Below are 72,089 nucleotides of genomic sequence, written 5' to 3' on the forward strand. Positions count from 1 at the left end.
CTTCATATGTGGGTGTCGGAGAGATGTTGGTGCAAATGTCTCCATGCTCAACTCCTATCGCCACCTTGGTTGAAGGGATAGTCCCATGCTCAACCTCCTCATCCATAACGCCTCCAAAGATGAATGTTGTAGGATGTGGCAAAACATGAATCTCCTCCGAGACCAAAGATAATGTCTCATGTGCGGTCTCGTAGCTTGAATCGGTGTATGAGTCCAATATTGGCGCAGTCTTAATGTTCTTGAAGAGGTTCATGCTCGTCATCGTAGTCGAAGGGGATGGCCCTAGATCGACCTTCTTGTCGTCGTCTTGTTGTAGGAGGTCCATATGAGGTGGCACATCATAGCTCGTCTCCATGACCGAAGGGAATTTTCCATGCTCGGCCATCTTCCTTGAGGGGCTTCCGAAGATGGAAGTGTCGCCCTCGCTTGTAGGTGGTCACCTTGTTGTTGAAGATGTTGATGTAGGCGAACTCATGGGAAGTAGGCAAAGATGTCGTACGTCGAAAGGCGGAGATGCCTTGATAGCACTTGGCGAAGATGCCGAAGTGGTGGTGGTAGTAGTCGTAGTGTCGTCTTGGTGGTGCTTGTCTCGCGGTCTTCTCTTTTGCTCATGAAGTTTGTCCTTGGCGTGAAGTAGGGCATGTTGGGACTTGTACGTTTGTGTGTCTCGAGCATCTTCATGTTGATGGTGTCGTTGTTGTACTAGAGCTCGTAGTAGATGCCGTGCACATGTTGCTTGGAGGTGACTTGCCCTTCATGACGATGTGGATCACGAACGTGATGGTGGTCGCCATGGAGATGTGGACATGGACAAATTGCGCTTGCATCGCGTGGGCGCTCCGAAGAGGATCAAATTGCTCACCGTCGCCTTGAGGATGATGAAGGGGAAGAACGGTTGATCAACAAGGTCTGAATCTCCTCCATCCTTGCATCTTGATCCTCCTTCTGTGTGGAAAGCTTGCTGTCGATGTAGTCCCTTTTCCTTGATTCGGAGTGACGAATGTCGATGGGAAGGTTCTCGATGCACTCTCGCAAGGTAGAATGTGCGCCTTGCATTTGTTGTTGTAGGCCGAAGATGGACGCTTTGGTGATGTATTTGTTTGCGCCGTCGTTTTCATGGAAGACCGGAGATGAAATGCCTTTCCTATCCGTCACAAGACTCGAGCAAATATGAGTGGAAGAAAGGAGAGAACTATACAAATGTACCTTGACCGATGCTGAAAATGGATCAATGATCACTCAAAGATGTAACAAGGAAATAGCACAATTGGTATCGATCTCGTCAATTTCTCACACCTACACAAATAAGGCTTATGGCGGAGCTCGTTGAGGATAGTGGCACAAAAATTTGATGCAAAATGTTAGCAAGAGTCAATAATGTTGAAAGAGATTCACAAATTCGCAAGTGAAACAAGTAGACCAATAGCAATATGTGGCACACGGAAACGCACACACGGATAGATAAATGGGGTCATGCAACCAAGGAATGAACTCAAAATGTGGAATCCACGGAAAATGCTCTTGTTGCAAAACTCTAGAGAGACACTAGCACGATTGCTCAATGGGCGGGTACGACACTTGTGCACAACCTATAGGAGACAAAAATGCAACGACTTCTATCCCAATTATGCTATGTATATATGATGTTCCCGGTGTTTCTCTCAAGATGATCCAATATGATCGGATATGACAATTTTATATGCAATGTTGTATGATGCTATGGCTATTGCTTACAAGCTTGTTTGCTCTCTTTTTTGTTGCTTGAAAGCTTATTCTCTTTTTTTGTTAGCCACAATGCTAAATGCACAAACCAAGATAGCAACTGTATATATGTGGGAAAAACTTGTGACACAAGAGATGATATGATGATACCAATGTTATATGGTATGTATGCAATGGATGGTGTAGATCACTAATGTGCACAAGTAACGTTGCCGACAATACTCAAATGGCTAGTCTTGATAGGCAAGTGACGCAAAATGGGCTAGGGGTTATCAATGCAATTGCAAGGGAAAAATACAATGGTGTCATCGAGGTTACCATCCTTCGCAATGATGAGTGGCAGTGTTCTTGATCTAGAACCGTTCCTAATTCCTTAGAAAATGGAAAAACCGCAAACTCAAAATCACAAATGTCAAATGTCAAAATGGTGGTAGCGAGATGCGGTGGTGGTTGCGGAAGTATTGGTGGAAACCTGGTCAAAATGGGTTATGGTGGTGGAAGGGCATGATGGGATATAAACGGTGTCGGGGTTGAAAGCATGGTCCCTAAGTAGCCGAAACACCTTAGGAGACACAACTCACAACACTAACAAAATTGGGTTAAGTTGGGGTGGCAGAGGTGTATGGTGGGCAAACCTATTCGGAAGTTATGGTGGTGGTTGATGAAGAAGCAACCGTCCCTAAGTAGCCTAAACACATTAGGAGACTCAAATCACAACTCAAACAACCACTAATGCTAAGGAGAACAAAATTGGTTAGGTTGCGGAAGGCTATGGTGGTTTTGTGGATGAAATGGTGGAAGCCGTAGGCAAAGATGCCAAAGTTCCAAAATTTTGATGGATTCAAATGGTGATGGTAGTATTTTTTGGGATGAGGGATGTCAATAGCTTCAAAACGAGATAAAGAACGTCAAAATCGGACGCCGGATGAATTAGTTATGGTCAAAACGGTGAAACACCGAAGGCTGAAATGTCAGGGGCCTGACATCCGGGGGTTTGGTGATACGTTTATGTCGTATCTATAATTTTTGATTTCTCCATGCCAATATTCTACAACTTTTACATACTTTTGGCAACTTTTTATACTATTTTTGGGACTAACATATTGATCCAGTGCCCAGTGCCAGTTCCTGTTTGTTGCATGTTTTTTGTTTGAAAGAAAGTCCATATCAAACAGAGTCCAAACGGGATAAAAACTTACAGAGATTTTTTTGGAATATATGTGAATTTTGGGAAGTGGAATCAACGTGAGACAATGTCCGAGGGGCCCACGAGGGTTAGGGGCGCGCCCTGGACCCTCGTGGCCACTCCGTAAGGCGGTTGGTGCCCTTCTTTCGTCGCAAGAAAGAAAATATCCGGATAAAAATCGTATCAAAATTTCAGCCCAATCGGAGTTACGGATCACCGGAAATTTAAGAAACGGTGAAAGGGAAGAATCAAGGAGCGCATAAACAGAAGGAAACATAGAGAGATCCAATCTCGGAGGGGCTCTCGCCCCTCCGCCACCATGGAGGCCATGGACCATAGGGGAAACCCTTCTCCCATCTAGGGGAAGGTCAAGGAAGAAGAAGAAGAAGAAGAAGGGGGCTCTCTCCCCCTCTCTCACGGTAGCGCCGGAACACCGCCGGGGCCATCACGGCGACAACGATCTACACCAACAACTTCACCGCCGTCATCACCAACTCTTCCACCCTCTATGCAGTAGTGTAACCCTCTTTTACCCGCTGTAATCTCTACTTAAACATGGTGCTCAACGCTATATATTATTTCCCAATGATGTATGGCTATCCTATGATGTTTGAGTAGATCCATTTTGTCGTATGGGTTAATTGATGATCATGATTGGTTTGAGTTGCATGTTTTATTATTGGTGTTGTCCTATGGTGCTCTCCGTGTCGCGCAAGCGTGAGGGATCCCCGCTGTAGGGTTTCAATATGTTCATGATTTTTTTATGGTGGGTGGCGTGAGTGACAGAAGCACAAACCCGAGTAAGTAGGTTGTTTGCGTATGGGAGTAAAGAGGAATTGATGCCTTATAATGCTATGGTTGGGTTTTTCCTTAATGATCTTTAGTAGTTGCGGATGCTTTCTAGAGTTCCAATCATAAGTGCATATGATCCAGGAAGATAAAGTATGTTAGCTTATGCCTCTCCCTCAAATAAATTTGCAATAATGATTACCGGTCTAGTTATCGATTGTCTAGGAACAAATAACTTTCTCATGACAAAAAGCTCTCTACTGAAACTAACTTAGTTGTGTCTTTATCTAAACATCCCCTAGCTTTTATTTACGTGCTGTTTATTATCTTGCAAACCTATCCAACAACACCTACAAAGTACTTCTAGTTTCATACTTGTTCTAGGTAAAGCGAACATTAAGCGTGCGTAGAGTTGTATCGGTGGTCGATAGAACTTGAGGGAATATTTGTTCTACCTTTAGCTCCTCGTTGGGTTCGATGCTCCTACTTATTGAAAGAGGCTACAATTGATCCCCTATACTTGTGGGTTATCAAGACCTTTTTCTGGCGCCGCTGTCGAGGAGTAATAGTGTGGGGTGAATATTCTCGTGTGTGCTTATTTGCTTTATCACTAAGTGGATTTTATTTGTTGTTCTAAGTTGTTCTCTATCTTTAGTTATGGATATGGAACACTAAATACCAAAAAAATTAGGTTTACTTGCTACTCATGGATCTGGGGAACCTCCTAAAGTCCTCGATGCTCATTATGTGCAAGCTATTATGCACTACTTTAATAATCCGGAGAAAACCCCATCTATCTATTATATAATTAAAATAGAAGTCAAATAAGACACCACGTTCTTCCACATAATCCAAAATAACATACATCATTGATCAATAATACTTACGGCTGAGATTTACAGATATTACGTTACATGAAAAAAGATATAAAGTCATGTGTATTGAACTAACACGTACAAGGTCTTAGAAGTTACATTGAACAATCATGTACACATATGTTGCATCTAGCACGTTACGAGCAGCAGACTTTACCTTTTTTTAAAGGAAAAATTACAATGCCAAGCACACGTACGTATTGTTGTGTTCGGACAAGAAAACGGCAAGAAAACACGTGGTGGCAGTATCGGACACGCTTCTTTTATTTGGAAACTATCTTTTTCCTATAGAAAAGTACGGCAGCAGCTAAGGAAGAGTCTCTAGAAAAACGAAGAGTCTGAGCATGACTCAAGAAAACGGAGTCCAAGCAGAATACAAGCGATGAATCAATCCAGACTCTTCAGCAAATTATTCTATCCGGACGGTCTTCTTCTTTCCTTTCTTTAAAATATTCAAATAGGACTACAACATTAGTGCTTCATGGTAGAAATAAACTTTTTCTATCCAGATATAAGAAAAAAAGAAAATATATATGTACGCATAACAAAAAGAGTGGGCCAAAAGAATAACAAAATGCTTTTGTTTGTTTTTTGTGAATAAATGATTTTATTTAATAATAAAGATGAAGTAAGCCCTGCAAATCATAACAATAATTATGAAGTATCACAGGCAGAAAATAATAATAATGATGAAGTATGCCCATACTAGAGGAATACGCTATTAGCGCTAATTAATCATTATGGACTGCTGAGACCCAAAATACGTGAACATCTGAATGCCAATAATTCATATTTCCTATCTTGCAAAAAAGAAACTTCCAATGAATCGTGATGTGCGCTCTAATTACAATAGTGATGTTCTAAATATATCCTACAAAAAAGTTATAAACATCAGTACAAAGAAAGAACGCATGCAAATTCTTAGAATAAATTAAGTATGCTCCATGGAAAATAATTCATGGAAATACACCATAGTTTCCCAAATTATAAGGCGTATTAGTAACAAACAATTGTTGATCACGCTCAATCATATTAATCCTTTTTCATGTAGAGGTAAGTCAGATTATTCTGATATATAATATCGTCAACAACAAACGATTAATATTTCTAAACGTGTCGACCCGCAAAAAAAAGAACGTGTCTAGAAGAAATAGTCATCCATATAGGCTAAATACTTCAAGTAACTACAAATGATTAATATTTAAATTAAAATATTTCTGAAAGTGTCGTACAAAAGTATTATCCTAAAACATAGACGGTACGATGGCAAAAACTACAATACATAAAGCTAAATATTATATTTGTATAAAACTCGATAACTTTACACTACCACTTAAATATCTCTAGACCATCCATTGTCACACATCAAAATACTTTTGAGCTTTTACAGAAGTTATTTCATTTAGCCATGTATTAAACTCAAGATTCCGTTTCAAAAAAAATATTGATATGTTTCGAAACAATTAATTCAAGTTGTATGAGGGTGAAAAAATGACAAAGATTAACAATTGATAATATTGCCACAGAACTGGGCGGGTCACTTTGTTAATTATAAGTTAGTACAATTTATAACGACTGAGATTAAAAATCAATACATAAAATTCTGAAGACATGCTATTAAGAGCTAGCAGTACGGGTGGTGTATGAGTTAATTTAGTATCAACTTGATGACATCATCGATAAAAATATTATTTGGCTACTCTGCTACTAGCCTCAATCGGGAATTATATTTTTATAGTAGACACAATCAAATTTCACATAACTAAAGTATAATATTTGCAACATATCGTACTGAAGAAAAATGATGTTGTGACTACATAACTAAAGGTTTGAAGTAGCATGCCAATTTTCATGATCATTATGTGATAATTCATTTCGGTCATGCTAAAAGTTATATGTGATATTAAAACCACAAGGGTACAATCCTAGGGGACAAGCTTTGAGAGGGGTACATAGTCAAGGAAACATGGTAAAACTTCCAAGTAAGATACACTGGTATTTTAATTTTTCTTGAATGAAAATCCATGGGAGATACCCCGGTAGTATAGAAAAAGTAAACCCAAATTCTTTACCACGAAAAAATAAACCGACATTCAGAGTTCCTATAAGATTGTGCATGTCATAGAAGATAAGTGAAATAAGAAAACAACATAGACATGATTAGAAAGAATAAGTTATGATGATAGACCAAAAGCTGATTCTCAGAGAAATAAGTCTCGCAAAAAAGAGACCGAGGGATGGTGTTGTAGCAAAAATGTTGTAAGAAAAGAAAATCATATAATGTAACATTAGATAGTATATATGACAAATGTAATGATTTAGACCATTGGTCAAGAAACTTAGGGAATGTGTGAATGATGACTTAGCGAAAAGCCAGTATGAAAGCATACGATTATTACATTTCAATATGATAGAGTGAATCAAACACAATTAATTCTAGCCGCGCAAATGCGCGGGTCACACTACTAGTTCAACTATATAATGGGAGACATGTTGGATCAACGTGAATACTTTACGGATTATCGCTTGACTCAAAAAGGGAAACTATTATGGGATCAAATTTATATGTTGCATTGGTATGATCGGTAACTATGCTTGAGATATGATTATACTTGTTGCTCTAGGATGAAGACTCCACACCTCCCCTTTTCATGCAAATTCAATGATAATGAAACCTTAGCTTCTTATGCTAATTGTATATATGATTACTATGATGTGGAGCGAATAGAAGAATTTGTTGCTTTTAAGGGTGCTTGTGAAATTGAATCTTTGTTTAAAGAGTTTGAAGATTTTGATGATTCAATTTATAGACCTAAAAATTTAGCTATCCTTAAATATTGCTATGAGAATTATAAATACAATTATGATATTGATGAATTTATTGAGAAAGTCTCCACTGTCCGAGAAGAGAATAATATTTTGCAGCAGTCTATGGAAGAAGAAATTGATGAAACTGTGAGCTCATTGGATGAAAAATATGATGAGGAGAGCGAAGAACAAAAGCAGGAAGATCGGATTAGCTACCCGTGCCCACTTTCTAATGAGAGTAACTCTCCAACTCATACATTATTTAATGTCCCTTCGTTCTTACCAAAGGATAAATGCCATTATAATTTCTATGATCCCGTTGATTCGTTTGAAATATCCCTTTTCGATGAACTTGATGTTTGCTATTCTTGCGGACAAGATGCCAATATGAATTATGCTTATGGAGATGAACTTTCTATTGTTCCTTATGTTAAACATGAAATTGTTGCTATTGCACCCACACATGATAGTCCTATTATCTTTTTGAATTGTCCAAACTACACTATATCGGAGAAGTTTGCACTTATTAAGGATTATATTGATGGGTTGCCTTTTACCGTTGCACATGATAATTTTGATGAATATAATATGCATGTGCTTGCTGCTCCTACTTGTAATTATTATGAGAGAGGAACTACATCTCCGCCTCTCTATGTTTCCAACATGATAAAATTGCAAGAAACTTCTTATGCTATGCATTGGCCTTTACTTGATGTGCATGAATTGTTCTTGTATGACATGCCGATGCATAGGAAGAGAGTTAGACTTCGTCATTGCTTGATATATGTTGCTTTGTGCTCACTACTAAATGCCAAATCATTTCTAATTCAAATTGGCTTTGATATACCTTGGGATCCGGGTGGGTTCATTACTTGAGCACTTTATGCCTAGCTTAATGGCTTTAAAGAAAGCGCTGCCAGGGAGACAACCCGGAAGTTTTAGACAGTTATTTATTTATGTTGAGTGCTTTTATAGAGTTTAAAAACAAAAAAAATAAAGAGGGGAACCCAAAAATTGTCAACAAAAATAATTACCCCCTTGTACAATTCCATTGTATTATAAAAATAATGTGCCAAGATTTGCCTTTAGGATGTTTACATTGCTTGTTGGTTTGTGCGGTGCAAAACAGAAACTTTGGCTGTAGTGCGCGATTTTTTTACTGGAACATCAAACTGTTCTGAAACTTTTTGCATTGTCTTTCTATACAAATGTTCTATTTTTTCTAATTTTTTCAGAATTCTTAGAGTACCAGAAGTTTGGTGAATGTTCAGATTACTACAGACTGTCCTGTTTAAGACAGATTCTATGTTTGATGCATTGTTTGCTTGTTTTGATGAAACTATCGATTTCTATCAGTGTATTAAGCCATGGAAAAGTTATATTACAGTAGCTACAATGCAAAAACAAAATATGAATTGGTTTGCAACAGTACTTAGAGTAGTGATTTGCTTTATTATACTAATGGATCTTACCAAACTTTCTCTTGAGTTTTGTGTGGATGAAGTGATCAAGGATCGAGGAGGTCTCGATATGAGGAGAAGGAGGAGAGGCAAGAGCTCAAGATTGTGGATGGCTAAGGCAGCCCAAGTAAATATTCAAGGAGACTCAAGCGTCTAAGCTTGGGGATGCCCCGGAAGGCATCCCATCTTTCTTCAACAAGTATTGGTATATTTTCGGTTTCGTTTCGTTCATGTGATATGTAAAAATCTTGGAGCGTCTTTTGCATTTAGTTTTCACTTTTATTTGATGCACCATGATGGTATGAGATAGTCCATGGTTGATTTGTAGAATGCTCTTTGCACTTCACTTATATCTTTTGAGTATGGCTTTATAGAATGCTTCATGTGCTTCGCTTATATCATTTGAAGTTTGGATTGCCTGTTTTCCTACACATATAAAACCACCATTTGTAGAATGCTCTTTTGATTCACATATGTTTGTTAGAGTGTGGGAATATCTTTTGTAGAAAGAATTAAACTCTCTTGCTTCACTTATATCTATTTAGAGAATTGACAGGAATTGGTCATTCACATGGTTAGTCATTAAATCCTACATCAAACTTGTAGATCACTGAATATGATATGATTGATTCCTTGCAATATCTTTGCGATATAAAGATGGTGATATTAGAGTCATGCTACTGGGTAGTTGTGGATTGTAGAAATACTTGTGTTGAAGTTTGTGATTCCCGTAGCATCCACGTATGGTGAACCGTTATGTAACGAAGTTGGAGCATGAGGTATTTATTGATTGTCTTCCTTATGAGTGGCGGTCGGGGACGAGCGATGGTCTTTTCCTACCAATCTATCCCCCTAGGAGCATGCGCATAGTACTTTGTTTCGATGACTAATACTCCCTCCGTTCCTAAATACTTGTCTTTCTAGGCATTTCAACAAGTGACTACATACGGAGGAAAATGAGTGAATCTACACTCTAAAATATGTCTACATACATCCGTATGTAGTAGTCATTTGAAATTTCTAGAAAGACAAATATTTAGGAACGGAGGGAGTAGACTTTTGCAATAAGTATGTGAGTTCTTTATGACTAATGTTGAGTCCATGGATTATACGCACTCTCACCCTTCCATCATTGCTAGCCTCTTCGGTACCATGCATTGCCCTTTCTCACCTGGAGAGTCGGTACAAACTTCGCCAGTGCATCCAAACCCCGTGATATGATACGCTCTATCACACATAAGCCTCCTTATATCTTCCTCAAAACAGCCACCATACCTACCGATCATGGCATTTCCATAGCCATTCCGAGATATATTGCCATGCAACTTCCATCATCATCATATACATGAGTTGATCATTTATTGTCATATTGCTTTGCATGATTGTAAGATAGGTAGCATGATGTTTTCATGTGTTGTCCGTTTTTTGATTTCATTAACACGCTAGATCATTGCACATCTCGGTACACCGCCGGAGGCATTCATATAGAGTCATATCTTTGTTCTAGTATCGAGTTGTAATATTGAGTTCTAAGTAAATAAAAGTGTGATGATCATCATTATTAGAACATTGTCCCATGTGAGGTTATCAAAATAAAAGTGGCCAGAGAAGCCCCCCCCCCAAAAGAGTGAGAGGCCAAAGAAGCCAACAAAAAAGAGAAAAAAAATAAAAAATGAGAGAAAATAGAGAAGGGACAATGTTACTATCCTTTTACCACACTTGTGCTTTAGAGTAGCACCATGTTCTTCATATAGAGAGTCTCTTGAGTTATCACTTTCATATACTAGTGGGAATTTTCATTATAGAACTTGGCTTGTATATTCCAACAATGGGCTTCCTCAAGTGCCCTAGGTCTTCATGAGCAAGCAAGTTGGATGCATACCCACTTAGTTTTAGTTTGAGCTTTCATACACTTATAGCTCTAGTGCATCTGTTGCATGGAAATCCCTACTCCCCGCATTAACATCAATTGATGGGCATCTCCACAGCCCGTTGATTAGCCGCGTCGATGTGAGACTTATTCCCTTTTTTGTCTTCTCCACACAACCTCCATCATCATATTCTATTCCACCTATAGTGCTATATCCATGGCTCACGCTCATGTATTGCGTGAAAGTTGAAAAGGTTTGAGAACATCAAAAGTATGAAACAATTGCTTGGCTTGTCGTCAGGGTTGTGCATGATTTGAATATTTTATGTGATGGAGATGGAGCATAGGCAGACCATATTATTTTGTAGGGATAACTTCCTTTGGCCATGTTATTTTGAAAAGACATGATTGCTTTATTAGTATGCTTGAAGAATTATTGTCTTAATGTCAAATGATAGACTATTCCTTTGAATCACTCATGTCTTAATATTTATGCCATGATTAGATTACATGATCAAGATTATGCTAGGTAGCATTCCACATCAAAACTTATCTTTTTTATCATTTACCTACTCGAGGACGAGCAGGAATTAAGCTTGGGGATGCTGATACGTCTCCGTCGTATCTATAATTTTTTATTGTTCTATGCCAATATTCTACAACTTTTACATACTTTGGCAACTTTTTATACTATTTTTGGGACGAACATATTGATCCAGTGCCCAGTGTCAGTTATAGTTTGTTGCATGTTTTTTATTTCGCAGAAAATCCATATCAAACAGAGTCCAAACAGGATAAAAACATACAAAGATTGTTTTTGGAATATATGTGAATTTTGGGAAGTTAAATCAACGCGAGATGAAGCCCGAGGGGCCCACAAGGGTGAGGGGCATGCCCTAGGGGGTAGGGCGTGCCCTGGGCCCTCGCGGCCACTATATAAGGCGGTTGGTGCCCTTCTTTCACCGCAAGAAAGCCAATATCTGGATAAAAATCATGTCAAAATGTCAGCCCAATCAGAGTTACGGATCTCCCAGAATTTAAGAAATGGTGAAAGGGCAGAATCAGGGAGTGCAGAAACAGAAGGAAATAGAGAGATAGATCCAATCTCAGAGGGAATCTCGCCCCTCCGCCACCATGGAGGCCATAGACCAGAGGGGAAACCCTTCTCCCATATAGGGGGAAGGTCAAGGAAGAAGAAGAAGGGGGGCTCTCTCCTCCTCTCTCCCGATGGCGCCAGAACACTGCCAGGGCCATCATCGCGACAACGATCTACACCAACAACTTCACCGCCGTCATCACCAACTCTTCCCCCCTCTATGCAGCGGTGTAACCCCTCTTTTACTCGCTGTAATCTCTACTTAAACATGGTGCTCAATGCTATATATTATTTCCCAATGATGTTTGAGTAGATCCGTTTTGTCCTATGGGTTAATTGATGATCGTGATTGGTTTGAGTTTCATGTTTTATTATTGGTGTTGTCAAGCGTGAGGGATCCCCGCTATAGAGTTTGCAATATGTTCATGATTTGCTTATCGTGGGTGGCGTGAGTGACAGAAGCACATACCCGAGTAAGTAGGTTGTTTGCGTATGGGAGTAAAGAGGAATTGATGCCTTATAATGCTATGGTTGGGTTTTTCCTTAATGATCTTTAGTAGTTGCGGATGCTTTCTAGAGTTCCAATCATAAGTGCATATGATCCAGGAAGATAAAGTATGTTAGCTTATGCCTCTCCCTCAAATAAATTTGCAATAATGATTACCGGTCTAGTTATCGATTGTCTAGGAACAAATAACTTTCTCATGACAAAAAGCTCTCTACTGAAACTAACTTAGTTGTGTCTTTATCTAAACATCCCCTAGCTTTTATTTACGTGCTGTTTATTATCTTGCAAACCTATCCAACAACACCTACAAAGTACTTCTAGTTTCATACTTGTTCTAGGTAAAGCGAACGTTAAGCGTGCGTAGAGTTGTATCGGTGGTCGATAGAACTTGGGGGAATATTTGTTCTACCTTTAGCTCCTCATTGGGTTCGACACTCCTACTTATCGGAAGAGGCTACAGTTGATCCCCTATACTTGTGGGTTATCATTTGGCCAGAAATCCAGGACCTGATGTCCGAACCTAGTCAGATTTTGCGCTCTAGGAGCCGGATGTCCGGGCCTACGGGCCGGATGTCCGGGGGGGAGGCAGATGTCCGGGCTCTAAATCCGAGGATGAACTCGAGGAACTCGATTTGGGGCGGAAATTGATGACTTTGGAGGCAAAATTCGAGAGATTTCATGGATGGAAGGAGGGGAAACTTGGGGAAAAGATAGATCCACTAGTAACACAATGAATCCATGGATCAAAATCAACAAAACTTCATCACACCAACAAATCACAAAAAAATTTGGGGGCTCTTTTTGGTGGGGATTTTCGAATTTAGGATGAAATCAACAAAAGAAGGCTAGAAAACGAAGAGGGGAGGCTCCGAAATCTTGATCAACGTGGCTCATGATATAAAGATGATCATGAGCAAGCTGGCTCTGGTCCAAGATGATGTAGGGTGGAACCCTAGATGGACGATCTTTCACGAAAGGAGCGGATCCCGTGATGAACACGAAGAACACGAGGAGAAATCATGAGGGGAAACACGAGAGAAACACTCAAACTGATAGAGGCGAAGGTGTCCGGATGTTTCGATGAGATAGATATCGTGTTCTGTGGGAGTCGACTTTGACGATCCGACTATGATCGTGCGAAGACGTCGCGCCTTAGCAATCGCTAAACCAACTTCCGAGGGTTATTGACCACGCCGGAGCACAATCAACCTGACCATGATGGTCTATTTCCTGCGAGCAAACGAAGAACAAGCAAGATGAGATTGCAATCTAGATATTACGAATAAAAGAGGAAAGCTTTATTAATGAAGGTGGGGTTCTGTGACGTCTTGGTCTTGTCGTTGGACACAAACGAAGTACGCGAAGTTGTAGCTATGGCGAACTTTTAATCTAAACAAAACCCAAAGTCTAAACGATGCCCTAAGGGCTGTATATATGGAGGAGAGAGGGGGGAATTTCGTGGCCCTTGTAGGAGGGGTCCGAAACCAACCCTAACTCTTGTTTCCCCACACATACGGACTCTAAAACAGCCTATACTTAAGTATTTCGAAAATACATGGACCTAGCCCAATAATAAGATGACAAAGCACTTAGAATAGCCTCTGGATGAAATTTATGGAGTGGCATCTTGTATATTTCGTCCAAGGATTCATGCACTCCTTATGGTGGCTTCAAAGTCCTGAAATCATCACTTGTAACTCCGTTCTTGATCCCCTTCCGCATGCCATCATCTCCATGCTTGAACTTGCTCAAAGGTTCATCTTTGTTGTCCAAGCTAGGACCTTCATTTGTAAGCAAAACAAATGTATCCAATTTAGGCAGCATCATATTCTCATGAGCATCAGAATCGTTACCAAGAAACGAAAGTACCTAATAATTCAATTGGCATGCGCGAGCTCTAGTAATTGGTCCAGTATGTATAGCAGCAGGGGCTGTGGGTGTAACAATGGTATTGATGTCCTCACCATCCTCCCCTTCTTGAAATGAAGTCGTCCTCGACGAAAGCTCATCTTCCTCACCCAAATAAGGCTTCAAATCTGCAATGTTAAAAGTGGGACTAACCCCAAAATCTGCAGGCAGCTCAAGTTTATATGCATTATCATTTATTTTCTCTAATACCTTAAAAGGACCATCAGCACGTGGCATTAGCTTTGATTTGCGCAAATTAGGAAATCTATCCTTGCGCAAATGTAACCAAACAAGATCTCCAGGTGCAAACACAACATGTTTTCTACCCTTATCTCCAGCAAGTTTATATTTAGCATTCATACGCTCAATGTTTTCCTTAGTTAACTCATGCATTTTTAAAATCAATTCAGCATGTTCTTTAGCATCAAAATTGACCTTCTCCGAAGATGGAAGAGGCAACAAATCAATAGGTGCACGAGGTAGGAAACCATACACAATTTCAAAAGGGCACATCTTAGTAGTGGAATGTAGTGAACGATTATAAGCAAATTCAATATGAGGCAAGCATTCTTCCCACATTTTCTTATTATTCTTCAAAACAGCCCTAAGCATAGTAGACAATGTTCTATTGACTACTTCAGTTTGTCCTTCAGTTTGGGGGTGACAAGTAGTACTAAAAAGCAGTTTAGTCCCCAACTTAGCCCATAAACATCTCCAAAAGTGGATAAAAAATTTAGTATCACGATCTGAAATAATAGTATTTGGCACACCATGCAAGCGAATAATTTCACGAAAGAACAAATCAGCAACATTAACAACATCATCGCTTTTATGACATGGTATAAAGTGTTCCATTTTTGAGAACCTATTGACGACAACAAATATGCTATCCCTCCCCTTCTTTGTTCGAGGTAAACCTAAAACAAAGTCCATAGATACATCCTCCCAATGAACACTAGGTACAGGCAAAGGCATATATAAACCATGAGGATTGAGTCGTGACTTAGCTTTTTGACATGTTGTGCAGCGAGCAACAAAACGCTCAACATCCCATCTCATCTTTGGCCAAAAGAAATGTGTAGCAAGTACGTCATCCGTCTTCTTCACGCCGAAGTGTCCCATTAGTCCTCCTCCATGCACCTCCTGCAACAACAAAAGACGAATGGAGCTAGCTGGAATGCATAGCTTGTTAGCACGGAACACAAATCCATCATTAGCGACGAACTTGTTCCACGTTCTTCCTTCTTTACAATTCTGCGTTACATATTTAAAATCTGCATCAAGCACATATTGATCTTTGATGGTCTCCAAAGAAAATATTTTGAAGTCAAGGTGTGAAAGCATAGTGTAGCGACAAGACAATGCATCAGCAATAACATTTTCTATACCCTTCTTGTGCTTAATAACATAAGGGGAAGTCTCAATGAATTCAACCCATTTAGCATGTCTACGATTCAGTTTAGCCTGACTTTTAATATGTTTCAAAGATTCATGATCAGAATGTATAACAAATTCTTTGGGCCATAAATAATGTTGCCATGTCTCTAAAGTTCGAACAAGAGCATATAATTCTTTATCATAAGTAGAATAATTCAGACTAGGCCCACTCAATTTTTCAGAAAAGTATGCAACAGGTTTGCCATCTTGTAATAACAAACCTCCTAATCCAATTCCACTAGCATCACATTCAAGCTCAAAAGTCTTATTAAAATCAAGAAGTTGGAGTAAAGGAGCATGTGTCAATTTATCTTTCAATACCGTGAAGGCTTCTTCCCGTGCGGTACTCCAAACAAAAGGCACAACCTTCTTTGTAAGCTCATTGAGAGGTGCAGCAATGGTGCTGAAATCTCTCACAAACGCCTATAGAATCTAGCGAGGCCAAGAAAACTCCTCACTTGTGTGACCGTTTTGGGCTGCGGCCAACTCTCAATAGCTTCAATCTTGGCTTTATCAACTTCAATTCCATGTGGAGTAACAACATAGCCAAGAAAAGATACTCGGTCGGTGCAGAAGGTGCACTTCCCAAGGTTACCAAACAAACGTGCATCACGTAGAGCAATAAAAACAACACGTAAATGTTCCAAATGTTCCTCCAAAGATTTGCTATAAATCAGTATACCATCAAAATAGAATACCACAAATCATCCAATGAAAACACGTAAAACTTCGTGCATTAGTCTCATGAAAGTACTAGGTGCATTAGTTAACCCAAAAGGCATGACTAACCACTTATATAAACCAAACTTAGTTTTAAATGCCGTTTTCCATTCATCTCCCAATTTCATACGAATTTGATGGTATCCACCACGCAAATCAACTTTGGAGAAATTTGTAGAGCCACTCAATTCATCGATCATATCATCAAGCCTAGGAATAGGATGACGATAACGAATAGTAATATTATTAATGCCTCTACAATCAACACACATACGCGACATACCATCCTTTTTAGGCACTAGTATAATAGGAACAACACAAGGACTAAGAGATTCGCGTATGTAACCTTTGTCGAGTAGCTCCTGTACTTGACGCATAATCTCCTTTGTCTCCTCTGGATTGGTACGGTATGGTGCGCGGTAGGGTAGCGATGCACCGGGAATTAAGTCAATTTGATGCTTAATCCCTCGAATAGGTGGTAATCCCGGTGGCACATCTTGTCGGAAGATGTCAGCGAATTCCTGCAAAATGTTAGTGACAGCAGGGGGCAAAGAGGAAGGCACGTCCTTGAATGAAAATAATGCCTCTTTGCACACAAAAGCATAGCAAACAGATTTGCTGAAATATAGCTCATCAATATCAGATTTTGTGGCAAGTAAACATGCATTTTTCAATTTAATTTCAGAAGCAACACCAGATGGTTTATTATTAGGTTTCATTTGTTGCTCAAATTCTTTTGGCACAATCTGATTTGCACTCTTATTTTTCTACTGTTTTGCTTTATTAGCTCTATTAATATCATCTTTCAAAATTAGGAGTCATAGGAAGCAAAGTAATATGGCTATCCTTATGAACAAGAGTATACTGATTATTTCTACCATGGTGTACAGATTTTTTATCAAATTGCCATAGTCTACCAAGTAATAAGGAACATGCTTGCATGGGTACCACATCACAATCAACATAATCAGCATATGTAGAGATACTAAAATGCATACGAACAGTATGTGTTACCTTAATCTTGCTGCTGTTGTTGAACCATTGGATGTAGTAAGGATGTGGATGAGGTCTTGTGGTGAGAAATAGCTTCTCCACCATCTCCATGTTAGCCAAGTTGTTGTAGCTCCCTCCATCTATGATAACGCGAACAGAACGTTCCTTCACAACTCCCTTTGTATGGAACAAATTATGCCTCTGATTTTGCTCAGCTTGTGTAACCTGCACACTCAAAACACGTTGAGCAACTAAACATTCATACCTATCAGCATCTTCAGCAGCCATGTATTGTGTCTCATGATCAGAATCATCTCCACCGTGTGCTTCATGTGTAATAAGAGCCAAAGTCTCCTCATCATAGTCACTAGCGGACTCATACCCACCATCCTCAGTAGCAATCATCACACGCTGAGATTTGCATTCTCTCACAAAATGTCCTCTTCCCTAACATCGACGACAAATAATATCACTTGTGTGCCCTGTTGATGCCATGGAAGAAGAAGAGCTCTGCGCAGGCCCGACTAGTGTGATCTTGGCAGATAGTGGTGGTTGTGCCTGCTTTCTTGTATCACGGCTGGAGGTGGCACCCGATGGAGGTGCTGGTGTAGTGGAAGTAGAGGATGCGCGTGGTGTCCATGATGAAGATCAACCTGCAGAAAAGTTAGTTCGCGCCAATGCCTGTCGATCCTGCACTTCACGTTCAGCTTTACAAGCAAGATGGAATAAACGAGTGATATTAGTATACTCCTTATACTCTAGAATGGTCTGAATCTCTCTATTTAATCCACCCATAAAACGTGCACGCATAGCTTCATTTTCCTCAACAATACCACATCTAATCATGCTAGTTTGTAATTCCTGATAATATTCTTCTACAGAATTTTTTCCTTATCTTAAACACTGCAATTTTTGTAGTAATTCACGTTGATAATATGGTGGAACCCAACGAGTAAGCATAGCAGTTTTCCAAGCAGCCCAAGTAGTTGGAATAGGATATAATCTACAATATTCAGACCACCAAACACATGTGAAGCTAGTGAAAGCACAAACATCAGCAGGAACACGTCTCTCCTCAGGATATTGTAAACATGTAAAACGTTGTTCAGTTTCTAACTCCCAAGTAAGATATATATCAGGAACATATCTACCCTCAACTGGTGGAATATTCAATTTCAGTTTAGGAAGATGGTCAAGATCTCAGACCTCATATGGTGGTGCAGCCCTACCATTGCGATGATATACCTGAGGACGACCTGGTGGTGGTGGTGCTGGTGGTTGCACGTAGTTCTGATTTTGATCAACCTCATCCTCGTAATGGTCCTCCACCTCTGCAGTAGCAGCAGGAGCGACATAAGCATCAACAGCGGCACTAGAATTTTGCCTAGGGTCAATGGGAACGCGTTGTGCTCGTCCCACTTGATTTGGAAAGCGACGTTGTTGTTGTTGTAGAGGTGCGTTAGGGGCAGCCGGTGGTGGTGGTGGAAGATGCGCGAGCAATTCATTAAACTTGTTATCGAGCTTTGTTTCGAACGTCTTTTCCATGCCATCTATCTTCTCCATGACCTCTTCAAATCTGTTTAGCACATCTTGCACCTGTCCACTCATCATTTGCTGAAATTTATCATGCAACTCTTTATTCGTCATGTTCTCCCAGTCAATCTCGTCGACTTGTGATCCTGCCATGGTTAGCAGCAATATAAACACACAAGAATATGATCCTACAGACTACTAACAAGAGGTGGTGGTGGATGTCACAAATCCGTCAAGCAAATCTCAAATTCTTACCAGTTCTTACCCAGCAGCAGGCGATGATCGGCACCCGTCGTAGTCAAAACTCTCAAAGCTTGGATAGAGTGATTACCAGGGAAAATCAAACGCACGACGTAGATGTATGTGGAGCTGGGAAGGCTTATAATATGGTAGCAAAAAGGGTCAGCAATAATCAATTTAGAGATGCAAAGTTGAATAAACGCTCAACAACGGTACTGTGCTGGTCCTAGGCTATACCGTGCTAGAGACGCGAGCCTAGAACACTAACAAAATCACCGCGCTGCACGTAAACAAGGGAAAAGCACACTCTGGAACTTTTTTCGCTCTGTTTTTTGCGCTCGTCTCTTTTTTGCGAAAAATCACTATAATGGCGAGTGTCTCAAAACTCTTCCCTCATCAAACTGACAGGATGGGCACGCAATTTTTTTTGACTTTTTTTCCAGAAATCAAGGCAGCGACGACGAAAAAGTATGACAAAAAATCACTATGATGGCATGTGTCTTAAAAGACTTAGAAAAGCCTAAAAATAGGATAGGGAAAAATATTTTTGGTCGCCGAAATTTTGGCCTAAAAACTGCCCGGGGTGTCCAGACTCTTTTTTTTTCCGAGGCCTACTCAGGTAAGGAAACACAAAACGAAAACTAGATGGATCTCGAAGACAAACCTAATATGAAAAGAACTCGGATTGGTGGTGGACATGCAGATGTATATGTGGACTCGGATTGGTTGTGGATAGGCAGATGTATATCTGGACTCGGATTGGCGGTGGACTAGCGGATGTATATGTGGACTCGGATTGGTGGTGGACAGGCGTATGTATATGGCAGCGGTAAGGAATATGTTGGTGGTATGTGGTAGGAACAATGACGATGGTGCAACGGCAGCGTGACAAGTTGTGAACAGAACTCAAAACTCTAAAGGAAACTAGATGCTAATATTAACAACTAGACACGATGATGCAACCGCAAATTCAGCAATGCAAAGCCCTAAAAACATTATGCAAAGGCTCAGACTGGTTCGGATATGATGACCTAACCCTAGTTTTTTGGCTTTTTCGTGGACTGTAGGTATGAAGAACAAACTCAATCTAGACTATGAAAAACTGTAAAATCTCTCTGAGCAACCTGGAAATCTGATACCACTTGATAGAGGCGAAGGTGTCCCGATGTTTCGATGAGATAGATATCGTTTTCTGTGGGAGTCGACTTTGACGATCCGACTACGATCGTGCGAAGACGTCGCGCCTTAGCAATCGCTAAAACCAACTTCCGAGGGTTATTGACCACGCCGGAGCACGATCAACCTGACCACGAGGGTCTATTTCCTGCGAGCAAACGAAGAACAAGCAAGAAACTGAGATTGCAATCTGGATATTGCGAATAAAAGAGGAAAGCTTTATTAATGAAGGTGGGGTTCTGTGACGTCTTGGTCTGGTCGTTGGACACAAACGAAGTACGCGAAGTTGCAGCTATGGCGAACTTTTAATCTAAACAAAACCCAAAGTCTAAACGATGCCCTAAGGGTTGTATATATGGAGGAGAGAGGGGGGAATTTCGTGGCCCTTGGAGGAGGGGTCCAAAACCAACCCTAACTCTTGTTTCCCCACACATACGGACTCTAATAACAGCCTATACGTAAGTATTTCGAAAATACATGGGCCTGGCCCAATAATAAGGTGACGCATCACCTAGAATAGCCTCTGGACGAAATTTATGAAGTGGCATCTTGTATATTTCGTCCAAGGATTCATGCACTCCTTATGGTGGCTTCAAAGTCCTGAAATCATAACTTGTAACTCCGTTCTTGATTCCCTTGCGCATGCCATCATCTCCATGCTTGAACTTGCTCCAAGGTTCATCTTTCTTGTCCAAGCTAGGACCTTCATTTGTAAGCAAAACAAATGTATCCAATTTAGGCAGCATCATATTCTCATGAGCATCAGAATCGTTACCAAGAAACGAAAGTACCTGATAATTCAATTGGCATGCGGGAGCTCTAGTAATTGGTCCAGTATGTATAGCAGCAGGGGCTGTGGGTGTAACAATGGTATCGATGTCCTCATCACAAACCAACAAGATTCGATCACACATATGCTAGATACTCGAAACACAAAGAGATACATGGTCCGAATCCAACAAAGGACGATACATGGGTAACTAGTTCTTCTACGTGAGGATGTCTTGAGGTATTCCCATTAAGGGTCTTGAATCCAAGGTGGATCTTCTCCGAAGAGGTGACGGTCTCTCTCGGTGAAGTAGATCCAGATGGATGAGCGAGGCTCTATCTCACATATGAGCTATCACAACGCTAACCCTAACTAGGAGGAGGGGGTCTATATATAGTGTTAGCCCATGAAGGGGTAAGTGAGAGGCGGGATACATGGGCCCTTGGCCCGATCTCTGTGCACAGGGAGGCCCGGATGTCCGGGATGGACTTGGCTGGCTTCGGTTGCATTCTGTGATGAGGGGCCGGATTTCCGAGCAAAGGGGCCAGATGTCCGGTACTTTGGGAGGAGACGGATGTTCGAGGCATGGTGTCGGATGTCCGGGCTGTCAGGGTCACTTCCGGAGCTCTCTGTATAGGAAGGGGCCGGATTTCCAGGGTCAGGCCGGATGTCCCGCCGCTGTAGCAGCTCGCTCTTCTTCCCTCTCCTTCCTTCGCTCCCGCGCACACTTGGCCTTGGTCCTTAGGCTCTCCATGGTCTCCTCTGGTGTGCCTAAGTATGCACAAGGTCCACGCTTGAGGTAGCATCCATGTCTTACATGCGGAAAGGGAAGATTTGGAAAGGAGCGAGTTCACCTTGTGTCAAATGATGTATGCTTAAGGTCTAAACATGTGGGCACTTGTGGCTCGGGGAGAAGTCGTAGCGTACATGGGGATGATCGTAGGATGCTCTGCATCAAGAAGTGAACCACTACACAAATCGAAGCGAGCTGCATGGTTTTTTCTTGTTGTTTTTTCAAAAGGCATTTTGGACTACATGACTGAGGCCAATGAACCTGCAAGAACGGTTCAAGTGTACTGATTTTTTTGCATAGTGAAACACAACAATCTTATAAAGCAAAGCACATAATTTTTTAACAATGAACTCAATATTTTGAAAAATCATACTTCTTTGGTTTACCGAGCGCACTTCTTTTACAAAGAAAAATTAGAGAGTGTTATGCACTGCAGGGAAGTTTTTCTTTTCTTTTTACCATTCATGTGTTCTACACTGGATGAATAGTTATCTAGATACGTTCCCCCGTATTTTTAATTAGCGCCCGTTTTGCACTGCACGAACGAGTCTACCGCACTACAGAAGGTGCACACGTGCACTGCATGAACAATGCAAATATGCTGAAAATACACATTATTGGCACCCGTCAGTGCCGAAGGAACTGCAGGGCAATCGGTGGGAACTTCGAGCCGCACGGTTCTGTCGCCGGCCACGGCAAAAAGAAAATCTGAAAAATCCGCTGGCTGGAGCTTCATTTGCTGTCGATGTGGACTCTGATGCCCCCGCCGCTAGGGATGCAGTGGAGGAGATGGGTGGACTACACGTGCACAACCGAGTTGCAACGCACGTCAAAATCTAAAACACAGAAAGTCAAAAACTACCAAATTGGTCAATTTTCATACGCAAAGAACTGAAGGAAAAAAATAGTGAGCTACAAAGAGTCAATGATTGTCCCGCGTGTGTCCTTGGTGTGGAATGCAAGATGAAATTCTGCCCTCGAGCCGCCAGACGGCTTCCCCGGCAGAGCGACCACGACCTGAGGCACCGGCACCAGGACCAGCGCTGACCCCGACCACCGCCGGAGGCATGGGCTGCCGTGGCAACCTGTAGGAGGGGAAGGAGACCAGCGACCTGACGTTGACCTTCCTTTCATGGGATCCCAAGCAAGATGGGGAGGAGGGTAGAAGGTAGCCGCTGGCGGCCCTATTGCGTTCGAGCTCCGAGAAGAGAGGAGGCGAACCTGTGGGATCTGCCCCCTGAGCACCATCCATTACCTCCACTCCCTAGAGGCGCGGCGATGTGGATGTGGGAGTTGCTCGCTGGCGAGATACAACGTGGTTGTCGGCCGGATCCAGCCGGTGCTGTGCACGGTGGAGGTGGGGGTATCTGGGGCGGCGCTCGTGGGGAAGGTGGTCAGGGCGGGGGTGGAGGGACGCGGGGACAGCGGGCCGCGGCGGGGCGAGGTGCGGTGGGATGGTGCACCACGGCAGGGCAAGACGTCTCATGGGTGGGGGTGGGTCGAGATTTGAGAGAAGTGGGGCCACTGGGGTATCCACGGCGCGCGGAGGTCATTGGTCGGCCGTGGTCGCGGCATGAGGGGGTGGTGGAAGAGGTAAAAGCACCTCATGTACCCCCAACTTGTAGGGAATATAATGATTTAGTCCTAAACTTATAAAATGTAACTCCATCATACCTCAACTTGCACTGGATGTGATGATTTGGTCCTGAGCCTATCACAGCCGACAAGTGGCAGCCACATGGGTGGAGCAGTCTTTGCCTACAGTTTTGCAAAATCATGGCCGTGCCCGGTGGAGTGGGGCGATCCTTCCAGGTCGTCCACCTTCAATACGTCGCTCACCGTGTAGGAGAAGGCCATGGCAGACAGCCTGCTGCGTGCTCGAGGGAGTTCCCCGATCGACCTCTTCACGTATCTCCACCAGCACAACATGGTCACAGCCAACATTACTGGGGTGTCATCTCCCCCGCCAACTAATAAAGGTGAAACCTCCGGCATTGTAGAATTCAGAACGATTCAAGATGTTTGCTGTGGATTGTACTGATCTGTGATTTGTAGCCACGCCTGTTCATGTCGCTATGGATGAATGTGAAGAACAAGCCTGATTGCAAAGTGACGCCTCACGTGTCGTCGCTTGGGAAGAATAGGAAGGTGGGGGAGGACCGTGCAGATAGCGAGAGCTCGGCGTCAGACCCCTCTTGCCTGTCGGGCTTCTCCGACCCCTAGTTGTCGCCGCCCGCGACAAGCAACGATGTTGACTAGAAGGCAGCGAGGCAGCTGCTGTAGGGCGTCGTCACACCGTCACAGGAGCGCGAGCTTGCCACGTACAAGCCGACCGACGTCGTCGCCTCATGCTACCTGTCACTGCTCTGAGTGAGCTCCTTGTTCCGTGTGCATTATTCTTGGATGATTTGTTGTTTTGGATTGATTGATCGACATGGTGCCATACATGCTGGGGCGTAGACGGCGAAAGAGGTGGCCTTCTCGCTTACGCTCTGGAGCTGGAGGACAAGTACTAGCCAACTACTTGCTTGTTGTTGTCTCCTTGACATTTTGATGCCTCTTCTCATCATTTCAATTTTAAACTCCTGCAACAAAGTTGAACGGGTTCGAGTTCTATGTCCGATGGCTCATGCATGCATGCACTTGGACGTATAATACTAGTACGAGCTTGATGAGACAACCAAGGCGGCGGCACGGGAGGAGCTGTGCAGGAAAATGAAGGCGTGGGAGCGCGACACAGCCGAGGCGGATGCGCTGCGGGCGGAGCTACCCAAGTCCAAGGTTGTGCTCGCCGATACCAAGGCGGATGCGGGGATTGTGGCGGCGGCAGCGCGTGGGCTCCGGGAGGAGTTGGACGGGAAGAAGAAGCAGCGGGAGCACGACGCCACCGAGTCGAACGCGCTTCGGGCGAAGCTAGACAAGGCAAAGGCCGAGCTCGCAGCAACCAAGGCGAACACGGAGAGAGCGGCGATGCGGTGGTTCTGGGGGTCCAGCAGGGAGCACGCGTGCGCTGGCAGAGCGGGAGCTGCGAGGGTACGAGTGCGGCTTGGAGAACATGAGGCGCTCCATGCTTTATCGCTACCCGTACTTGGACCCGTCGCTGCTCTTCGTGCCGGTCAACGGCCCCCCGTAGTGCCGGCAACCGCCTAATCTTCATGCCTGCCCGCTGCACATCTTGATCGATCTGCAATTATCTGCATGTTTCTAGGATGCGCTGCTGATCTGTCTCTTCGGACGGTCTAGGACTGCATTTCCCGCCTTCGTTTCACAATCCACATGGAACTTCTTTTGTGTGAAATGTTGCTTCAGAGAATGAATATGTGCGTAAATCATTAGGGATTATGATCTGTCAAAAATGTTGAGATGCATTCTAATCTATGACTTGATTTTTCTGAGCTGTGATCTGAACTGGGTCTGGTTTGTTTGGCAATGTTCTGGACCAAGTTTCTCAAATGCAAGAACACCCTATCCTCTTTTTCGACGCATTCATGTTGGGAAAGCTGTGAGTTGATGATTGAGCCTAAAAAATATCATAACAATGACGAGTAATTGAACGAATGATTAAGAGAAGGTTGGACATTATCATTGATAGCGCGGGTTAATTAGACAAGATGATAGGGTATTTTTTACAAAACTGCAGGCAAAGACCGGTCCACCCATGTGGCAGCCACTTGTCGCGCTGTGATAGGTCTAGGACCAAATCGTCACATCCAGTGCAAGTTGGGGTATGGTGGAGTTGCATTCTACAAGTTTGGAACTAAATCATCACATTCCCTGCAAGTTTGGGTGCTTGGGGTGCTTTTACCTCTGGAGGGAAGGAGTGGCAGGTGGGTTTGGGGATCGGGGGAGGAAGGTGGAGAAGAGAGTGGTGGGTGGGGTGGGCCGGTGGGGTCGGTTTTTCGTGTGTGTCGTCCGGGTGTTAGCGAAATAAGATGGATGTTACCAGAATAAGAGTCTTAAAGGTGTTTTTTTGCGGGGTGAAAGACATTCTTTTAATCAGTCTGGATAAGGATGATCCAAGGAGCATAAGTTTACAACCTCTTCAGGTGCAGATCGCAGCCAAAAGACTGTTTTAACACAGGCACGTCGTATTCTAGGTAGTTTATTACTAACTTGATTACTCTCCCTCCTAATGGCTCTAACCTTCACTTCTCTTCCACCATGCATACTCACTTTAATCTCATGAGCAAGGCCTGCATTTGGTTACCGGTCTGTAGACTTGTGCATGAGCATAGCAGCAGCCTTTTTGCAGTCCGTCTCTAGGATGAATGGTGCTGAGCTCCACTACATAGCAAGGGAAACCCCTTCTCTACATGCTTCTAGTTCAGCTGCTAGTGCACTATTGCACGTGAACATGTGGTGGCAAGAAGAAAAAACGATATGGCCCTCCGTGTCTCGCATGACCATCCCAATGCCGCCATTCCCTGCTTGCTCCGAGTAAGAGTCGTCGATGTTGAGCTTCAGCCAGCCGGTGGGAGGCGGCTCCCATCTGTCCGGTTGTCGTAACACCCCGCCCCTACTAGTCGGTTTGCTGAACGACGTTCCAGCCACATGGGGCACCGACAACTGCACCAACATTTTGCCTTTCTCATGGTCACCTTGGGGATGCTGCTGGAGACAAAGGAGGGACGTGATGTAGCTGTGTAAGAATCTACGTGATGCCTCAGTCGGTGGAGCCTCCTTCTCATGTGTGATCTCATTTTGGACATGCCATGAGCGCCACATAGTCATCAGTAGAGCCATTCTTGAGGTGTCGGTGAGCGGCTCCAGCACCTCGAACAACCACTCTGGCCCTGTGTTGCGAACAGAGCTGATATCTGGCAGCAACCAATCCTGCGCGCCATGGCACGTCATAGGTCCACCGCACGAGGGTACCTACACATAGCATGGAAGTCATCCTCGCATTCCATCCCACACACAGGGCAAATATTAGATGGTTCCAAGTGACGAGAACATTTGTTGGACCAAGTGGCTAGAGAATTAGTCGCGAGCCGCCATGCAAAGACACATACCTTAGGGGGAGCAGGGCACCCCCATATGATCTTCCAGATGGCACGATGACCATCCGGTGCCCTTCTCGTTGCACATGCTGATGGGCCCTCACGCTCGTCCATGGCTAGGCGGTATGCCGAATGAACGGTAAATATGTCGTTCTTCTCTAACGCCCAAACAAGGGTGTCGTTGAAGCCACGACGGCATGGACGGATGCGCGTGATGACGTCAATGTCGACCGGAAGGAGGTGTCGACAAAGAAGGTCCAGCCACCATGCGCCGCACTCATTAAGAAGATCTGCCACTCGCCTCAGTCGGCACGTGCCCTGCAATGTGATGAGATTCCCTCCATGCTCCCTCGGTAGCCACCTATCTCGCCATAGGCGAATATTTTTGCCATTACCAACGCGCCAAATCAGGCCTTTCTTCAGAAGTTCGAGGCCGTGCTGGATGCCCTGCCAAGATGCCGAAGCATTACCAAAAAAATTGTGTCCTCAATGCGCCCATTAGGATAGTATCAAGATTTTAGAGCCTGCGCACATAAATATCTAGTTTAGTTAGGAGGCGCCAAGCCTGCCGGCCTAGCAGGGCTTGGTTAAACAAGCGGAAGTCTCTAAATCCAAGGCCTCCCTTGGTTTTGTGCACCATAATATTTGACCAAGAGATCTAATGTGTTTTGTGCTTCCCTTTAGAGGATCCCCACCAAAAGTTCCTGACCATGCGGTTCAAGTCATCACAAACAGACATTGGAAGTTTAAACACACTCATCACAAAGGTTGGGATTGCCTGCAAAACGGATTTGATCATCACTTCTTTCCCTGCCGACGAAAGTGTGTCACCCCATGCAATAATCCTTTTTGTCAACTGTGCCTGAAGATTCTGAAATTTTCCTTTCGACATCAGCCCATCCAGTGTAGGCAGCCCAAGATATCTCTCTTCAAAGGTCGACCTTTCAACCTATAGGGTCGAAGGAATACTCGCTTGGCTTCTCTCCGGACATGATTTCCCAAACATGATACTGCATTTTGTTGGGTTAATCAACTGGCATGTTGCTTTCTCGTAGGACATGAGGATATTACGGATCCCATCAGCTTGCTCACTATCAGCCTTGAAAAAGAGTAGCGTGTCATCTACAAACAACAATGGGAGACTCCCCAAGGCACGCCGGCAGATTTTCCGTGGCACCAGATTCCCACTCCTTTCACCATCCTTCAACAAGGCCGAGAGACCATCAGCAACAAAAAGGAACAAAAAGGGGAGAGTGGATCACCTTGCCGAAGCCCTTGCATTGGTGCAATTGAATCCAAAAAGGTTGCATTAAATTTCACATTGTAAATCACAATGGTGACACAAGACATTATCCAGTCGATCCACCTGTGAGTGAAACCTAATTTTTGCATCATTTGCTTCAAGAAGGTCCAATCAACCCTATCATATGCTTTTGATAAGTCCAGTTTGTATGCACAAAATCTCTTCTCCAGATCTTTTTCCTGCTGGATGTGATGAATGCATTCAAATGCAATATAGGCATTATCCGTGATCATTCGTCCTGGAACAACGGCACTCTAGGCAGGCGAAATTATATGATCCAATATGGGTTGTAACTGGTTAACAAGACACTTTGCCACCACCTTATAAGTAACGTTGCAGAGGCTAATAGGACGAAAATCAGAGAGCTTAGCTGGCTTGTCAACTTTTGGAATGAGGACGATAGAAGTATTGTTGACTCCATCTGGCATCAATCCAGTCCGAAAGAACTCCTTGACCCCTGCAATCACATGTTCTTTTATGACCACCCAGTTCCGCTGAAACATTCTTGCTGGGAATCCATACACTCTGGGCGCCTTGAGGGGACCAATTTGAAACAGGCCGTCTTATATTTCCTTCTCAGAAAAATCTCCGCAAAGGCCTTCATTCATATTGTTAGTAACACGTGAATCAATAAGGTTTAATACAAGTTCAGATTGTAGGGATGAATCAGCCGTGAATAGATTTGCAAAGTATGTAGTGGTATGTCCGCCATAGTTGCCTGATCGTTCTGTACAATCCCAGCCTCATGCACCAAGGAACTTGATGTGGTTCTTTTATGCTCTCCACACCGTCTTCCTGTGAAAAAACTTGGTGTTCCGGTCACCCTCTCGCAGCCACGCTATACATGATCTCTGCATCCAGAGCATCTCCTCCCTATAGAGGAGTTCATTCATGTGATCGGTAGCTTATCGTATTTCTCGTTGGTCTGCATTCATAACCATCAGCTCCTCTAAACGAGTACGAGATTTATTTATTTCTCTTACCACATTATCAAATTTCTTTCTGCTCCAGCCATGAAGGGTGCTCATGAGATCTCCAAGGGTAGTAGCAACATCACCCAAGTTACTCATGCGACTTGCCACTGTCTAGGCATTCTATATGATCTCTGGAAGTACAGGATCACGCTCCCACACACTTTTCAGTCGGCTCCTGTCGTTGAGGCTCCACCTCACACTTGAGAAGGATGGCGGAGTGGTGCCAGCTCAGTGCCACCAGATGCACCACGCTAGCCTCGGAAAAAATGTCCCGCCACCGGTTGTTCGGCACCGTACGGTCTAGACGGACTTTCACATTTGCCCGTCCAAAACGAGGTTGTCATATGTGTATGGCACCCCAGAAAAGCCAAGATCACCGCGACCACACACCTTCAAAACATCACGGAAATCAATCATCTGACCTGCTGAGCGAGGTGTTTGGGATAGATGTTCAAATCCCCACGTGGCCTCGTTGTAGTCTCCAATGACCGCCCATGGCATGTCCGCTTGTTGGTGAATACCACGGAGGAGAGACCACATGTTGTGTGAATCCTCCGTCTGAGGCTCGTCGTAGACACATGTAAGCCTCCAAGGCCCGTAGCACTACTCACATAAGCATCAATATGTCTTTCGTTCATATATTTGACTTCGAGGTTCAACGATTCATGCCAATATAAAGCAAGGCCTCCACTAAGACCAACACTATCAACTGCTTCAAAGCCACTTAATCCTAGTTGAGACATGTATCTTTTCATTCTCTATCCTTTGACTGCCTAGTTTCACAAAGGAAAACAATACTAGGGGAGTGGGTCTGCACCAAGCTCACAAGGTCACGAGCAGTCCGGGAGTTCCCGCCTCCTCGGCAATTCCAACTCAGGATATTCAAGTTGCCGGTAAAGTTTACAGGCACCTCTTCTTGAGGGCTTTGCGTTGGCCATGTTGACGGTGACGCGACAGAGTGATTGGCCGACGGCTCTCCCTTGGGCCAGCAATACTTGAACCCCTCAAGAGCGATTCCTGCTCCATTGACTCTCCAGCATGCTCGCTAGACGGCTTCGCGCGGGTGGCTTCCTCATCGGATGCCCCCTTTTCACCCGCACCGTCAGGAGAACCACCGAGGTAGTCGCTGGGTCAGAACTCACTACAAAAAACAGACACATCTGTGACATTTTGGGCCGAACGAATTTTTTTTTCTGTCATACATATGACACTTCTATGACGATAACTGTGACAAAACCCGGTATCATCATAGATGTGGTGGGCTCCTACTTCTATGACAAAAAATCATGACAAAAATGGGCTTTTCATCCTGGGCGGGCCGGAGACGCAGCTGCATGAAATTCTTTGGGCCGTCCATGACGGAAAAAACCGTGGTAGAAGCGAGGGCGAGGAAAATTTCGGGGAGTTCCCGGTTACGGGGGGAGGTCGGGGGCCGAGCGATGCGCGTTTCTCTCATACACGTATGCACGTGTGTGCGAGGCGTTGGCTCTAACTGAACCCGAGCGAGGCATTGGGCTCTAATTGAACCCGAGCGATTGCACTGCAGGCTATGCGTTACTGAACCCGAGCGATCTATGGCTGTTAACTGAACCAGATCGAGCGATTCCTTCGCTACTGCTGCTAACTGAAGCCGATCGATGCTGCCTCTGGATGAACAGTGAGCGTTGGGGGGGGGGGGGGTTGGATGAACAGTTCTCGGTGGGGGTGGATGAACAGGACCCCGTGGTGTTGCCTCTGGATGAACAGGACCCCGATCGATCGAGCCGGTTGGGGCGGGTTGAATAGGACCCCGTGGAGGGCTAGATGAACAGGACCACCCCGTGGAGGGCAGGATGAATAGTAGATGGTGGAGGGCAAGATGAACAGTAACCCGTGGAGGGGTGGTTGAACAGGAGCCCGTGGAGAGGGCTGGTTGAACAGTAGCCAGTGGAGTAGCGCGCGGTGGAGGCTGGATGAACAGGAGCCCGTGGATGAACAGTCACAGGTGGAGGCTAGAGGAGGTCGACGGTGGATGAACAGTAGCTCGTGGAGGCTGGAGGGGGTCGACGGTGGAGATGAACAGTATCCCGTGGAGTCCCGTTTTGCGGTACGCCACAACCCTCCCGATGAACAGGACCCCCGTTTTGACCGTAGCGCTCCAACACAAGTCCGTTTCGTCCGTTTTGCGGTACGCCACACCCCTCTCGATGAACAGGACCGTCGTTTCGACCGTAGGAGGTCTGTTTCCTCCGTTTTGCGGTACGCCAGACCCCTCCTGATCAACAGGACCCTGTTCCGAACGTAGGAGGTCCGTTTCCTCCATTGTGCGGTACGCCAGGCCTCGTTTCCATCGCCTGTTCCGTCCAAGCCCTCCCGATGAACACGACCTCACATTCCGGTCCGACCCAGCCGGTTGGCTCCCACGCGTACCGTTGCCTCCCCATGAACACGACACATTCCGTTGCCTCCCCATGAACACGACGCATTCCGTTGCCTCCCCATGAACACGACGACGACGCTGTTTCTCCGTTCCGACCCAGCCATGTACACGAGTCCTGGCCGTACATATGCGCGAGTAGGCGTTCGAGACCCCGCCCGTATGTACACATATGTGGCCGTGTTTTCTTTCTTGCACCTTGGCCGCTGTACGTACGTGTACATGCTACGTGCGCGCCTCTACTACAACACGTGCGCGCCTCTACATCGACCAGTATGTATGTACACGTTCGCGACCAGAATGACAACGCTACGTATGCTTCGACCAGGTGGATCCCGACTGTCAAGCACTTCCTTGCCTGCGAAGATGTAGCTGGTGGGTCCCAGCAGTCAGGGGGCGACTCATTTTTTTTGCCTGGACACACTTCCTTGCATGCGACGATGTAGCTGGTAGGTCCCAGCAGTCAGGGGGAAACATTTTTTTTTGCGAAATACAGTGGCCCGTCCGGTGGGTCCCAGCTATCAGGTGGAGGAATCATTATTTTCCGCGTAATAAGGAGGCACTTCCTTGCTGCGGCCGTGGACCCAGCTGTCAGCCTCTCCACGTACAGTCCATGTCCAATGGAAGTCGTTCCTTGACCACGTTAACCACGCCGCGCCGAGAGCACCAGGGCGGTGGACGACGGCGAGGCCTAGGAAGGGGACGACACGGAGGCAGGGAAGACTCGGCAGTTGTTTCCCACGCGGAGGGGAGTACGACTGTACGAGGGTTTACTGGTTCGTTTGCCGTCGCCAGAGAATAACAACAGGTGTGGGTGAGTAGAGGGATGGCTAGGCCAACGATGGGAGTACGATCGGGCGGTGAGACCTGCGCGGCAGCACAGCCGGTCGCGAGGAGGAGGGAGCAGGTAGTCCCGCCGGCGCTTGTTTGAGCGGCTGGAGCAGGAAGAGTAGAGATTGAAGAAGCACGACGGCCGTTGGATGGACATTCAACAGTCAGTGCTTGTGTATCAACCTTTTTTTAGGAAAGCCTCAAATCTATGGAAAACAGCATACATCCCATCTGCCATTATTTCTAATAATTTACAGCCCATTTGCTAATTCTTATGGTTTTTTTGGAGCCCATATTCTTTTTGTTAGCATTACAGCCCATATTGTGGCAACAGTTAAAAAATTATACAAAATTTTGCATATTTCGGTGCGGTCTGAACTTTTTTTAATCTTGAAATTTCGACTCACATTCAAACTGATTTTAAAAATAAATGTATATCAATATAAAATCCAACAAATTCTCCACGCATAAAAATTAATGTAATTTAAAATCTTGAAATGAAAAAAAAGATTTGAAACTAATTGCCGGTTTGATGTGTTTTAAAAATGTACAACCCATTTCTCATTACTGATGGGCCATTTTCTCGGCCAGCTGAATGAAAGCTCTCCTCGTCTTGAAAGATTTGCAGCCCAACAGGCCTGACAAAGCGACTTACTTGGCAAATCACAAAAAAACTGGGCTGTGGCCGTGGACCCAGCTGTCAGCCTCTCCACGTACAGTACTCTTCCGATGGAAGTCGTTCCTTGATCACGTTGACCACGCCGCACGGAGAGCACCACGGCGGTGGACAACGGCGAGGCCTAGGAAGGGGACGATGCGGTAGTGGAAGCCCGCGCGGAGAGGACTATGAGGGTTCACTGGTTCGGCTGCGGTGTGAGGCTGCCGTCGCGCAGGGCCTGGCTAGCGGTGGGAATAGTAGGGGCGGTGAGGCCTCTATGGCAGCATAGCCGGCCACGGGATGCAGGAGCATGCGGCACGACCGGCACTGCTTTGGGCGGCTGGAGCAAGAAGACCAGAGGTTGAAGAAGCACTACGGCCGTTGGATGGACATCGTACGGTCACAGGAGCTAGAATCGTTCATATTGACTAAGTTGACAAAGCCCTTCATCCCCATCAACTTAGTAGGCCCACAAGTCAGCCTCCTAGCAAGGTGGGTCCCAGCTAGCCGGGGGAGTATTCATTTTTTTTGTGCATAATAAGGAGGCATTTCCGGTGGGTCCGAGCTGACAGCGGGGGGAACGTTTTTTTCACAAAATACGGTGGCCCGTCCGATGGGTCCCAGCAATCAGGGGGAAACGATTTTTTCGCAAAATAATGGTGGCCCGTCCGGTGGGTCCCTGCTGTCAGGTGGAGGAATAATTATTTTCCGCGTAATAAGGAGGCACTTCCTTGCGGCTGCCGTGGATCCAGCTGTCAGCCTCTCCACGTACAGTACTATGCCGATGGAAGTCGGTCGTTGACCACATTGACCACGCCGCGCCGAGAGCACCACGGCGGTGGACAACGGCGAGGCCAAGGAATGGGACGACGCGGAGCCGTGCAAGACGCGGCAGTGGATGCCCACGTGGAGAGGAGTACGAGCGTTCACTGGTTCGGCTGCGGTGTGAGGCTACCGTCGCCGCAGAATAACAGGGGGTGTGGGTGAGTGGAGGGATGGCCTGGCCAGTGGTGGGAGTAGTATGGGGGCGGTGAGGCCTCCGCGGTAGCACAGCCGGTCACGGGAGGCAGGAGCAGGCGGCACGACCGGCGCTGCTTTGGGCGGCTGGAGCAAGAAGACCAGAGGTTGAAGAAGCACTATGGCCGTCGGATGGACATCATACGGTCACTGGAGTATTGACTAAGTTGACAAAGCTCTCCTTCCCTGTCAACTTAGTAGGCCCACAAGTCAGCCCAACAATATCGTGGGTCCCAGCTAGTAGGGGGGTATTCATTTTTTTGGGCGTAATAAGGAGGCACTTCCTTGTGTGCGAAGATATAGCTGGTGGGTCCGACCTGTCAGCGGGGGGAACGTTTTTTTCGCGAAATACAGAGGCCCTTCTTGTGGGTCCTAGCTGTCAGGTGGAGGAATCATTATTTTGCACGTAATAAGGAGGCATTTCCTTGCGTGCGTCCGTGGACCCAGCGGTCGGCCTCTCCACGTACAGTCCACTTCCGATGGATGTCGTTCATTGACCACGTTGACCAGGCCCCGCCGAGAGCACCAGGGCGGTGGACGACGGCGAGGCCTACGAAGGGAACGACACAGAGCCAGGGAATACTCGGCAGTTGTTTCCCACGCGGAGGAGTACGAGGGTTTACTGGTTCGTCTACCGTCGCCGGAGAATAACAACATGTGTGGGTGAGTAGAGGGATGGCTAGGCCATCGATGGGAGTATGGTGGGGCCGTGAGGCCTGCGCGGCAGCATAGCCGGCCGCGGGAGGAGGGAGCAGGCAGTCCTGCCGACGCTTGTTTGAGCGGCTTGAGCATGAAGAGCAGAGATTGAAGAAGCACGACAGCCGTTGGATGGACATCCAATAGTCACTGCTCTCGTGTGTTGACTAAGTTGACAGGGCGTTGCGTGTGCGTCAACCTTTTTTTTTCTGAAAGCATACGCGTCAACTAGTAGTAGGCGCACAAGTCAGCCTCAAATCTGTGGAAAACATCATACATCCCATCTGCCATTATTTCTAATAATGTACAACCCATTTGCTAATTCTTAAGAATTTTTTTCGAGCCCATCTTCTTTTTGTTAGCATCACACCCCATATTGTGGCCACGGTTAAAAAGTATACGAAATTTTGCATATTTCGGTGCGGTCAACTGTTTTTAATCCAGAAATATCGATTCACATTCAAACTATTTTGAAAAATAATTTATATAAATATAAAATCCAAATAATTGTCCACGCATAAAAATCAATGGAATTTAAGATCATGTAATGAAAAAAATTGAAACTAATTCCCGGTTTGATGTGTTTTGAAAATGTACAGCCCATTTCTGGGCAAACCGAATGAAACTCTCCTCATCTGGAAAGATTTGCAACCCAGCAGGGCCGATAAAGCAAGTAGGCCTTGTTTGGGTATTTCTTTAAAAAAATAGAACTAGGCTAGCCATTTCCAGCAAGAAAAAAACACAACTGGGCTCATGATGTGGTAAACATAAATAAAACCCTGGCTAGACGGGCCACAGCCCCCGCACAGCCCCGTTGTTACCCTGATCCATCGCTACAACTAGTATAAATAACAACTGCTTGTTCCTCAAAAAGAACTGCGCGACTTGCTGGGTCCCTGGTGTCAGCCGCTTGTAGTGTATTTCTCTCGTTTATTGACTACGTTGACAATGGCATGAGCCCCAGATGTCCAACCATTAGGAGGAACCATATTTTTGGGCTTGTACTATAGAGGCACTTGCTTGCGTACTGCCATGACGCTGGTGGGTCGCTACTGTCATCCTCTCCACGTACAATAATCTCCTTGTTCCTCTCGGTTGTTGACGACGTTGACAACGCAAGAGGGCGGCGCACCGCGCACGGCGAGCGAACCAAGGCCGCAAGGCGGAGGACGACGGCAAGGCCTCGGATGGAACGAATAGGAGCCGTTGAAGATGCGCCGGTCCAGTCGCAGGCGGAGGGGAGTACGAGGGTTGACTGGTTCGAGCGCGGGTGCGTGTTGGGGCTGACGTCGCCGGAGAATAACAGGACGTGTGGGGGAATAGACGGAGGGACTGACCAATGTTGGAGGGTACGTACGGTAGGGTGGCGGAGGTGCAACCAGCCATGGGAGGCGGGAGTAGGCGGAGCCGACAGGGTGGTTTGGTTTGGCGATTGGAGGAAGAAGAAGACAAGAGATAGAAGATACACGACAGATGTTGGATGTCAATCCAACGGCTGGTAGGCAGAATCATTTGTTGACTGGCTAGTAACTCGACACCACCTTGGATAGGCTATTTCCTCGCGGGTCCCAAATGTCAGAATCCAAATCTATCACGGTCATGCAGCCTTTCCTATGAAAATTTATAGCCCATTTGATGTGCTAGTTCGAAATAAGTTTGTGGGTGCTAGTGGGGGCTAATCACTTGGCTTCTGTAATGCACAGTGAGCTCAAGCAGCCGGTGAGAGTGATGTTATTTCCCTTGGTTTGGATTTGTTACAATATTTCACTCTAAATTAAAAGAATGGCAAGCCATTTGCCTTGTTTCAAAGAAAATATGACAGTCACATCCGAGTTGAAAAGGGTAGGAACATCTAACTCCATCTTACAAACTGTACGAAAGCACGAGGGTTAATTGTTCATCGGGTTTACAAAAAAAACCAGATTGAAAAGGGCAACAACATCTAACTCCAGCACTGTTTTCGGCAGTCACAGTCAAATGGATCGGTCAGGTCCATAGAATGAACATCCTGGGTCGTAAAATTTACTGGATTATGACCAAAATATGTTGTAAATAGAAGCCCGACACATTCAGAAGCTCTTTTTCCCACCTGAAACTCCTTTTTTTGCTCTTCGACATACCCATCCGTCAAAACCATGCTGCTGATAAACTTAAGCCTGATGGACAATAGTAACCTCGCATTCAGCAAGAAGAATGTGACAAATCTTGTGTTTGCACAGTTGGCTACATATCATTCTAGCGTTATTGTCTTCAATCGAATCTCATGAGAAGTGTGAAAATCCCGATGCTTACGAATCCACCGATTGGTTATAACTTTCTTACCCTGTCCTGTTGCCTAAATAGACATGAAGATTGAAAACAGTTAAGGTCTAAAAGAAGAGTGTCGAAAGAGCAACAGCTAAACGGTTAATTCTAGTACACTATATGCGGGCTTCCAATGTGCGTGAAATTATCACCTTTATATACAACTTCTCCAGACATGGAAAGCATTGCAGCAAGCCAATAATCTTGTTCAGATCAAAACTATTCATTTGGATATATAAGATCTTGACAGAATCCAGCACCATTGATAGGCCATCCATGGAGAAACTCTTCATTGAGCATAGAACATAATATTAGTACAAAACGTGTACTCCAAGATGATATATAAATTATGCGCGGAAATTTAAAATGCAGCTTATGGTTACAAGTGTAGATGATAATATAGTACCCGAAGAACTGTGGAGCCAAACACCATATTGAAATGAGCACAGAGATCATGTATTACACCCAAGGTCTCCAGTTTAGGCGCAGAGAGGACGGTTATTTGCAACGGTGAATAACTAGAATCAAGCATCAACCTTTGAAGTGAAGGGGCATCTTGGATGATGAGCTGCCTTCCGTCAAAAGAAATTCCAATTTTTACAAGGTTAGGCGACTTTATTTGGAGACAACTGATTCTAACTATGAAAACAAGCACCAAGCACTCCAGTGCAGGGCAACTGGAGTGGATGATGCTGTGCAATGAGGCCTCCGATATACGAACCCGCACAAGTGAAAGTTTCTTGAGAAATGGGAGTCGAAGGTTTAGTACCAGATTGTCTGGTAGGTAGCATTGCGCAAAGGTGGCGGTGTGGAGAGAGGACGAAAACCCCAAGATGGACATCGGTGCTGAGGGCACAAGTTCATGGCGTTCGGTATGTGGTATGTGATTTCTAGGGGAATAGTAGAACTCAAGCAGCTGTAGTTCTATGAATTCAGGGGATTCCAGCCAGGCGTCCACCATGCAGGGCATGGTATGCTTCCTCAGGTAGCATGATGGGATGCAGAGGCTTTGAGCGGAGCCCTGGTGGGAGGAGATGATGGCTCTGGTGATTTCAAAATCATTGAAGAGAGATAGCTGACAACAATCGAGATTAAGGGGAACGCCGCGCCATAGAGGGCGCCACCGAATTGAGAGGACTTGGGTGCGGCAGCAATCCTTGGTGGGGAGAACCGATATGATCTCCCCAAGGATGGCGTCCGGGAGATCGCTGATGCGGTCCACCCGAGATTCTACGGGTTCCTGGGATCCGGTCGGGGCGGGGTCGCCGCTTCTCCCGGCGCTGCCGGGTGCAGGATCTACAACAGGCGTCGCCAGCTCTGGCGGGAGCCTCATCTTCTTGGCGCTGGGGGTCAGCCAACTCCATTTTCCTCGAGGGTGTCGCGTCACGCTCACGGATTTGAGCAAAGTAACGAATGACGATCCTAGTTGTAGTGCGAGCGAAGAAGAAGGGGAGCTGGGGGTTGGGAGTGAGGAAGAAGGGGAGCTGGGGTTTTCTGTAGGAGTGAGGTGAGGAATTTGGGGGTACGAGTGGAGCGAGCTGACGTGAGGTGGGTGGGAGCGAGGAGGAAGAAGAGCACCCAGGTTTTGGGGGGGGGGGTGTGCTGGGTGTGGGTAGCGCCTCTCTTTCAGTAAATATATAGGCTTTTGAATTGATTTTACTATTTACTAGTGTGGATGGGCTATTTTGTCTTGGGACCCGAGAAACAATTACTACTAGTACAGTGGAGACACTCTACAGCTACCCAGAAAAACAATTACTACTGGTACAGTGGAGACCCTCTACCGCTTCTGGCTCCTCCTAGGTCATTGAAATGTCTCCCTCTACTAAACACTGTTATACTTTTGTTCACCGACATGCGGGCCATGCAGCGCGCGGGCCCAAATGCCATCCACCAAATTAGAAGGCAGTATGCAGGCGGAGAGTCACCCCGGTCATAGCGGGGCAGTAACGAGCCATCGTATCACAAAACCCCACCTCCCCGCAGTCTAAGTTTGACGGACGAAGCAACCATCATTTCACTCCTCGCTGAATCCCCTTCTCCCTCACCGTCTTCAAGAAAGGCAACACTTGCATCTGCCACTGTTCTTCTCTCCGAACAAAGGGAAGGTAAGCGGATTCGTGATGTTGGTATATTTTCGTTCAGAGGAAAAAAAAAGAACTTTTGCAAAGCAGTAACCGATCCTCACTCTCTTTTTTGTTTCATTGTCATTGCAATTGTGTTTCCCTTTCAGTGGTCTCCTAGTATTCATCAGTTTCATGGTGGACCAAGGAGAAGCAGACAAAGATCTGCCGATATTGGAGCAGACGCGAGAGGCTGATCCCCACAAGACAGAGAGCTCCAAGAAGATGGAGGCAACCACTGAGGCGACCCCAGATACTGAGATGGTCAATGCCCCGTTTGAGGTTACAGCCCCCGTGGCACTGCAGGAGCAGTTTTCCCCCTTCGAGGATGTGCCCCCCCCGCTGAGCTGCCCAAGGTGATTTCCTTCTTTGCCGATCTCAATTGTGGTTTTTCATCTAAGTATGTGGTGATTTTTTTTAGAAAAGGAACTATGTGGTGATTAATAATGCAAAATTTTGTTAGCTTCGATGCCATGGTATACGTAGTGGTTTAAATAACCTGTGTTTCTTATACTGAAAAGTAATTCAGAATTTGTTTTTGTTTCAATTAGAGCCCTGATGCAGACAAGGATTGTGTGGTTGTACATGTCACTCGCTATGAGGCGGACGACCTGAATATACACATTGGGAAAACAGAGTTCTTAGGCTGTTGGATCCTGGAAGCCATTTGCGGTTATACAAATGAAGAGTTGTATTCCAGCCTCACTGTTGTCAGGCGTGTTGTCTAGGGTGTACTGAAGCACAAGAAGTTCAAAGCTACTCCTTCGTTTGTGAGGAATATTGTTCGTGTCAAGCTTACGCAGGAAGATGACGTGGCATGCCTCCACAAACAAGTTTATCAGTGGCAATGCCACAAGGTTGTCTTCATGAAGGTTCACAGGATTGAGCTGCTGCGGGACGTCCTCGATGATGTTCATGGCAAGGTCCGTCTTGTGTCCAGCCCAAATTAGATCGAGGCATGAAATAGTTTCCCCAGCTAGTGTTTAATAGTAGTTTGGATTGTGTCTAATTATCCGAACCTTGCCTGTTATCGACCCCTCTGTGCTAGTACTCTGTTTGAATCCGTCTATGGGAACTGCTGCTACTTTTGTGTGCCCGTGAATCATGTGAGAACCATCGTAATTGTTGCCGAAACAGATGTGTCCTCACTAGTTTTTTCATGAATATGGCATGGTAAGACATAAGTTGTCACGGTTTATCATACGAGCAGTGTGTGTTTTGATGAAATAGAGCACTCGTTCGAGAACCGTGCGCCGACGTATACATAAGTACTTGTAAACACTGTTGGTGCTACCCCACTTGTAAGCAGTTGTGCAAAACACGACACATTGGCTCAGCTCGCTTCAACACTAGGCTATCGACCAGCTAACACTCAACAATCCGCTGTCTGCCATATAAGCAACTATGTATCTTGTTATAGTGGTTCATGCAGTTAATGAGGCCACAATGTAATAAATTCCAAACGTTCACACGCTAGTCCAGCGCTCATGTGGAACACTCACATTAAACTTGTCTTCATAAAAAACTTGAAAAGCATAAGTTAAGCAATTTTATACATCTCAATGATTCATAGAACCTAACAAACATATACTAGTTCACAGCAAAAGTCAAAGTTGTGAGAAGGTTTACAAATCAGGAAAAAACAAGCAAGGCTTCTCTCTGAGCAAAGGGCCTCCCGGCAGGCTTAAATTTCCTAGAGTTCACTCTGGTTTTTTCTTGTTGCCACCATTCAGGGTTAGGTTCTCTCATTCCAGAATAACCAATTATAATTGTGGTCTCAGCTAGAATGCTGAACTAAACCATGCAATGTACTGACCAGCTAAAATGCTTGTGCATTCCACTAAATTTAAGCACCGCTATTTGCAGAAATAAGCAGACCACAATGCCTCTTGTCCGCGCACCTGTCCAGAAAACGGCCGTGCAGCCGTGCCAGCTAGTCCTTGGTCCATGGGTGAACTGGTAGAAAGTGCATTCCGGACTAGGATGCAGTTGTTTTCGCTCGTCCCTACACTGCAATCAGGAAGTAAAACATACGAATCAACTTCTTTTAGATTGCGTTGGTCATTCTACCTTAGTTACTACCAATGTAGGGATACCTTGAAGACGGGAGGTTAGATGACGGCAGCGAGGGATAGCCATCTCATTTTGTGCAGTTGTACTAAAATTGAGGTGTGTGCTTTTGATTGCGCGGATAGAAACGATACGGAGACAGACATCCCGAAACGATATGGAGACAGACATCCCTGTTTGTGCAAATAAGAAATACGATTATTTAAACAGTGACATATATTACTACTTTCCCCCGTTTCCTCTTAGAACCAAGTCCTAGATTCATGCTACAGGTTTCCCACTTTCTTCCCTGTTTGGACCAACGCTTTGAGTCGACTGTATGAAATAGCTTTACTTCTAATAATAGTAGAAGTCTAGGTGGCTTTGGAACAATGGACGGAAGTAGAAAAGGATCCACACGAAGGGAGCTGGGGCAGTAGAGCAAGGCAAGTTTCGAAGGAATATATACCTGAGGGTCGTCGACATGTTGCAAAGACGGCATCGGGAGGCCGCATCTTGGCCACAATACCGCAGGGAGGAAGAAGGGGTCGGAGGCCCTCCTGAGCCGATGCTCTCTCGGAGAGAACGACACGGCCGCCGATCGGGACGCACGGGCAACCGTTGGTCTCCTCCCTCGCCACCGACGACAGCGTGAACGATGCACCTACACCCCTACCCCGGTCGAGGTTGTCCGGCTGGATTTGTGACCAGCCGTGAGCTAAAAGAGACTGTGGCCACCTATGTGTTGCTTAGATCTGGAGAGCAGGAGAGAGTGAACGAGAGGAACCCTAGTAAAGCAAGCGCTAAGGCTCCTGCTTTTATATATAGTGGAGTGATTTTCTTGTACCAGCTTCAAAAAAATGCGCTCCTACGTGTACCCGTTAGTGGGTGTGAGAGAACTAGTGCGTGCATGCACTGCTTCTCTTCGTGAGAGTACAATATACTACGCCCGAAGAACGTTCGCCGCAAGAGTAATAGTACAAGTGTGTGACGTGTGAGCTAAAATAAAATGTGCGCGCCGTCTTTTGTTTTTTAGAAGTTCTGAGGGTAGGGTGTGAAGAGCACATATGTGCGTGACGTCTACCTGCAGATAAACGATGGGTGCGACGTGCGAGTCTGCGGGAGGACTCGGGAGAGTCGTGAATCGTGAGGGTGCGTGTGCGTGAGAGAGAGGGGGGCACGTATCAATGTAATGCATGTGTCCGTAAATCATTATCCGACAAACGTTCGCCACAAGCCTTTTCCTGACGAACGCCGTAAGGACCGTTAGATTGGCATCCGACAGTGTCAGTTTTGCCATGTCATTTAACAGAACAACCACTCCTCCTACACAAAAATCTTCCACGTGAGTGTTAGCAACTACCATATGCTCCCTCCGTTCCGAAATGCAGTGCATATAGCTTTATTGAAAATTCGAACCTTGCAAACTTTTACCGAGTTTTCATGTACCAAATTGCACATGTAGAATACCATGTATATATCATTTCATTCATCTTCGAGAGGTAACTATAAAGTTGGGTGAGGAGTCTACAAAGAAAGACCATCGTATCACCTGCAGCAATTTCAAGCATCCTTTAGTGTCGAGGAATATCATAGGAACTCTATATGATATGATTTTTATAGGAATTTTTTCTTTAGAGCCAATTGGTTCATAGGAATAGATTCATATACTCCACATTTCAAAGGAAATAAACATGATATCATTTCTATAGCTTTAGAGCCACTTGGTTCATATGAATGGATTCCTATACTCCCTTAATTTCAAAGGAAAATAAACATTAGCGTATATTCAATAGAAAAGTTCCTATGATATGAACCAAATTAGATCTCTTTTCTAATCCCTCCTCATAGGAATTGAGAAACATGTCATCTCTAGATTCAATAGAAAAGTTCCTATGATGTGAACCAAATGACATCTCTTTTCCAATCCCTACTCATAGGAATTGAGATGCTCCATGTCATCTCTTTCCCTACAACTTCCATGTATACATCTTCTATTCCTAAATAGATAGTACAACCCACTAGTAGCTTTTTTCCAAAACATACAACTATGGCACAAGAACTATATAGTGTGCCAATAACTTTGAAAGATGGTCGCTGGATGAAGCTAACCCAACAGTGCAGAGATAGGCAAATCCGAGCACTACTGGCCGTTGGATATCATCAACATTCCACCAGATCTGCCACATGTACAATTTAGAAGACTCCATGGTTGAACTTAAGCATAATGCACAAACCTCAAAACACAAGCACTTCTCCTTTGTTCTAGAATCTTCTGTATCATAATTGATTATTTTTTCTAAATGAATTGCCATTATTTGTTTTTTACTTTATGATTTACTCCCTCCATTCCAAAATACATGACCCAACTTTGCACTAAAAGTTAGTGCAAAGTTGGGTCATCTATTTTGGAACGGAGGGAGTACAATGCACAACCCCATGAATCTTAACATTTTTATAGAACTTATTGATTTTGAATGAGATGAACTATAAGAACTAAACGAACATCTACATCATGCATATATGACTCAAAGCTTTACATGCTATAGTGTGTATTTATTCATAATTTGGTTTCGAAATCTCATGCATTCAATACATGTGTACATTACTAGTTTTGAGTAGAGTAGCAAATTTCACGCGGCCTCGGGTATATCAAAATGCAGGGCCCATGCATCATTGCCTTTCGGTCGAACCTACATCCATAATTTTTTGTACGTACTATATCTCCACTGGTCCCCGAACCCAAAATGCTGCCTCGTTCCCGTAAAACCAAGCGGCCCACACATATTTAAGGCGTCGGCTCGAACCCGTTTACTACGACATGGCCCCGCACGCCGTAGTACTCCTACAAACCCTACCGCCGCACTCATCATCGGTTTTCTTCAAGAGGACATGGGAGAAGCCGATTTGTAGTGGAGGCACTTAAAAAAAAAGATCTGTAGTGGAGACCCCTACCCTAGGGTGCCCTAGGTAGCTGCCGCACGCATCAATGTTTTCTCTTTTCTTTATGCTCTTGCGCCCTAGAGTGAAATGATGGTTGCTTCGTCCGTCCAGCTTAATGCGGGAAAGGTGGGGCTTTGTGATTTGACCCCTCGTCGCTCATTTTCTACTACTGCGGCGCTACGACCGGGGTGCCTCCAATTCCAACCGCTGCTCCGAACTATAATTTGGTGCATCGCACGTGGAACAAGACGGTGGATGAGCCACATGTCGGCCAAAGGGGTCCTCTTAAGTGTGTCGCCATTTCGTGTGCGGACTGACCCTGCTTGAGTTGCTACGCCAACACGACAGGAGCAGCCTACCACTTGGTTTTGCTCCTTGGTGAATCCTGACTATATTGATCTAAAAAGATACGTGCGGAACTACCCTCTCCATCTCGGTTTTTTTATTTTTAGGCGTCTCGGTTTATAGGGCCTGCACGTAGTTCTAGGTCATCCATTTGACTAACTAAGTATGAGTTACTATGTCACAAAAAGTATATCATTGGATTCTTAAGCGGATGTAGTTGTATTTAAAAGTCGAGGGCGGGGCTTTTCCTGCGCGGTAGGGGGCGGGGCAGTTCCGCCTAGTCGGTTCGACAGAGATACGAGAAGACGAGGGAGTAGGCTGCTGCAAACATAGGGCTGTGTGATTTGACAGCGAGTTACTGCTGGACAGGTGGGGCCCCGTGATTTGACTTGCCATTATCATTTTAACTGTGGCGCTACGACCGGCGTGAGTCTACCAGATTCCTGACCACCTCCATACAGGTGCCTCTCCCAATGCTCCGCCATGTAGTAGAGGCTGGCTCTTGCATGAGAGCCCACTTCTCCACTTTTTCCTTGCCTCTCTTTCCTCCACATATGCAAAATGCCATGTAAAGTGCACTATTGTACTTACTTTTACTTGCTCCTATAGGTGCTTAAGCTTGCCACATAAGCATAAAGTCTGATGTGGCAAGTTAATCAAGAAGAGAGAGACTAGTTTGGTGACCCAAGGAAGAAACGGTGCTAAGCGCGTGTACCTAGGTGAAAAGACAATTTTGAGTTTATAGCTAATTAAATGAAGCAAACTTAGCAACACCATTTCATTGGAAGAGGTCACTCCTTGGAAAATGCAATAAATACACGCGCTTAGCACCGTTTCTTCCTTGAGTACGAAGAAAGAGATAGAGAGGAGTAAAAAAATACACTTATAGCCAACCTTGTTGTAGTATGAGTGACTAAGTGATGACTATGTATGACATGCCAACATCAGATAGCCTAACGCACCGTGTTAAATCTCCAAGGGCGCGACCGCGCGAGCGACGCGACGATCGTGGTAGGCGCGACCATGATACGTGCTGCTGGCAGCCCTTGGATCTGAGATCAAACGGTCGCATGCTAAGTTACTGAAAATTTGCAGAATAACCCTCTAGGATAGGATATTCACCCATAGGTCTAGAATCACACCATGCAACCGTTCGATCTCAGATCCAAGGGCTCTCGGAAGCACATATCATGGGAGAATGGAAAGCCACTACCCTGCCGTTCGCACGCTGGCAGTTCGCTCCTACTCGTCCCCGCACGTCCTTCAATACTACGGTGGTTCGCTCCTAGTCGTCCCGTCCATTCACATTACGGCAGTTCCACTAATCCTTACCCTCCTCCCAAATCCATGGCATCCCAAATCTCCACGATCGGCGGTGAGTACAAGGTTAGAACCATCACCGGCGATGAGTTCGACGTCATCTACACCCGTTCTTCTGCGACGGTGAAAGGATGCCTTTCTCGCTTCAGACGCATGTTCGAAAACTCAAATGATGAGTGGGTCGCTGGGCTAGATGTTGAGTACACCACAGTCCTGGGACGAGAGAAGGATCTAAAGGATGAAGAGAGGAAGAAGCCCACCGTGATCCAGGTTTGCATACATAACGTTTGCTTGGTCTACCACATATGCCATGCTGACGTTGAGTGCCAGGATTTTAAGAACTTCCTCAAGGACAAAACAGCGAAATTCGTTTTTGTAGACTTTACGAACGACGAAGAAGTCCTGGGTCGGATAGGCCTCGTTGTACGCAACCCCTTCGACCTCCAGAAGAATCGGCTGGTGCCCTCTCGTCTGCCTTCAATGCTGACCCTGGCAGGAGCCATGGTTCATCCTTCATACGGTAAACTTGAGAAACCTCCATACACGTTTCATCGTCATGCATGGCGGCGGAATGTACTAGATATAGACCACATCCAGTATGCTGCAATGGATGGCTACCTTTGTTTCAATATCTACAAGGGTTGGATGAAGAGCAACAACCGAGTGTGTGGTTCAAGCAAAGAAGTATCGACCAAGAGGAATAGGGACAAGGACGAAGTCGAGGACGTGGACGAGGACTCCGAGTAAGGTGGCAGTGTCGTTGCTCATGGTGGTTCTAAACTTCTAATGTAGTGTCTACCGGATTAGTTGCATAGTTTAATTTCAGGTGTGCTTAGTTTAATTTGAGGGGTGTGTTGTGCTGAGCCCCCAACAGAACTATGTTATGTTTCTTCTCGTTACTTTAACTCTTCAGTATGTACATACTACTAGTATTACTTTAATAGAATTTAGCACCCCAATTAAGCACGTACTAGCTTTTTTTAATAGTACTATATGCATAATTTGGCGACGAGCGATCTCTATATGTACCACCTTTTTTAATTACAATTTTTGCTGCATGGCGCAATCCATCGATAGTACTACTGTACAAAAGTATACATTTTTTAAAAGGCTAGAGTACTGTTCATCACATATATAGTCAGTTAAATTCTCAACCTAGAATGACGTGCATGCCATGTAGTAAACCGATACGGAGGAAGTATAGTAAAAATGAGGTGATTTTACCGAGCAATCGGCGGGGGAGCATGGCCTATCATGCGGTCCCACGTGTCATGATGTACCAAGGCGATGCGCGTGTCCCTCTTGAGGTAGAAGCAATACTAGTACGTGGTTTGAGATGATGGCGAACCGAAGTGTGAAATAATGGTTGCTTCATCCGTCTGGGAAAGTGCGGCATTGTGATTTGACGTCTCATTGCTCATTACTACTACTGGGCCGATACGAGTGGGGTGCGCCCCCCTACTGTTCTGCACTGTTATTTGGTGCTTGACACGTCGACCCGGTTGCTATATGTCCCACATGTTGGCGACAGGAAGTACATAATTCATGAAAGGGAGCGTCGACGGAGGAGTATACTACAGAATTCATGAAAGGGAGCGACTTAGTTTTGGAAAAATATGTTTTTACGGAGTACGTACCCACTAGGGTTTATAGGGCTCATCTAAAAAACATTCGTTTTTCCGTTTGATAAGTCTCAATTCTACTATACTAGTAGTAGTACCATTACATGTTGGATTTCAAGGTGCGTTAGATCACCCGACGCAAGCAGTGTCAAGAGGAAACTAACAAATGCATGTACAAGTTCATGGAAATTTAGTGGTCATTCATGCATTCCTTCTAATTAATGCCTCAGTAAACATAACTTCTTGAGAAAAACGAGCGTACTAATTACCTGTGCAAACTACGAAATTAATTCGACCACTCACCGTCTACCTTGGTTGGAGTGATTTTGAAATTGAGCCATAAACTGGAAAGGAGGGAGTAGTAAATTTTGTCTCGATTACTATTTGTGGCCTTGTATAGATGCAAAATGTATTTTTTTATATTGGTCTTGTATAAGTAAATGGAGGGAGTACTAACCAAAGTACGTAGTAGGGACGAGGAGTAAACGGAGGGAGTAGTAAAATTTTCTCCTCGTGCTGCGAGCCACCGCGCGCGTGGGCGAGGGAGCGGGCGTAAGGCGTAGTAAGCAAGCTTCACCTCATCCTGTGAGCCACCGCGCCCGTGGGCGGTGGAGACGGCGTACTAAGCAAGCTTCTCCTCGTTCTGCGAGTTGACGGGACACATCAAATGTACTCCAGTGTATAGAGCCTTTCCTCTAAGGTAGGCCCCACATGGTTTGCCTCTTTTTTTAATTTAACATAACGCGTCAAGTCGCAATTTGTTTGTTCACCCGTGGTAGACGATCCTCCCTCCACCAAGTGGACAACCAGTACACGTGCCAAATTACCACGTGGGCTGCCTTTTTCATACAGAAATGAGCTCCACCGTGTACCCACGCGGTGTGGTTGGGAAAGAGACGGGAGTACGTGCGCCGTGCATGCACCTCTTCTCTTCGTGCACGTCCCCCACCTACGTGGGTGTGTGTGAGAGAGATACAAACCTAGACATAATGTGTAACACCCTCGATGCGACTATAGCTCCCACGTGTCAAGGCACGACTTAGAGACATAATCGCATTGAAGGCATATGTCGCAAGTTAGGCAATCTTCACAACATCCCATGTAATATGATAATAAAAGGGGAGACAACATAGTTGGCTTACACTCGCCACGTCAATCAAGTGCATAAATAACATTACATCATCCAAACACTCATGGCCCGACTACGGCGCCAAAATAAAAGAAAACCCAACATGCAACAACGGTCCCAATCACCCCCAACTGGGCACCACTACTGATCATGGGGAAAGGAAACGTAGTATCGTTGAGAGTCTTCGTCGAACTCCCACTTGAGCTCATACGCGTCTCCTGGAACGGAATCATCAGGCCCTGCATCTAGTGTAATAGTAATCTGTGAGCCACGGGGACTCAGCAATCTCGCACCCTCGCGATCAAGACTATTCAAGCTTATAGGTATGGCAAGATAAAATATGAGTGGATCTGCAGCAAGCGACTAGCAAGTGTGGTGGCTAACTTATTCGCAAAAGAGAGCGAGAAGAGGAGGCAAAGCACGAGCGAGAAACTAGGGAATAACCTGCGCAAACATTACTCCAACACCGTGTCCACTTCCCGGACTCCGCCGAGAAGAGGCCATCACGGTAACACACTCGGTTGATTCATTTTAATTAATTAAGGTTCAAGTTATCTACAACCGGACATTAACAAATTCCCATCTGCCCATAACCGCAGGCATGGCTTTCGAAAGTTCAATCCCTGCAGGGGAGTCCCAACTTAGCCCATGACAAGCTCTCACGGTCAATGAAGGAATAGACCTCCTCCCAAGATGTTCCGATCAGACTCGGTTTCTCAGTAATTCAAGATACTTCGACAGGTTAAAACAAGACCAACAACACCGCCCGAATGTGCCGACAAATCCCGATAGGAGCTGCACATATCTCTTTCTCAGGGCACACTCAGATTGTCCAAACTTCCGGTAGGCCAGCCCAGAGTTGCCCCTGGTAGCCACCGGCGACTGACAGTTTGGACCAACACTCAGAGGAGCACTGGCCCGGGGGGGGGGTAAAATAGGATGACCCTTGAGTCTGCAGAACCCAAGGGAAAGAAAAGGCTAGGTGGCAAATGGTAAAACCAAGGTTGGGCATTGCTGGAAAAGCTTTAATCAAGGCGAACTATCAAGGGGTTCCCATTATAACCCAACCGCGTAAGGAACGCAAAAACCGGGAACATAACACCGATATGACGGAAACTAGGGCGGCAAGAGTGGAACAAAACACTAGGCGAGAGGCCGAGCCTTCCACCTTTTACCAAGTATATAGATGCATTAAGATAACATGGCAATATAATGATATCCCAACAAGTAAATAAATGTTCCAACAAGGAACGGCCTCCAATCTTCACCTGCAACTAGCAACGCTATAAGAGGGGCTGAGCAAAGCGGTAACATAGCCAATCAACGGTTTGCTAGGACAATGGTGGGTTAGAGGTTTGACATGGCAATTTGGGAGGCTTGCAAGCAAGTGGTAGGCATCGTAGCAATGGCATAGCAAAAGAGCGAGCAAACTAGCATAGCAAATATAGTAGTGATTTCGAGGGTATGATCATCTTGCCTGCACAGTTGTCAGAGTTGACTGGATCCTCGAAAGCAAACTCAACGGGCTCCTCGGTAGCGAACTCGTCTCCCGTCTCTACCCAAACAAGACAAACAAGCAACAAGGATACAATCAACCACGTGCAAGACCAAGCAATATGATGAAATGATGATATGCTATGTGAGATGCGATGCGGGATGCAAAATGCAAGATATGACAGGAAATGCATGAACCTGGCCTCAACATGGAAAAACCAAGTATACCACTGGAAAGATGAGATCAAATCGCTTGAAAACAATATAAATAACGTCGGAATCGGAGTTACGGTTTGGAAATGGCAAGCGATTCAAAAATGACACCGGTCTGCAATTTACAGCAAGTAGGCATCTAAATGCAATGAAATGAACATGCTACAGCAACCAAACATGACAACAAAATACATGGCAGGGATGCACACAAGATTCTTAACAAAAGTCTAGCACTGAGCTACGGCCAAATCATCCATTAACAGGTTCAAACAAGCATGGCGAAAACGCAAATGGTAAAACAGATCTCAGACTTAGTGAAATTAACACTTGTCTGGAATTTCAGATCATATAGCCCTCTTCGGAGCAACAAAACAACATGCTACAGGACCTGAACATGACAAAGAAAGACATGGCATGGAGATACTCAACAAGCTTAACAAAAGTCCCTTAGTGACCTTGAGCCAAAAGGGATCACAAAATATACTAACAAGCACACGAACATAGCAAAAACATAACCAGTTTTCAGACTTAGTGAAAACTGGGACATGCTGAAACATAACTCACGAAGGCATGTTTGCGAGCTCGATGCACTCACCACGGTGCAAGTCATAGAAATAAAAGCATACATTCCTTAATAAGGCACAAAATGCAAGGTAGACATGGCAGGAACAATAGCATAGCATGCACGGGTCAACTACAACAACATCGGCAAAATCGCAAACGAGTTGACGATCTGCCCAGATTCGCAACGAAGCAAAAGTAGAGCTCGATTGACTCAAGCTAGGTGCTCCATAATTGCAAACAAAGACATGTATGGATAGAGCACTACAATATTAACAAAACTCCCTTACTGATCATCCTCAAAAGGGGCACGGATCACTAGGAAATAATAAGAACATATGGCATCATGAACTAAACAATCCCAGGACTTGGAAAAATTACTAAGTCCCTGAAAACAGAATTACCGAGTGCCTCACTTTGCAATCTTGCACAAGTCACCACACACATCCTAAAAATACATGGGTTGCACCTCTGGAAAGATGACAAAACCCTTAACAAAACATGTGAAGAACTCACGGGCATATCATGCACACATTAATCATGGCAAAATGACAAAAGTGCTAAATGGAGTAACAGATCTGACAATTATCTCAAGTAGCCCTCTTCTAGCAGCATTTCGGGCATCAAGATGAGCTCAAATGAAAATGATGCAATGGAATGAAATGATGTACTCTCTGAGATGAACATTTTGAAATGCTATATGCATGAATCGGAGCTACAGATGCAAAGTTACGGGGCCCCGAACAGAGGCACTTGGATCTGCAATTTCGGGAGTTAGCAAAAAAAAAACACCTCCTAGGGTTACTGTAGCTGCCTCGGATCTGGATCGGGGCGCGCCTCCCGAGGATCGCCGGATCCTCACCGGAGCTCGCCGGTGGGCTGGTCGGCGCGGCAGGGCGGCGGAGCGGCGCGGTGGCGGCGCGGGGCGGCGGAGCGGCGCGGTGGCGACGCGGGGCGCGACGGCTTGCTCCGGCGGCCGGCAATGGCGCTCACGGCGGCGCGGCGAGGCAAAGGCGGCCGACGGCGGCTCGGGAGCTCCTCTCCCTGGAGCCTGGCGCGGAGGGGAACGGGCCCCGCGGGCCAGAAGCGTGCCCCGCGGGCCGGCGGCGCGGAGCGGCGATGTGGGGCGCAGGGCGCCACGTGGCCTTGCGGGATTGGCCCGGGCAGATTGGGCGGACACGTCCGGCCGTCCGGATTTTGTCCGGCGGTCGGAGGAGGAGAGGGGCTAGGGTTTGATCTGGAATTTTTGGGGAGGACCTATATATAGGCATAGAGGGAGCTAGGAGAGTCCAAATGAGGTGCGGTTTTCGGCCACGCGATCGTGATCGAACGCTCTAGGACATGGAACAGAGTTTGGTGGGTTTTGGGCCAAATTTGAGGGGTGTTGGGCTGCAACACACACGAGGCCTTTTCGGTCCCTCGGTTAACCGTTGGAGTATCAAACGAAGTCCAAATGATACGAAACTTGATAGGCGGTCTACCGGTAGTAAACCAAGGCCGCTTGGCAAGTCTCGGCCCAATCCGGCAATGTTTAATCCCCACACCCGAAAGAAGCTAGAAATGACCACTGGAGGAGAACGGAGCGCCGGAATGCAAAACGGACAACGGGGAAAATGCTCGAATGCATGAGATGAACACGTATGCAAATGCAATGCACATGATGACATGATATGAGATGCATGACAACGACAACAACACACGGAGACAAAACCCGAACCCGAGGAAATAAATATAACTTAACGCTGGAAATGGCAAGAGTTGGAGCACAAATTGGGAAAGTTACATCCGGGGTGTTACATATTGCGTCGTCCATCCCCATGCCTCCGCCCAGTCCGACCACCAGTCACCACCACGCCCCACTCCTCCTCACCTTATCTCTCATCTTTCTCCCTCCATTTTTATATACAAGGGGCCACTATCAAAATTACAATTTGCAGATATAAAAGGCCACTAACACTAATCGATGCAATATTAATGGTGTTTGCCTTGTGGTACTAGCAAAGGAGGACATTAATTATCCCTTGCATGCATGCGGGAGTTTGTAAAAAAATGCATGTTGATGTTCCGTGCAATGCACGGGCATCTTGCTAGTCCATGAAAGCAACACATGGCAAAATTCCACGGCGAACGAGGGATTTGAATCTATTGGGAGGGGCTGTTTGGATCTTGCCCAGGGTAGCCAAAATATTGGCGACCCTTTTGTCCACCGGTGCCTTTGCCACCGATGAACGAAGAATGGCTCGGGTGCTCATGCTGTCATGCATCCTCCAGCACGCACGTTGGAGACAAGCTCGCACGAGCTGTGTTTTTTGTCCCACAGCGCCGCCTAAGCCACCCGCAGATCGACCGGCGACCCGCAAATTACGCCATCCAACCGTAGCCGCACACATTATGACAGCAACTCAACCAACCGGTCGAAATTCATGCAAACACGTAGACAAACTGATATTTCATATAAACAACGACGGAAATCATATAAAATACCGGATTTTCATACAAACATGATGGATTTCATTACATTCAAATGAACTACGCGGTGCTAGTTCTGGACAACACAGGTATATAATACCTTGCCTAAACGGTCGCCCGCCGATCGATTTGTGTTCCTCATGTCCAGCAACACGATCACCGGAATGCCGGGAGCCCTGGAGGTATATGCTTCAGTGCAAAGGACGACTCGCTTCCCCACTACCCAACTGATATCATTGGCTGGTGCCGAAGATGATGGTGGCTGGCACCGGTTCGAGTTCATCACCGGCCACTACTTCGCCATGGCCGGCACCGGCTCGAATTCATCCTAACATTCCCCTCTTCCGTGGAGCCCATGCAGGGTCGACGAAGGTCCTTGCAAAAGAAGGATCCGGCAAGACACCTGCTGTGTACGCCGGCGTCGCCTCCGCAGTGGCCTTCATGGGACCCAAGCGGCAGCGGCCTCCCGTGTTCTACTTCTCCTCGATGATGGCGGCGGACGCGGAGGCGCTGGCCACCGACTTGTCGCTCTCCACGCACCCGGCTTCTGTCGCTGCTTGCATGGCGCGGCCGCAGGCATGGGAGTCTCAGCCACAAAAATGGGAGACGCAGTACGAGGCGGCAGCGTGTACGGCAGCAACGATGCCTGTGCACCGCTCCTCGTCGAGCTGGCCTAGAGCGGCGAGTTGCTGAACCGCGCGCCGGCTTGGGGCAGCAACTGGCTCCGTCGGGCGAGGGGAGGGAGGTGGATCAGCGAGCTGCATAGCTCATATCCGGCGGGCTACCCAGCCGGCTTGGATGCGGAATAAATACTCTTCGTAAGCCATTGTAAGAGTGGACAAAATGGTGGAGGAGATAGGGGAGCGGCGAAGGTGTGCAATTCTTGGCCGGCGTTTGGCCTCGTTTAAATAGGAGATTAAATAGATGGAGGACGGGAGGAGCTCGGCCGGCATTGCGTTTAACGCCGGCTCGGTCATGAACAGACATGTGTCAAGAGTGGGTTTCTCGGCTTCCACACGGGCGGGTTTCATGGAGGCGTTTGAATACGGCATGGAGGCGTGTTCAGCCAGGCGTGCCGCGAGTGGCGCCCTCGACTCTGACCTAGGACACCGCGCCATTCTTCCACTGACATGTGGGCTCTTTGGGTGCATCGCATGCATGTCAGTGACCCAACACAGGCAGCGCACAATAGAGGAACCTTTGGTGGGCCACGGCGGTCAGAAGCGGGAATTTCATAAACCGATGATTGTTCATTGAGTGTGACATCATCTTTTTCATGTAGATAAGCCTACAATGTTGATAGCCCGTTCGATACGTTGTGATTCATAAAGACCGCTGCAAACATCAATGTTCTGCTTATCATAGATAAGATTGATTAATACCCGTAACAATCCATGTCCTTAACAAAGGGTGCATGCACGTATAGGTTGAATGTGTGTCTTGCGTCATGTGTTGTGTGCATGCAGGCGTGCGAGTGTTGCGTGCGTGCAAGGGTACGTTTCAGTTTTGCATGCATGGGTGCGTACGTGCGTGTGTTCGTGAGTGCATGTGTACATGTCAGTGTTGCACGCCAGCATGCGTGCGTCTGTACGTGTCAGTGTTGCACGCTTACATGCGTGCGTGTCTTGCGTGCGTGCATGTGTACGTGCGGGGTGAGGCTACACGTCAGTCGACAGACTTTTTCATCTCTGGTCATTAGATTTTCCAGCCGTTGGATACGAAATCATGGGCCTCTAGTTTATCATCAAACTCCAATCCCCCCTGAGCCGCCAGCCACCACCGGCCGAACCGCCATCCCCCGCCGCCCGCGGCTGGCCCGCCCTCCCCGAAACCACTCCCCGCCGCCGGTCCGCCGCCACACCGGCCATCCCTCTAGCCCCCCCCCCGGCCGATCTTTTTCTCCGGGGATCCCCACCGCACCGCCCAATGAACGCCCCCCAACCACCGGTGACTGCCAACCATAGGTCTCACGACTTCGAATACCCACCGACCACTCATTTATTACCATTTATGTCCTTCATATACGCACTGACGGGTGGGCCCTATGGTAATGTGCGCTGCTGAATGTGGACCGTTTGACTGGTCAATTGATCGTGTTATCAACAAATTATGGAGCTGTATGGTGAGCCAGTGTCCATATGATCACCCTAAAATGTACTCCTATTTTATTAACACAGTACAGACTCAAACTACCATTTCTTTCTTTCATATACGGGCTGACAGGTGGGCCCCACGGTTACGCGCCCCAATGGTGCAACACTAGTTGCGCCGCGTGGAACGTTTGACTGGTCAATTGATTGTGTAATCAACAAAATACGGAGTTGTACGGGTGAGCGAGTGACCGTATAATCATGATATGTATTTGTTTAACACGGTACAGACGCAAGGGCTCATATATACGCGCAAGCACTCACCGCTATAAGCGCACACACGCGAACCCTACCCCTATGAGCACCTTCGAGAGAGTGGGCCAACATATATGATCTTGAGATTTTACGAACTCACCATAGGTGCCTCGTAGTCGAGTGGAACGTCTCCTCCCACTAAACGTACATCGCCGGAAAATACTGAAATTAACACAAGATAAATGCGAGCACCGGGACTTTAACCTTGGTGGGCTTGAGAAACCACTTTCCTCTAACCATCCAACCACATGTTGGTTAGCACGACAAAATGTATGTGGTGACCGTGATGAGCTTATTCTGAAGTCCAGTGACCATATCGTGCTTTCGCTTCAAATACAATGACCGTAAGTGCCGTCAAAAAAATATGGAGCACGCATCAAATGCAAAGTCCGTCAGTGTCATCAACAAAATATGGAGACGTATCGTGAGCCAGATACCGTTGTACTATTGTATATGCTTATTTTCTTAGTGACCGATTGCGTGTGTGGTGTGGTGGGCACATCATTTCTAGTTGTGGTGGGTCAACGTGAAGACTCATGGGTCGGTTCCATCCTGCGCCACATATAGGTTGGACCGAGACGTGTTATACGAAGAACCATGTGGAGGACTCGGCGTACAACACGAAGCTACCAGAGTCGCGGAGGACTCTATCCCCACTGGTGATAAGCCGACTATATATGATTTGTAACCCTAGGCCCTTAGTATGTTATACAAGCTTGGGGGCTAGTTCATCGATAGTATACACACATGCACAATGCCTGGTATTCACATGTACTTTTTACACACCCCTATCACTAATATACAGTACCAGGAGTAGGCTCTTTCTTCAACTGCAATTGAATTCTAGCATGTGCATGTGTTTATTTCATATTATCGATCCATAGAGTGAGAGCGGTTTGAAATACAAGCAATGGATGCTTTTGCAATTCATATATAAACATTAATTAGTGCACTCCATGTTGTTAGTGTGAAGCACTTTATACATTTATCACTTGCATGGATACATTCCAAATTGCTAGCTACGAAATAGAATACATGTTGAATTCAACATAAAGGGGGTTTCGAAGATTCGAATTCATAGGAAGTGCATTCATCTATTTGAACCCGAGATAATGGCATTTGTAAATCAGATGTAAAAGGGGGCATCAATCTTTGTTGTGAGTTTGAACATGCTATATATATTCATACGCATATCTAACTTTTTTTTGCAACCAAGGAGATTATATCTGGAACCATGCATGAACTGAGGTAAGTTGCATATTTTTTAATATATACTCGTGTACAATGTATATTCAAATGTACCCCCTCCATTCCAAAATAATCGTAGCTTTAAGATTTTCAAGAGTAAAGATTTGTGAAGTTTGAAAAATCCTGAAAGTTCAATTCAAGAGAACCTTAATGCTTCTGCTCCCAAATATTGAATGAAGCGCCAAATAGGCCTCTGGTCACCCGAAACCGCGCGAGACTAATGTTTTGGTGGTAGGAAATTATTGTCCTGACTCTGGCCCGTGTAGCCTATCGGCCCGATGTCCAAAGGTCTAAACCGGGGTAGGTTTGTAACTTCACCAAGACGCCAGAGAAGCATTCATACGCCGTGGGCGCCTACCCATGCGCTCGGCCGAAATCTATCCCGCCCACATTTGGGACACCTGACATGACTGTCCTACACCCAACCCGCAATATGTCCGAAATTTTAGATGGGGGGAAAGTTTGTAACATTCCCCAAATTTCAAACAAGCGCATCTCAAACCGAAACATTGTTCCCCCTTAGTTCCCCGCCTCCCTCCGTTTCCCCATTCATACTCCGTGGGCGCGAAAACGCCCTCTCCACCAGCCTCCTCCGCCCTCCACCCCATAGCAGCCAATCCACCGGCGCCCTCCTCCATCACGCTGGAGCCGGTACCCCGACGTCGTCGTCCAACGCAACCGCAACCGCAACGCCCTCAAGGACTTAGCAGCTGAAGCCGAGGCAGAGCTGCCTCCACGACGCCGACGCCGACGTGCGCCGTACCAGAACCACTCCGGCCACGCCATCCTACGCCTCACTGCTGCGGCTCCACTGTCGCAACCGTCCACCGCACCGGAGCTGTTTCCGCTATGCCGTCGTTCGCCACCTCGGATCTGCTTCCCCGCCGCCGATAGACGGTCACCGCACCACACTCAACAACTTGGCCATGGGTTCGTCCAAGGCTGCACGGTCCTCCACAACTTCTGGTTTCCAGCGAACAACAAGAAGATCGTCGGAAAAATAGAAGGAGGACACATCACTGCCAGCAGAAAGAGGTACTATCTTCCCTTATTCGTGCAAATCTTGCGTCTCCGCTCACACTGTATTCATCCCACGAAAGAAACTATTTGAGCGCTTCTTACTGCATCTTCTTCGTGATACTAAATGCACAAGGTTTCCTCCCTCTTACTATTTCACCTTTGCTGGAGGTCAGTAGCCCGCCTGGATTTCAATTCAGGGTCAATCGAACCGCAATTAAAAGAAGCAACACCAGCTTAGGCACGCGGAACACCTAGTCAGCCTGTTCCCCGGGGAAGCGGCGCATCGGTGTCTATCATAGGGGTGTGGGGCCCAGGAGCTGCTTGCGCCCGATCTAGATGTCGGCGGGGCTTGAATGGATGGCCGGGGGGCGGTGCCAAGCACGGCAGTGCGGTGAGGTCGAGGGGAGGGCGCAGGCAGGGGAGGAATATTGGGCCGGTGGTCGCTGGCGTTTCGAGGAAGATCGTCAACACTGACTCGCTGGAGGTAGATGAAGGCGATTTGCCCGTTCTTTGTACATCGGACAGTGCAGAAAAATGGACTGACCTATTTGCTTTCAGTTGACTATTATTTTCATAGAATCCTGTAGTAATTTAGTGTGCCATGCATGTTGTAGAGCTATCATATGTCTCCCGTCATTTATTTCTCACCGACCTGCTATTTGCTACCTTTACATTGTACTAATTGTGCACACACTTCACCCATACTCACACTATTGTTTTTTTATGCATGGGTATTTCAGACTCTGACGCAGTGTTGATGAATGTAGAAAAGAAAAGACAGAAGTCGCTCCAGTGTAATTCGAAGATAAGCACTAAGCGTTCCAGCGCTCTAATGGGTGCAGTGTCAGCAGTTGGAGATAGTAAACGTAGCTCTGCAGTTGATGATCTCAATTGCCACACACAACCATCCCAGGTGCTTGCTTTAACTTCGCGCTGTCAAATGTGGTTGCATGTTGCATATGGTGTCTAGCTTGTATTGCTTCCAATTTGGTTAAATTGCATCTGCTTACTTTACACATTATACCTTTGATAATGACATGCCTTCCTGTTTTTGATACATACTACATATTTCTATTAACCATGTTCGCACATCAAACTAATGCTCTTTTGTATCCCTCGTCAATCACTTATGATGATACAATCACCCGGGTGGGTTTTTGTGAGACGCCATACTCGTTTAAAGAGTGTAGTGTCATCCTCCCCACATGATTCTCAAGAAACGGCAAGGCTAAATGAAGATAGTCAACTTAGCTCTCTAGTTGATCACCACAATTCCCCCACACCACCATCGCAGGTGCTTGCTCTTACTTGGCAGTGTGATATGTAGTGTTCGTCTTACATGAAAGTAGTGTTCATCAGTATCATGCATCAATGAGTTCTGAAGAGAAAATTTTATTCCTTTTTCTTGTGGGTTTGACTTGACAAGGCAAAATCAAGAAAGAGGAAGGAAAAGAGTAAGGAAGGCGATGATGGTGGTCCTCTGCAGCAACGTAAACGGAGCATCTATACCGATTCTCCTTGTACTGATAGTGCATTACAAGGTCCAAGTCTCCGCTCCCCTACTCCACCATCCAAGGTGCTTGCTCTAACTTGGCAGTGTGATATCTGGTTGCATGTTGCATATGGTGTCTAGCTCGTATTGCTCCTAATTACTGTAAAGTGCATCTGCTGAGCTTACACATGATACATGTGAATATGACACGTTTTCCTGTTTTTGGTGCATACTATATCTTATGATAAGGCACCTTTAAGTCGCCACTATGATATTGGTTGTGTCTTGCATATGATTTCTAGCATGTACAGCTTCTAATTTGTCGAAACGCCATATAGTTTGAACTTGGCAGAGTGATATTGGTTGCATCTTTCATATGGTGTCTAGCTTGCAGTGCTTCTAATTTGTTGAAATGTCTTCTGCTTAGTTACCACATCATAGGTGTGAATATGTCACACCATCCTATTTTTCATACATATTCCATCCTCACATCATGTGTTTGCCTTTCATCCGAGTAGTGTTCGTCAGTATTATGCATGAATGAGTTCTGAAGATCAAATTTTATTCCTTTTTCTTATCGGTTTGACTTCACAATGCAAAATCATTACAGCTGAAGGAAATTAGTCCGGCAGTGGATGATGGTGGTCCTTCGGAGCAACTCAAACAGGGGGTCTCTACAGATTCTACTCCGCCATCCTCCCAACAAGATTCACAAGACAACACAAGGTTGGATAGTCAACATAGCTGTGTAGATGATGAGCACATCTCCCCTACTCCACCATCACAGGTGCTTGCTCTAACTTGACACTATTATATGTGGTTGCATGTTGCGTATGATGTCTAGCTTGTATTGCTTCTAACTTGAATTGCATCTTCTTACTTTACACATAATGCCTGTGAATATGATACGTGTTCCTATTTCTAGAACATACGTGTACATGATGAGCACATCTCCCCTACTCCACCATCACAGGTGCTTGCTCTTACTTGGAACTGTTATACGTGGTTGCATTTTCCGTATGATGTCTAGTTTGTATTGCTTCTGATTATGTTGAATTGCATCTGCGTAGCTTACAACTTATACCTGCAACGATCACTTACCCATAAGACACATTTAACTAGGGACTGTGATGTAGGTTGCATCTTGCATTGTCTTCTAGATTATACTGCTTTTAATTTCTTGAAATGGTACTTACGACGAGACACTTTTTACCTGATAGAGTGATATTGGTTGCATGTTCATATGGTGCCTAGCTTTCATTTCTTCTAATTTTGTTGAAATGCCTTCCGCTTACTGTTTTTTCATACATATTCCATCCTCCTATCGTACGTGTGAATATGAAACGCTGTCTTTTTGTATATATTCCATCCTCCTATCCTGCGCTTGCCTTACATCAAAGTAGTGTTCGTCTGTATCATGAATCAACCAGTTATGCAGAGCTAATTTTATTCATCTTCTTATGGTTTTGACTTCATAAGGCAATATCAGAAAATAGGAAGGAAAAGAGTAAGTTAGGGGATGTTGGTGGTCCTCCGCACCGACGCAAACAGAGACTCTCTAGATTTGCCACTGCTACTGCTAATGAAGTTGAAGTCCCAAGTCTACATGATGAGTTCATCTCCCGTACTCAACCATCGCAGGTGCTTGATCTAAGTTGACAGTGTGATAATTGGTTTCATGTTGCATATGTTGTCTAGCCTGTATTTCTTCTATTTTGATTAAATTGCACCTGCTGAGTTTATACGTTATACATGTGCATATGACATGGCTTTCTGTGTCTAGAATACACTGCATCTATCTATCATACCATGTTCTCACATCAAAGTACTGCTGTTGTGTATCCCGCATCAGTCACTCACGATTGGACACTTTTAACATGGCAGTTTGATAGTGGTTGCATCTTGCATTGATTTCTATGTTGTACTGCTTCTAATTTTTCGAATTGCCAATTATGACAAGACACTTTTAACTTGGTAGAGTAATATTGGTTGCATCTTTCATATGGTGTCTAGCTTGCATTACTTCTATTTTCTTGAAAATCCTTCTGCTTACTTTGCACATCGTAGCTGTGAATATGTCATGCCGTCCTGTTTTTCTTACATATTCCATCCTCATATGGTTGTCTTACATCAAAGTATTGCTTGTCTGTATCATGCATCAATGAGTTCTGAAGAGTGATTTTATTCTTTTGTTTTGTGGGTACAGCTTGACATGGCAAAGTCAAAAAAGAGCAAGGAAAATAATATAGTAGGGAGTGCTATTACTCATCGGGTGAAACGGAAAAGGTTCTGTCGTCGAGATTCTGCTGGTACTTATAGTGCAGTAGAAGGTCCAAGTCCACCGGCTAAATCTACAAACACAGTATCACCTGCTCCACCAGCTGCAGCATCCGCTTCAACTGTACCAGCATCTCAACCAGTTACTCGTTCGTTTACTCCAGAACTGGCCAGTTCCCAAGCTGCCTTCACACCTAACACTACTTCCGAAGCACTTCTGACACAACAGGACTTGGCAAGATCAGATGAACCTCATGAGTTGTAACACCCCGTATGTAACATGCCATAATTGTATTCCAACTCTTGCCATTTTCGGCACTAACTTATGTTATTTCCTCGTTGTCGGGTTTTTGTCTTCATGTGCTTTTGTCTTTGTCTTGCATCTCATATCATTTCATCATGTGCATCGCATTTGCATACGTGTTCGTCTCATGCATCTGAGCTTTTTCCCCGTTGTCTGTTTTGCATTCCGGCGCTCCTATGTCCTCCGGTGTCCCTTTCTACCTCTTTTTGTGTGCGGGTATTAAACGTTCTCGGATTGGACCGAGACTTGCCAAGCGGCCTTGGTAAACTACCGGTAGACCACCTGTCAAGTTTCGTGCCATTTGGACTTCGTGTGATACTCCAATGGTTAACCGAGGGAGCGAAAAGGCCTCGTGTGTGTGGCAGCCCAACACCCCTCCAAAGTGGCCCAAAACCCACCAAAACCCCCTCCATCATCTAGGCCGTTCGATCACGATCGCGTGGCCTAAAACCGTGCTCAATTTGGAGCCTCGTAGCTCCTCCTACCTATAAAAAGGCCCCTCCACCAAAATTTTCGGATCCCATCCATGCCTAAACCCTAGCATCGCCCATCTCCGCCGCCGGACACGTCCGGTTCCCACCAGACGAGTTGCCGCCGTCGCCCGCAGCCAGTGGCATGCCGCCACGTGGCGTGCCGCCACCCGCGCCCGCTCCGGCCCGCTCGGCCCAGGGAGAGCCCCCGAGGCCCGTCTCCTCGTCCGCCGCCCGACGCCATCGCCGCCCCCGACGCCGCTCGCCACCCCCGACGCCGCTCGCCGCCCGGCCGCCGACTCCGCCGCACTGGCCGCCGCCCGCCGGTGCCGCCGACCTCGCCGCTCCGCCTCGTCGCCGGTGCCCTGCCGCCTTCCTCACCGCCCGCTGCCGACGCCGTCCTCCACCGCCTCCCTGCGCCGGTGAGCCCCGCAGTCCGGCCACCGCGTCTCCATTTCCTGCGAGCCCCGGCCATCCTCGACTTCCGCGCCGATCGGGATCCGCGCTACAGTAAACCCTAGCCGGGGTTGACTTTTCGCTCTCTCAGTAATTTTTGCATATGTTCATCGCATCATAACTCTGCATCCGTGGCTCCGTTTTGGGCGTGTAGCATATCAAATTGTTCGTCTCGACGAGTACTTCATTTCATCTCATTGCATCATGTTCATTTGAGCTCATCTTGATGCCCTAAATGCTGTTGGAAGAGTGCTAGTTTCTGTTAGTTTCAGTTTCTTATCAATAATTGCTCTTTTGTCATTTTTACCATGATTGTTTTGTGCATCTTATGAACTTGAGCCCTACATGAGTTTTGAAGTATGCCATGCCATCTTTACAGGGGTGTATGCCATGTATTTTTGTGATCTCTGTGGTGACTAGCACAATCATGCAAAGTAGCCCTCTTAATGTTGTTGTTTTCAGGGACTTAGAAATACTCTAAGTCTTTGTCCTGTCAATATTTTTATGCCATGTCTTCATGTTGCTACCGAGTGATCCATGCCTCTTTTGAGTATGATCAGTAAGGATGTTTTGTAGATATTGTGGTGCTCTATCCATTCATGTCTTTTTTTTGCAATTATGGAGCACCCTAGCTTGACTCAATGGAGCTCAAATTTTGCTATAAAATGTTCCTGGCAGAATGTTTACATGTTAAGCATTTTTGCCGAGGTTGTTGTAGTTGATCCATGCAGGTTATGTTGTTGTTCTTGCCATGTTTAGCTTCTATGCCATGTCTACTTGCTGGGTGTATGCTTAGTTTGTCATGAAATGATTTGTAATGAGTGCATCGAGCTCGTAAACATGCCTACTTAATATCTGTTTTGCCATGTTCTAGTTTTCTACTAAGTCTGAATCTGTTAACGATAATTGCTATGTTCACATGGTTGCCATTTGTATTTTCTGATCCCTTTTGGCTTATGGCAGTAAGGGACTTTTGTTGTATGCTTTGAGTAGCTTCATGCCATGCCTTGCTTTGCCATGATATGTTCCTGGAGCATGTTGTTATCTTGCTCTAAACATTGCTTCCTGATGTTATATTCCTGACATGTTATTTTCACTAAGTCTGTAACCTGATATCTTTTGCACTTTTGCCATGCTTGTTTGAACCTGCTATTGAGTGAATTAGCCGTATCTCCGTGTTCATATTTTGTCAAGCATCTTGAGTGGATCCCTTTCATGCATTTTGTTGTTATGTTAGAGCGCAGTAGCTTGTTGTTCTTGATGCATTTAGATGGCCTCGTGCTGTTAATCGCAGATCGGTGCCATATTTGTTTTGCTTGTCATTTCCAAACCGTGCATCCGATTCCGGTGATCTTTATATCGATTTCGACCGAAATCAACTCATCTTTCCAGTGGAACTCTTGGTTTTACAATTTGAGGCCAGGTTCAATCTTTCCTTTCCGAAACATGCATATGCACCGCATACCGTTTCCCGCATATCATACCATGTCTCGCATCATGTTGCTTGTGCATTGCTCGTTGTTGATTGTGTTCCCCTTTGTTTGTTGTTCTTGCTTGGGTAGAGCCGGGAAACGAGTACGTGATCGAGGAGCCCGTTGAGTATGCTTACAAGGATCAAGCTAACGTCAACTCGGAGAACTTTGCATGCAAGATGACCATACCCTCGAAATCACTTCTATCTTTGCTTGCTAGATGCTCGCTCTATTGCTATGCATATGCTACGATACCTACCACTTGCTTATCATGCCTCCCATATTGCCATGTCAAACCTCTAACCCACCTTGTCCTAGCAAACCGTTGTTTGGCTATGTTACCGCTTTGCTCAGCCCCTCTTATAGCGTTGCTAGTTACAGGTGAAGATTGGAGTTTGTTCCTTGTTGGAACATGTTTATTGTTGGGATATCATTATTATATCTTGTCTATCTTAATGCACCTATATACTTGGTAAAGGGTGGAAGGCTCGGCCTTATGCCTGGTGTTTTGTTCCACTCTTGCCGCCCTAGTTTTCATCATACCGGTGTTATGTTCCTTGATTTTGTGTTCCTTACACTGTTGGGTTATAATGGAAACCCCTTGACAGTTCGCCTTGAATAAAACTCCTCCAGCAATGCCCAACATTGGTTTTACCATTTGCCACCTAGCCTCTTTTTCCGTTGGGTTCCGCGGACTCAAGGGTCATCTTTATTTGAACCCCCGGGCCAGTGCTCCTCTGAGTGTTGGTCCAACCTGTCAACCACCGGTGGCCACCAGGGGACACTTTGGGCTGGCCTACTGGAACCTTGGACAATCCGGCGTGCCCTGAGAACGAGATATGTGCAGCTCCTATCAGGATTTGTTGGCACATTTAGGTGGCTTTGTTGGTTTAGTTTTACCACTGTCGAGATGTCTTGTAACCGGGATTCCGAGTGTGGTCGGATTGTGTTGGGAGAAGGAATATCCTTCGTTGACCGTGAGAGCTTGTGATGGGTAAGTTGGGACACCCCTGCAGGGATTTGAACTTTCGAAAGCCGTGCCCGCGGTTATGAGCACATGGGAATTTGTTGATATCCGGTTGTAGATAACCTTAAACTTAGACTTAATTCAAATGAATCAACAGAGTGTGTGGCCGTGATGGTCTCTTTTCGGTGGAGTCCGGGAAGAGAACACGGTCTCATGTTATGCTTGAACGTAGGTTGTTCTAGGGTCACTTCTTCATTTTAGTTTCTCGACCGTGCCTTTGCCTTCTCTTCTCGCTCTCATTTGCGTTTGTTAGCCACCATATATGCTAGTCGCTTGCTGCAACTCCACCTCATACCTTTTACCTTTCCTATAAGCTTAAATAGTCTTGATCGCGAGGGTGTGAGATTGCTGAGTCCCCGTGACTCACAGATTCCTTCCAAAACCAGATGCAGGGATCGATGATACCTCTCCAGGAGATTCGACTGAGCTCAAGTGGGAGTTCGATGAGGACTCAGGGTGATACTATGTTCCCTTTCCAGACGATCAGTAGTGGTGCCAAGTTGGGGCGATCGGGGACTTTGTCGCATTTGGGGGTTGTTCTTTATTTTGGTTCCGTAGTCGGACCTTGAGTGTATCTGGATGAATGTAATGATATTTATGCTATTATGTGACGTGGCGAGTGTAAGCCAACTATGTATCTTTTTTCCTTATTCATTACATGGGTTGTGTGAAGATTACCTCACTTGCGACATTGCTTACAATGCGGTTATGCCTCTAACTCGTGCTTTGACACGTGGGAGATATAGCCGCATCGTGTGTGTTACAAGTTGGTAATCAGAGCCTTCCCCGACTTAGGAGCCCCCTGCTTGATCGAATCGTTTGCGTTGTTGAGTCTAGAAAAATGTTTTGAGTCATTTAGGATTTATATATATATCGGAGAGTAGGATTCTTTTTACTCCTCAGTCCCTTCGTCGCTCTGGTGAGGCATCCTGACGTAGAGTTTTGACTCTTCTTTTCTCAAATTTCACTAAATTTTTTTCTAGGATCACGCGGGTATCTTGGAATCATTCCAATAGTTTTGTGACGAGAACATTGTTCTTGGTGCCTCCTGACATTTAGGGGTTGTGGCAGTGTCCCGGGGAGTTGAGCTCGGAGGTGTTGTCATCACAATTTTATCGTTGCAGTTCTGGAATACCTGAGTTTTGCCGACATCGAAAATCTCTTTTATGCAGTTGTTGGTGAGATAACCTCGACGCCACCCAGTACTCGGGTGGGAGTTTGGGAGTATCGCCATAACTCGTATAACGGATGCTTTTCGAAGGTTGAGGTAAATGATTTACGAAGGTTTCTTCGTTATGTGTTGAAGGATGGATACAGCTGGATGTAGGATTTGCTAGCTTTGGGTGAGATATTATGCTTCCCCTGTATCCCCAACACCTGATTGCATAACCGGAAAGGTTCGGGAGTTTCATAGGTGGGAATTCATGTAGCTCTAGTATTTCTTCCGCGAATATTTGGTTTGTGATTGGGTAATCCTCACCAAGTATTTGTTCTTGTCCGTACCTTGTTGTTTTATTCTTCTACCTCTATCTAAGTGGCTTCTCAATTTATGGAAGTGTGACCATTTCAATTGGAATGCATTCGTTCATTTTGTTTGAATGTTAAAACTATTTGTTGCAATTTCGATCCATTTGATTCAGCTTGAATATATGTCTGTCAAGATGCTAACGGATGTCACCCTCTTCAGGATGGCTCCTCCAACGCGTCAGAATCCTGAACCGCCACCACCACCTCCATCTCCGGAGGCATGGCAAGCTGTGATGGCCGCTACCAATGCAAACACGCAGCTGATCATGCAACTCTTGCAAGAACGCAACCAAGGGAATCAAGGCCATGGCAACAATCAGAATCAGTTTGCTAACTCAACCAGTTCCTCGCAAACCAGCCAAAGACCTTCAGTAACTGTGTCGAGGCAACAGACACTGATGATTGGCTCGTGGATATCTGCAAGCATTTCGAGTGCAGCAACGTCAGGCCTGAGGAGTTTGTCAAGTTTGCCTTGTTCCAACTCAAAGACCAAGGTGCAGAATGGTATCAGCAATACAAAGATTCCAGAGGAGGTCGTGTGATTACCTGGGATGAATTCTGTCAAGACTTCAAAGCTCACCACATTCCTCAGAGTGTTGTTGAGAGCAAGCGTGAGGAGTTCCGCAATCTGAAGCAAGGCAGCTTGTCTGTTTACCAGTATAACATCATGTTCCAGAAGCTCGCTCGTTTCGCCAAGCAGGACGTCCCCGACGAGAAGAGCATGATTTATCAGTTCAGAGGTGGCCTTATAGAATATCTCCAACATGCTCTCGTGCTTTTTGAGCCGTAGAAGTATGGTGAGTTTTACAACATGGCACTGAAACAAGAGACTGCTCAGGTAAAGTGTGATGCTTCCAAGAAACGAGTCAGGGATGCAACTCCTTCTTCTTCAACTCAAGTGGCAACTAAGCAGCAAAAGTATTGGTTGCCTCCTCCTCCTCCGTTCCGTCAGCCTTATCAGCAGAAGAGCAAAGGTGGCAATGGATCTTCCCACTCACCCAACCCAGGCTTTCAGAACAAGACTTCGTCTCATGCTCCAAGATCAAGTGCTCCGTATCACCGTCCGCTCTCGGAGGTCACGTGCAACAAGTGTCAGCAGAAGGGTCACTATGCCAACAAATGCTTCAATCAGAGGCGTCTTCCTCCTCCTCCTCTTGTGAGGTCTGCTAGCACCGCAGTGGTCAAGCATAATCCCAAGTTTGCAAAGGTCAACATGATGAACGCATCTTAGGCAGAGGACTCGTCAGATGTGATAATGGGTAACCTTCCTATTAACGATATTCCTGCAAAAGTTGTTTTTGACACTGGTGCATCGCATTGTTTCATCTCGAGACCATTTGCATCTAAGGATGAGTTGGCTTTCAAAGTTTTGCCAAGACCGTTAGCAGTTGTCTCTCCAGGTAAACGCATTAACGCTAACTCCATGGTTCCGGATGTTACCATCACGTTGGGCGACTATAAGTTTCTATCTTCTCCAATGGTCCTTGGTAACTCGGATATTGATCTTATTCTCGGAATGGATTGGCTTTCTAAGCACAAGGCTCAGCTTGATTGTGCTGCCAGGAAGATTCAATTGACACATTCATCTAAGGATGTAATCGTCTTTGCTGCTCGTGATGACACCATTCGTCTATTTTCTCTCAATGAGAAGGGCAAGCTGGATGCCATATCTCAGATTCCAATCGTTTGTGAGTATCAAGATGTCTTTCCAGAAGAGCTTCCAGGAATGCCTCCGCACTGGCCAGTTGAATTCGTCATCGATCTTGAGCCCGACACAGAACCTGTTTGCAAACGTCCTTACAAGCTTGGACCTGAAGAGTTGAAGGAGCTGAAGAAGCAACTCGATATTCAAGAGCGTATGGGTCTCATCCGACCAAGTTCTTCTCCATGGGATGGTGGTGTTCTTTTTGTCAAGAAGAAGGATGGAACGGACCGACTTTGCGTCGACTACCGTCCATTGAACAAAAAGACCATAAAGAACAAGTACCCACTTCCCAACATCAATGAGCTTTTCGAACAACTCAAAGGTGCTCAAGTATTCTCCAAGCTTGATCTCCGTATGGGCTATCATCAAATTCGCATTCGTAAAGAATATATCCCCAAGACAGCATTCAGAACAAGCTATGGTTCATATGAATACACTGTCATGTCTTTTGGCCTTGTCAACGCTCCTCTAACATTCTCCCGCATGATGAACTTCATCTTCAACGCCTACACAAATGACTTCGTCTTGGTCTACCTCGATGACATTTTGGTCTTTTCCAAGAACAAGGAGGATCATGCCAAGCATTTGAGATTGGTGCTGCACAAACTCAGTGAACATCAGTTCTATGTGAAGTTTTCAAAGTGCGAGTTTTGGCTCGATGAGGTTCTCTACCTTGGGCATATCATCTCCGCCAAGGTCATAGCTGTTAATCCTGAGAAGGTGTCTGCAATTGTGAATTGGGAACCACCTCAGAATGTGAAGCACCTCCGCAGCTTCCTTGGGCTCGCAAGCTATTGTCGAAGGTTCATTGAGAACTTCTCAAAGATCGCGAAGCCTCTTTCCAACCTTCTCCAGAAGCATGTGAAGTATGTCTGGTCGCCTGATTGTGACATCGCTTTCAACACCCTGAAAGAGAAGTTAGTTACTGCTCCAGTTCTGACTCCTCCTGATGAATCCAAACCGTTCGAGGTCTTCTCTGATGCTTCCCTTCAAGGTCTTGGTGCAGTGTTGATGCAAGAGAAGAAAGTTGTGGCCTATACCTCTCGCCAGTTGAAGCCCAACGAAAAGAACTACCCCACTCATGACCTCAAGTTGGCGGCAGTTGTCCATGCTCTTTTAACATGGAGACATCTATTATTGGGAAGGAAAGTGGACATCTTCATTGATCATAAGAGCCTCAAGTACATCTTCACTCAGCCAAACCTCAACCTCAGGTAGACTCGTTAGGTCGAAATGATTCAAGAGTATAATCCGAGTATTGAATATACTCCATGCAAGGCCAATGTAATTGCTGACGCTTTGAGCAGAAAGGCTTACTGTAACAGTTTGATTCTCAAGCCTTACCATCCAGAGCTTTGTGAAGCTTTCCGCAAACTTAATCTTCAAGTTGTTCCTCAAGGATTTCTTGCCAACCTCCAAGTCTCTCCTACTTTGGAAGATCAGATTCGCGAGGATCAACTTCTTGATGCTATGGTGAAGAAGGTGAAGATTGGGATTGCCAAGAGTCAACCCAAGTACAAGTGATATCGTCTTGATGACAAGGATACTCTATTCTTCGAGGATCGCATTGTTGTTCCTAAAGGTGACCTTCATAAAGTCATTATGAACGAGGCTCACAATTCACTCCTCTCTATTCACCTTGGATGTACAAAGATGTACCATGACCTCAAGCAGTCGTATTGGTGGACTCGAATGAAGCGCGATATTGCTCAGTTCGTTAATGAATGTGACGTCTACAGAAGAGTGAAAGCAGAACATCAACGACCAGCTGGTCTCCTCCAACCTCTTGCCATTCCAGAATGGAAGTTTGACCATATTGAGATGGACTTCGTGACTGGATTTCCAAAGTCCAAGCGTGGCAATGATGCTATCTTTGTTGTCATCGACAAGCTCACTAAAGTGGCTCATTTTCTTCCTATCAAAGAATCTACCACAGCAGCTTAGTTGGCAGAGCTATATACCTCCAGGATTGTCTCCTTGCATGGCATTCCGCAGTTGATATCTTCAGATCGTGGCAACATCTTTACCTCTAAGTTCTGGGATTATTTTCAGAAGGCCATGGGCACCAACATCCGCTTTAGCACATCTTTTCATCCTCAAACTAGTGGCCAAGTCGAGCGAGTCAATCAAATTCTTGAAGATATGCTCAGGGCATGTGTCATCTCTTTCGGTATGAAGTGGGAAGATTGTCTTCCATATGCCGAGTTCTCCTACAACAACAGCTTTCAAGCGAGTTCGGGCAAGGCCCCATTCGAGATTTTCTATGGCAGGAAGTGCCGTACTCCTCTAAACTGGTCAGAGACTGATGAACGTCAACTTCTTGGCAATGACTTGATAATAGAGGCTGAAGAAATGTGCAAAGTCATTCATGAAAATCTCAAAGCCGCGCAATCGTGCCAGAAGAGTTACTATGATAGCAAGCATCGTGACTTGGCTTTCGAGATCGGAGACCATGTCTACCTCCACGTCTCTCCAATGAAAGGTACTCGTCGCTTCGGTATCAAAGGGAAGCTTGCCCCTAGATACGTCGGTCCTTTCAAGATCATCAGCAAAAAAGGCGATCTTGCCTATCAACTTGAGCTTCCATCCAACTTTGCAAACGTGCACGACGTGTTTCACGTGTCTCAACTCCGCAAGTGTTTCAAGACTCCTGACCGCACCATCAACTTTGAAGAGATTGATCTCCAGGAAGACCTGTCTTATCATGAGCATCCCGTTGCTATTCTTGAAGAAACTGAGCGCAATACTCGCAACAAGTCTATCAAATTCCTGAAAGTCAAGTGGTCACATCATTCCGACCGTGAAGCCACCTGGGAACGTGAGGACCACCTACGTTCTGAGTACCCGGAGTTTTTCCAGTCCTAGATCTCGGGACGAGATCCTTTCGTAGTGGTGGAGTTTTGTAACACCCCGTATGTAACATGCCATAATTGTATTCCAACTCTTGCCATTTCCGACACTAAGTTATGTTATTTCCTCGTTGTCGGGTTTTTGTCTTCGTGTGCTTTTGTCTTTGTCTTGCATCTCATATCATGTCATCATGTGCATCGCATTTGCATACGCGTTCATCTCATGCATCCGAGCTTTTTCCCAGTTGTCCGTTTTGCATTCCCGCGCTCCTATGTCCTCCGGTGTCCCTTTCTACCTCTTTTCGTGTGCAGGCATTAAACGTTCTCGGATTGGATCAAGACTTGCCAAGCGGCCTTGGTTTACTACCGGTAGACCGCCTGTCATGTTTCGTGCCATTTGGACCTCATTTGACACTCCAACGGTTAACCGAGGGACCGAAAAGGCCTCATGTGTGTGGCAGCTCAACACCCCTCCAAAGTGGCCCAA

At 45.8% G+C, this 72,089-nt stretch overlaps 1 long non-coding RNA gene across 1 annotated transcript; it reads right to left on the minus strand.

Annotated features, from left to right (window-relative positions):
- Positions 1–22,441: 22,441 nt before the first annotated feature.
- LOC147959669 (uncharacterized) lies at positions 22,442–23,606 on the minus strand. The gene is made up of 2 exons (XR_015612081.1): positions 23,105–23,606; positions 22,442–22,968 (listed from the first exon to the last, which is right to left on the minus strand). It is a non-coding gene; the product is annotated as an uncharacterized LOC147959669 (long non-coding RNA).
- Between the last annotated feature and the right edge of the window lie 48,483 nt (positions 23,607–72,089).

The sequence above is a fragment of the Triticum urartu genome, chromosome 7A, assembly GCF_056163025.1.
Source record: "Triticum urartu cultivar PI428250 chromosome 7A, HENAU_Tu73, whole genome shotgun sequence".
Lineage (NCBI taxonomy): Eukaryota > Viridiplantae > Streptophyta > Magnoliopsida > Poales > Poaceae > Triticum > Triticum urartu.